At 37.3% G+C, this 72,089-nt stretch overlaps 5 protein-coding genes across 5 annotated transcripts; 2 read left to right on the top strand and 3 right to left on the bottom strand.

Moving 5' to 3' along the window:
* The first annotated feature begins 23,741 nt into the window (after positions 1–23,741).
* LOC141686807 (putative disease resistance RPP13-like protein 3) lies at positions 23,742–26,369 on the top strand. Its single transcript, XM_074491889.1, has one exon. It carries the CDS (start codon positions 23,742–23,744, stop codon positions 26,367–26,369), a length of 2,628 nt encoding a protein of 875 aa, XP_074347990.1.
* A 4,837-nt stretch (positions 26,370–31,206) lies between these two features.
* On the top strand, positions 31,207–32,261 carry LOC141686789 (uncharacterized). Its single transcript, XM_074491871.1, has 3 exons — positions 31,207–31,335; positions 31,410–31,597; positions 31,685–32,261. Exons 1-3 carry the CDS (start codon positions 31,207–31,209, stop codon positions 32,259–32,261), a joined length of 894 nt encoding a protein of 297 aa, XP_074347972.1.
* Positions 32,262–43,587: 11,326 nt separating this feature from the next.
* LOC141686775 (uncharacterized) lies at positions 43,588–47,046 on the bottom strand. The gene is made up of 5 exons (XM_074491837.1): positions 46,848–47,046; positions 45,708–46,730; positions 45,314–45,624; positions 44,590–44,740; positions 43,588–44,204 (listed from the first exon to the last, which is right to left on the bottom strand). Exons 1-5 carry the CDS (start codon positions 47,044–47,046, stop codon positions 43,588–43,590), a joined length of 2,301 nt encoding a protein of 766 aa, XP_074347938.1.
* Positions 47,047–48,548: 1,502 nt separating this feature from the next.
* On the bottom strand, positions 48,549–50,864 carry LOC141686766 (serine/threonine-protein kinase-like protein CCR2). Its single transcript, XM_074491827.1, has one exon. The coding sequence runs from the start codon at positions 50,862–50,864 to the stop codon at positions 48,576–48,578; it is 2,289 nt and encodes a 762-aa protein (XP_074347928.1). The 3' UTR covers positions 48,549–48,575.
* Positions 50,865–54,177: 3,313 nt separating this feature from the next.
* LOC141705867 (single-stranded DNA-binding protein WHY2, mitochondrial-like) lies at positions 54,178–62,440 on the bottom strand. Its single transcript, XM_074508736.1, has 8 exons — positions 62,295–62,440; positions 62,012–62,097; positions 61,821–61,918; positions 60,555–60,647; positions 59,618–59,712; positions 58,245–58,318; positions 56,948–57,036; positions 54,178–54,596 (listed from the first exon to the last, which is right to left on the bottom strand). The coding sequence occupies exons 1-8, from the start codon at positions 62,342–62,344 to the stop codon at positions 54,480–54,482; spliced, it is 702 nt and encodes a 233-aa protein (XP_074364837.1). The 5' UTR covers positions 62,345–62,440; the 3' UTR covers positions 54,178–54,479.
* Between the last annotated feature and the right edge of the window lie 9,649 nt (positions 62,441–72,089).

Raw genomic sequence — 72,089 nt, 5'->3', positions numbered from 1 at the left:
CTAAAGATTGGTGAAAAACGGGATGAAGCTAGGAGAGTACTTGATATGCCTCAGCTGAGCACTAACAATGATAGGCAGTTCCTACATCTTCTTGACAAGCTGGAAATCTCAAATCCTAACAATGACATGTACATGAATGCTATCAAGACTGAAGTCTCAAGGATCACAGCTGCTTTTGACAGATCCCTAAATGAGATGAGCATTTTTGTATATTGTCAGAGTGAAGGATCTTTCAAGGTGTCACTTCATCTGTTTGAGAATCGTTCTTTGTCAGAGACTTGGGTTCTTCTCAACAAAGTAAAAAGAAGCTCAAAATTGAATGAAGTTCTTCGAGAAAGGCTTAAAGAGTTTGCCAGCAGGGCTAGTCCTCAAGTGGTCAACAATCCTCATCAGGTGAGATTCTTTAAGTCTGATTGTCTTCAAATCTGTCAGCTAGATGTACAATCTCTTAAAGACTACTCAGCTAAACATCTGGTCTAGATGGAACATCATTTAAGAACTGCTGGATACTCATCCATGTTGAAGACTCAAGCTGCTGATTTGATTCAAGCTTATTGTGAAAAGAATATTAAAAGGTACAATCAGATCAAGAATAAACTGAAGTCAGTTGGAGTTCAACCAGTCAGACCAGCAAGCTTCACTTCAGAAAAGGATCGTGTCTTTGACAAAGAGTTGCTTCAAGATTTAGAAGAAGGTGAAGTCAGAAGAGAAGACAACTGAAGTCAATTAGCTCAAAACTCAATGTAATATGATTAGAGCTTTATGAATCAAGATAGTCTAATGTAGTTATATGTTCAGGCTAGAGGAACATCTATCTTGTATTCACTTGTAAATTTCTTTTGGAATCTGGAAAATGTTAAATATAATCCAGAACTTTTCTGCTATTTACTTTGCATTACTGTTTATATCTTTTTCTTATTTGTTAGTTGAGTTATCCTCTAGGTATTTGTTGTTATTGTCTAACAAGCAAATAGGGGGAGATTGAAAGGCATATGTCATAGCCTATTTGTTTATTCGAGGATTTAACTCAACTCAAATAAGAATGTAATAAGTAAATAGTGGATCTATCGTCAGAGAGATCTCACAGAGTAACATCTGTCAAAGGGTTAAGAAACATTATTCATCTACAGACTTGAAGACTTAATTCACTGGAAGAAGCTCAAGAAATTGATCAAGCCTCAGTGATATAAATCAAGATTGTGGATTTAATCAAGTGACAGAGATCTCGTCAGGGTATCAATTAATTACAAGGATTTGGTCTGAAGAAAATCAAGAGTATCAAGGTCAAGGCTTGAAGAAACGTCACAGAAGTTAGTCACTCATGAACCAGACAGTACATCGAGTGTCAACATTGAAGTGGTGGAATTGATTCATAATTGACAGTAATTTTCAGAAGATTTTCAGAAGAATGGTTGCTGCTCAAGATTAGTATTAATTATCTATTAATTAATTAAGTCAAATAATTTAATTAAGAAAATAAATTATATCTGCAAAGATTAATTTATTGATTAATTGAATTAATTGATTAATTAATTTAGAATTAATATTAAGGATTTTCAGAATTGTTATTAGATTAAAATCTATTAATAATTCAGTAAGACAATTTGATTTGAACTACTATGACAATCGGTATGACAATTGATAGTCATACCGAAAGTCTTGCTAGTTTATTCTGATTGTCTTGCTAGCTATTGGGATTGTCTTGCTAGTTCAAAAGGATAGTCTCACCGAAAGTCCTACCAGTTCAAATGGATTGTCATACCAGTTCATTTGATTGCCATGCCGAAAGTCTTGCTGATTCAACTGGATTGTTTTGTTTACTTAAACAACAAAAAAGCATGCAATTATTCAACAGAACACACAAGTCAAGAACACAGCAGAAACAAAAGAAAATTATTTCATTTTTCATCTGCTTTATTCAAGATCAAAATTCTAGATTGTAAAGTTAAATCCAAACCACTAGAATTATTTATCTTGTTCTTGTGTAAAAATCTAGCAGATTTAAATCCCTAGAACTTAATCTCAAATCGCATTTAGCATTTGATCTTTTCATTGCAAAAATAGAAAAAGTTCATGTCGAATTTATTCTAGATTTGTAATAATTGATTTGAGATTAATCCCTTGTAACAGATATCGTTGTTGTAACACCTTTCAAGTTTAATAAAAGTTTTATTTAACTTGAATTTTGTTTCAACTTTTTATTCCGCATTTTATTCGATTAAACGGTATTGTTTGCATTCAACCCCCCTTCTACAAACAAATTGGGACCTAACAACTGTTTCTCCCTCAAGATGTTCATAGAAGACCAGATCAAGAAAGGAAACATGAACCAGTACCTTGAAAGGGGGTCAAATGACAAAACCCCGGAAAGAGGCAAAAACGTGGTGAGTGTGGTTTTCGGAGGCACGGCCTCTCCACCCCGGAGCCCGAACCAGGAAAATGACGTATGATGATCCAGAGTCTGGATGACGAGCCAATCTACTTCTCCTATTCTGATTATGAGGGGCTCGATCCGGACCATAACTTGGCATTGGTGGTAACCCTGGATGTCACAAACAACGAGGTAAAAAGAATTTTGGTTGACAATGGTTCCTCTGCTAATATTGTATTCGAGCACACACTTAACAGGATGGAGCTCGGACACCTCCGAATGGACCCCTGTCTTGAAGTTCCTTTGTACGGATTTGGGAACACGATGATTCCAATCCGGGGTATCATTTATCTTCCCATCATCTTTGGAACCGCACCCCGGCAGGTCTCTCATATGATGAAATTCTATGTGATAAGCGCAACCTCTTCATACAACATGATCCTTGGAAGGCCCACTATCACCAAGCTCAGAGCGATCCCCTCAACTATTCACTTGAAACTCAAGTTCCCCACCCCGGGAGGCATTGGAGAACTGAAAGGAGACAGGGGAATGGCAGGTAAATGCTATGGTCAAGCACTTGTTATGGCAGAAACGGAACCAGAAAACCGGAAGAAGATAATGTCCCTACCTAAGGGACAAAGCAGAAAGAAGCATCGAGAGCACCTTAGTAAAAGGGCCAGTTTGGATGTGAATATGATCGAAGACTCCGAATACGGCATAACCAACGCTGATGCTCGGATTCAAAAATTTGTAGAGAGCAAGAAGAAAACAAAGGTAGAACCTGCCCAACAGACAATCGAGGTAGATTTGGAACCCGGGAACCCCACCCGAAAAATCAAAATCGGAAAAGGCCTGGAAACCACATTCTAGAAGGAGCTCATCGATCTACTAAAAGAATACGCTGACGTATTCGCCTGGTCCCCGGGAGACATGCCGGGGATTGATGAATCTGTGGCCATGCACAGTCTGGATGTAGATCCAAAGCAAAAACCAATCAAGCAAAAATGAAGGAACTTTGCCCCGGAGAGACAACAGGCAATCGACCAAGAAGTCGAAAAGTTGTTAAAGGCAGATATAATTTGTGAAATTAAGTATCCGGATTGGCTAGCAAATGTTGTGCTGGTCAAGAAACCCAATGGTAAATGGCGAATGTGCGTGGATTATACAAACCTCAATTCGGCGTGTCCTAAAGATTCTTACCCCCTGCCCAACATTGACCAGCTGATAGACGCGACCTCGGGCCATGTTATGTTAAGTTTCATGGACGCCTTCTCGGGATACAACCAGGCCAAGATGAATCCGGCAGACATCGCGAAGACGACATTCATCACACACCGTGCTGTCTACGCTTTTGTTATGATGCCGTTTGGGTTAATCAATGTCGGGGCAACATACCAAAAAATGATGAATACCATCTTCAAAGATCAGTTGGGTAGGAACATGGAATATTATGTTGATGATATGATCTCTAAGTCGGTCACAATCCCAGAGCACATCCAGGACCTTAGGGAGTGTTTCGACAACTTGAGGAAGTACAACATGAAGCTGAACCCAGAGAAATGCGCGTTCGGGGTCCCTTCCGGGAAGTTTCTGGGTTTTCTGTTCAGTGAAAGAGGAATAGAAGCCAACCCGGAGAAGATCAAAGCTATAATAGAAATGACAGTCCCCCGGACTCAAAAGGACATCCAAAAGCTTGCAGGATGCCTAGCAGCACTTCGGAGATTTATCCCAAAGTTGGCAGAGAAATGCCTGCCCTTCTTCGAGCTGTTAAAAGGAGCCCATAACAAAAAGCTAATCGACTGGACCCCGGACTGCCAAACAACGTTTGAGGAAGTAAAGCGACATCTGATGAACCCGCCTATTTTATCAAAAGCAAAGCCCGGGGAGCCCCTTTATCTCTACATCGCAGCCGGGGAAAGAGCGGTATCTTCCGCACTCATCCGAGAGGAAAACGGGACGCAGGCCCCGGTATACTATGCAAGCCAAGTCCTGAAAGATGCTGAAACCCGGTACCCAAACTTGGAAAAATTCGCACTGGCCCTCGTGCACTCGAGCAAAAAGCTAAGACAATACTTCCAAGGCCGGGAAATCAGGGTAATCACTAATCAACCACTTCGCAAAATCATCCACAAGCCAGACGCCTCCGGGAGGTTAGTCAATTGGGCAATCGAGTTGAGCCAGTTCAATATCAAATTTATCCTGAGGACAACCATAAAAGCCCAGGCGTTGGCCGAATTTGTCATGGAATGCACTTTTCCGGAAACCCCTGAGACGCCTGAAACCAGATCCAAAGGGGAAAAAGAGTCTAACAACCGGGATTCTTGGACATTACATGTTGATGGCTCGGTTACAGCCGAAAGGTCCGGAGCCAGCCTGATCCTCTCCAGCCCGGATGGATTCGCAATCCAGCAGGCCATTACCTTTGCCTTTAAAGCAACAAACAACCAGGCTGAATATGAAGCTCTACTCTCCGGGCTCAGGTTAGCTAAATCCCTTGGAATAAGGAATTTAACAATTTATAGTGATTCTCAGATTATGGTAAGGCAAACTAATGGTGAATATGTCGCAAAAGATCCTAAATTTGCCCGATATCAGGAAATGGTTAGAGCAATCCTGGAAACCATCCCGGACTCAACCATCTTGCAAATAAACAGAGAAGAAAATGCGAAAGCAGACGAGCTGTCCAAGCTCGTCCAGAATACTTCGGATTTAAGCAGCTCGGTTTACTTCGAGGAGCTCGGAGCCCCCAGCACCGATCGACACGAAGTATTATGTGTTAGTAGCCCGGAGAACTGGATGACGCCTTACATAGCCTATCTCAAGGACGATACCCTTCCGGAAGATCAGAACAAAGCCCGGTACCTCAAGTATAAGGCTGCACACTTCTTTTTAGAAGACAATCAGTTATACCGGAGAACTTTCTCTGCACCAACTCTAAAGTGCGTTGATCCGGATGAAGCGGATTAATGTCTCCGGGAGGTTCACGAGGGGATCTGCGGGGATCACCTAGCCGCTAAAGCTCTAGCCTACAAGGTCATCAGACAAGGCTATTATTGGCCAACAATCCACGTTGATTCAGTCACCTATGTCAAGAAATGCAGCAAGTGCCAGAAGTTCAGCAACGTACCAAAACAAGGTTCAAGCCTCCCTGGGTCCGTTCTCTCCCCGATCCCATTTGCTGTCTGGGGAATTGACATCATGGGCCCTTTCCCTCGGGTAAAAGGGGATCTCCATTATGTTCTGGTAGCAATAGATTATATGACTAAGTGGGCGGAGGCCAAGGCTATGAGAACCATTAACCAGCAAGACTGCATCAAGTTTGTGGACATGATTGTAATGAGGTTCGGGATCCCGATGGTTTTAATCTCGGACAATGGTCCACAGTTCGTGGGTTCGGATTTTGAAGCCTATCTCAAAGAGCTCGGGATTAGACATAAAAAAGCATCTGTCGCCCATCCACAAGGGAATGGACAGGTTGAGGTCACAAACAGAACCATACTCCGAGGTCTGGAAAAGAGACTGGAAGATTCTAAAAAGAACTGGCCGGATGAACTCCCGAGGGTTTTATGGTCATACAGAACTACCCCCTGGACAGGAACCGGGGAGACTCCATTCAAGCTTGCCAAGGTACTGAAGCCCGGTTACCGGTAGAAACCGAATCCCCTTCACATAGAGTGACCAACTTTGACGAGGTCTCCAATATAGAAGGCCTCAGAACCAACCTCGAACTCCTTGATGAAGTAAGAGATCGGGCCGTAGGAAAAATGGAAAGCTACAAGGAAAAACAAAGCTTTACTTTGCGAAGAAGACCAGGATAAGGGAATATGTGGCAGAAGATCTAGTGCTCCGGGACACTGAAGCCTCAGACCCAACTAACCAGGGAAAACTGCAGCCGAACTGGGAAGGCCCTTATATAGTCAAAGAAGTGATCCATCCGGGAACTTACAAGCTGAACTACCTCAGCGGAACCGAGGTCCCCAATACCTGGCATGGAACCCGCCTAAGGAAATTCTACCAATAAGGAAAAGGTGCACACTCTGGAAACACCTCTACATTCATACTATGATATTTTGATGTAAGCATTGCCCCCATTCACCCCAGAATGTAATTTTTGCTTTCAATATGAATGAAAAACTCTACTTTAAGTGTTCCATAGCTTGAATCAATTTCATTACGTTGCTCCTTTATTTGCCATCAAATTTAAATAAACACAGCCCATGTGTACTCAAAATGTTTATAAAAAGGGTATAAAATTTTTACCCCATCCCAGGGTAAAATTTCTATCAAATGGAAAATTACCCCTACCCGGGGTCCTATAAAAACTCAGCCTATGAGTATTCATAAAATTTTGGTAAGTTAAAAATTTTACCCCATCCCGGAGTCCGCAAAAACACAGCTCATGTGTACTTTTAAAATTTCTATTAAATGGAAAATTACTCCTACCCGGAGTCCTATAAAAACTCAGCCTATGAGTATTCATAAAATTTAGGTAAGTTAAAAATTTTACCCCATCTCGGGGTCCGCAAAAACACAGCCCATGTGTACTTTGAAAATTTCTGTCAAATGGAAAATTACCCCTACCCGGGGTCCTATAAAAACTCAGCCTATGAGTATTCATAAAATTTTTTGTAAGTTAAAAATTTTACCCCATCCCAGGGTCTGCAAAAACACAGCCCATGTGCCCTTAGGAAAATTCCTAACTATTCCTGAATTCCTACGTCAGAAGTTCTATTATGCAAATCAATATGAAGGAAACGTAGCACAATCACATTAAATAACCCCGGGGAAACACACCCCGGAGGGCAAATCCAAGTCATTTAAATTACAGACAAATTAGCCAACAGGCTGAGTTCAGACGGTAATAAAAACAAAGAAATGAAAGTTACATGCCAAGAAATGGCAAGGTCTTTAAGCTTCTGCTGCAGGCTCTGCGGGAGGAGAGGGGGCTGCTCGGGATCACCTTCTGGAACGGGAGGATGCTGGGCAAGCGGCGATCCGGGAGAGGGAGGGATGTTACTAGACGTTCCGACACTGGACTCCATTGCCCGGATAGTTTCCTTTTCCTGCTCCAACCGGGTCTCCTCTTCAATATACTTCTCCAAGAAGACGTCTATTGTACCATGAGGCTCCTCGCCGAGGTACTTCGAAGCAACATTCCAGCAGATCTGGATCTTCTCCAGCGCTTTGTTATTCAGCTCTTCGAAGTACGCGGGAGTGCCCCGGAACCCTGCCAGAACCTCTTCGGGAGTGGGCCGGGCGGCAAGATCATCCTTCAACTTCTGATTTTCAGCCCTCATCTCCCGGACAGAAGCCTCAGCCCGATCCTGCCTCTCCCGGATCTCGTCCAAAATCTTCTTATGAGCAGCAGCCTCATTTGCACTTGCCTCCTTCAACTCCTGGATCTCCCGGGATAGCCGCTCGGATTCAGTTTTGTAGACCTCGGCAGCATCAGCCTTCGCCTGAAGGCTCCGGGTTATGCAAACCAGTCCAGCAACCCGGGAGTTAGCCTGAAAACGTTATAAATAAGAATTAGGTAACACAAAATACAAGAACACAAGAAGAGGCAAGTAAGAAAAAGGCTTACAGCAGTGATCTCCTCCTGAAGCCCGACCAGGAAGTCGTCGAGAGGCTCCTTCCTGTACTTCTTCCTCTCCACCGTGCTAGCATAGTTCTCAAACAGCTCCCTCCAGCGAGTCTCCGGGGTGAAACTAGCAAGCAGAGCTTTCAAAGTTTCCGGAGTATCCGGGGCCAGGTCAACAGCAGCCTTCTTCGAAACTGGGCCCTCAGACACATCATCACCTTTGTCCCCGGAACCCGCGGGAGCACTCTTCCTCTTTCGAGGTGCCGGAACCCTTATCACATCCCCTTGCTGCACGTCCTCGGCCCGGGGCTCGTTGTTCACGATCGTTGTCCTCCCCGGACGAGACGGAGCCGCCTTCCGGGCCGCATCATCACCCTCACCAACCTTCTTCTTTCCGGCGTCCAAGCTCGTCATTCCCCCAATCCTTCGCAGCTTGGCTGAGAGATCCTTAAGTTGGGCAGACATATTCGGGGGATAAGGAATTAACTTCGGAATACCTGAAAAGGAAATGACAAAATATCGGTCCCGGATATAAATAATCAATAAAGCTAAAGCAACAAAATAACACCAAGGCAAAAGACTTACATCCGGCAGCATGCATATTTTCATTGCTAGTAAAATAATCCCGGGTCTATTGCGTCCCAAGTGCCCCACAGAAGGCATAAACCATCGCGAGAGCTGCTTGCCCGAGCCGCTGGACCGGAAACCTATCTGTTTTAATTTCAAGTTTATGGAGCGGCATGAACTCCAAATCCCCACCCCGGACAAATATGAACTCCCGGTGCCATCCCTTAAGCGACGTCAACATGCTGACCGGGAGAACCATCTTATCAGAAGGATACCCACAGTCCTCAATCCTAAACATGAACTCATAAATCGGGCGGGCAGTGGATCTCTTAATTTTGAAAATATGATGAAAAAGTTTGAAGGTGGGGAGGTAATTTTTGGCATGGCAGTAAGCTAAAAACCAGCTGATCCACTTCACCGAAGCCAGCTGAGTAAAAGGGATACCATAAATATCCCGGCATAGGGATTTGGTGAACTGATGTAATCCGAGGCGCATGCCCCGGAGATGCTCTAATGGAATACCAACCCATCCCCCCTCTGGTCTGTGGTATACCCTTTCATGCTCCTCGGGCCATCTCCACTGGTATGTATCATCAAGGTTAAAGGCGAGTCTAAGGGCGCCATCTACCTCAGCGTCCGTATATTTCTCCCGGACCTCCTTATGAACCGCCCCACACTCATACCTAGTCCCCGGGGCGGTGAAGAACTTCTTATTCATGTCATCCTCATTATAGGGCTCCCTGCCTCCCAAACCATCTGGGCCCCCATATGCCTCGGATAAATCTCTGTAATAAAAGCTCAGGGGCTTAGGGTTCACTCTGCACTGGACAAAGTATTCATCTACATCATCCCATGACCCATCCGGATTCGATAAGGTACCCCCGGGACCTAACACTAGGGTCTGAGCTAAAACTTGTTGAGGCTGGTCAACCCGGGGAGGCATCTCTACTGAACTACTGCTAGAAGAGGAAGAAGGGTAGAAGGAGTTAAGTTCACCTAAACCGACAGGACGCTCGGGATACCGGTTCCTAAGAGTAGCAATACGTTTAAAACGGCTACCTGGCATATACTATGTGTGTCTATATAAACGCACCCCGGAGTCAATGCCAAACCCGAACCCAACAACAACAAAAACAAAACAAAAAATAGAAAAAGGTTTAGAAACAAATCGTGTATGTATCTTACCCCAAAACCAAGATTTACAGCATATACATACACATACAACCAAAAACATATATCAAGAACACACCCCGGGCCCTTCAACTTTTTACACTACTAAAAACCCACTTATTCGCATACAAAACTACCAAAATCCATGTTAAATACACAAATCAAGCACAAAACCATTGCAAAAGCTATACAAAATCTGCAAACTACAGAGATTCAAAGTCGAATAAACAAGACATCCATGAAATTCGAGCAAAGAATACGAAGGAGCGAAGCAAAAGTCGCACAAAATTGTTGCATGCACGACGAGAACAAATGAAAAAGAAATGAAACAAGAAGGCAAAAGAATCGAGACACTTACAAATGGGCAGGAGAAAGAAATGGGGCTTCAACAGCAAATGCTCCAAAGAATCTCTGAAAAATCTCTCTTAGCTCTCTCTGTGGAAATGTTTGCGTAAAACAAAAATGGGAGTGAAAAGACCAGTATTTATAGAAGGAAGAAAGAAGATGTGAGCGGTTTTTGGGTTAAAGGAACCGTCGGGGCCACGTGGCACCCCTTGATTGGCGTCAATTTAATAATTGCAACAGTTATTACCACTACCGCAATCATGTCACGGTGCGTCTTTTTAGGCAAAAAAGGGGGGGAAATTAAAAATTGTACACTCAAAAGATACGCATAAAACGTGTATATCTTTGACCCCGGCTAGAATCCCAACAATCGTCTGACACCCCGGATTTGCAGCGTCAACTTTTCAGAGTCCGGTCAAATCAAATGTCAGGAGTGTACTTGCCGACCAAACCGTGCCCAAAATTCAAATTCAAAATCAAATGACTAGCCAAGTCAACCCCGGAGTCTCATCCCCATTTGACCCCGGGGTTAGGGGGCAACAAATCAAACAACCCCCAAAATTTTCCAAAGTATTTCAAGGAATCCCACCTTGAACTCAAGTCAAATGACTAAACAAGTCAACCCCGGAGTCTCATCCCCATTTGACCCCGGGGTTAGGGGGCAACAAATCAAAAAATCCCAAAATTTCTTCCCACCTTAAAACTTAAGTCAAAGGACTAACCAAGTCAACCCCGGAGCCTCATCCCCATTTGACCCCGGGGTTAGGGGGCAGCAAATCAAACAACCCCCAAAATTTTACAATGGCGTCACGGCACAAAGGCAATTACTCTACTCCCCCATCCGGGTAAACCCGCATAAAGGAGTGGGGGAAAATGATAGCCCATAATAATTCAGGCCCAAGTGAAGAGGCCCAGGGCCCAAATACAAGATCCCAGGACACGTGGCGGCATCACCACCGTCCAGGTTCCCGAGATCCAGAACATTCCTACGGTCCGGATCTGACTGTACTCTGACGCATTCAGCGTTGACCTTGAGGAACCCAGGACACGTGGCAACATCGCCACCGTCCAGGTACCCGGGATCCAAGACGTTCCTACGGCCCGGATCTGATAGTACTCTGACGCATCCCAGGCGTCTAGATGCCCTACAGTCCAAAAGGCCAACCTACGGTCCAGATGAAGAGAGACAAACCCCTAAACCCTAGTAGGAGGCCTATAAAAGGTAGAACAGAAAGAAGGTTACAGGTTACAATCTTACATACTCTCTCTCTCACCTATACTTACATGCACACACGTACTCCCCATAAATTTATTCGCATAATCCCAACTTTACCCTTCTTCTTCTTAAAAACCTTTTCTCATTCTCACGCCGGAGGTGCCGCGGGGACGCCACCCCCCTCCGGTTCTATTTTGTAGGTTCCCACCCTACAGCTGCACCGCACACCGCCGTCGCCGTCCAAAAAGGGTTTGAGTCCGGGTTCGGCAAGGAGAAGGTCCCGGGATGATTTAGGATTATCACCCATAAATACTCAATATCCGTCGAAATCTATATAACATGTGCTTATATATTTCTACATTAAGAATTTAACATTAAAAATAAAGTCATTTCACTGAATGGGGGGACCGGGTAAGTCTACACTAGTAAGTTCTACCACTCTAATCAACTTAGAGCAAGTCTAAGAAATGTCTATATGATGTCCTAAATTGAAATTTAAGACATATGACAAAAAATTTGATCCAACAATATCCTAGTGATGCCTTATATCACTAGGACACCTTATTTTTAACGCACCTCTCTCGTTGCCCTATTTTATATTTTATTATATATTATTGTATACTCTTTCTTGCTCTTGCTACTGTATATTGCACTTTAATGATGAAAGTAAATTTTTAATAATAAAATGTTAAGTGCCCGTTTGGGAAATTTTACAATAAGTAACTTATAACTTAAACTGAATAAGTGACTGATAAGTGATAAGTTGATAAATGTGTATAAGTTATACAAGTGTTTGGATAATTTAACTTATAAGTCAAAATTGTTTTTATTTAAATTAACTAAAATAAATAATTTTTAAATATAATTATCTTAATTCTTATATTTTAAGTTAGATTAACATTTAAAAAATATATTTCAAAACTAAAATTGATAAAAAAAATGAAAAATAAAAAAAAAATCTAAGAAAAAGTACGTCGTTACTAACATTCAACTTATCAGCTTATAAGTAAGCTGTAAATTCAACTTATAAGTTGGGTCGACAAACACTCGTCAATAAGTTATTACGGATTTATAAGTCAATACAGAATTGCCAAACAGACCCTAAATATGTAATGAGAATAAGGCAAATTGTTGGAGTTGAAGTAAAATTATTATATTTAAGATTTTAACCAAGACATTGTAAGATTTCATAAGACAAATTCCTACTTGGGTCTGTGTCTCCTAGGATTATGAACTCGCACATGTTCTAAGGAAGATAATAAACTCTTTAACGGGAGAGGAACTTCATTCATTAAACAAGCCGGAGGAAATCGAGTTGCCAAGGCACCTGCGAAGGAAGCTAGACGTTGATCAGTATTTTGTAGTGATTGATGATATATGGGATGTAGACATTTGGAAAAAGATAAAAAATGCGTTTCCAGACAAAAGGAATGGTAGCAGAGTCATTGTAACCACGAGGAATAAAACCGGGGCTGAGGGTGTAGGTGACGCGTGTATTGTCCATGAACTCTTTCTACTGGAAGCAAATAAAAGAGCTGGCAATTGTTCCGTAAGAGAACAAAACCAACCCCAAACCTGGAGATACTAGGCCAGGAGTTGGTAGGTAAATGTGGAGATTTTCCTAGTATATTAATGTCTAAATTGCAGGTTTCTTGAGGTTTCTTGAAAGTTGTACAACTGACTCGCCACAACTTCATGAAGACGAAGATCAATGACTTCTAAAAATCTTGTATAAATTGTATTTGGATTGTTCAATGACTTGTTTTTTCTTTTAATTTATTTGATTTTACTTTATTTCCCCATATTATGTTGGTGCACGGCTGACATTAGCTGATATTTTTTGTTTGGGTAATGGTGTGTAAATTTGGCCATTTGTGTTATTTCACCTAAAACTTATATTTAATAAAAACTAGTCACATTTTACTTTTTAAATTTGACTCAAATCATATGGTTTTCTAAATTTGACCAGCAAATAAAAAGATCATATTTAAAATTTTGTACACTAATTCAGCCCACTGGATAATTTTTATAAATTTGACCCCCCAAAGTGGTGTCAAATTTATAAATTTGACTAAAAAACAACTAGTCAAAATTATAAAATTGACTGACAGTCACTCGGTCAAATTTGTAATTTTGACCAATGATGATCGTATTTATGTATAAGAGGCGGGAAATTTAAATATTTTAATGTCAATAGTCAAAAAATATAAATGACTATTGTTGGTCAAATTTAAGCGGTCAAATTTGAGCTGTCAAATTTAATAAAATTTGACCGATTTTGCTAAATTAGACCAATCTAAAAAAGACTGATACATTTCGGTTATATTTAACTAAATATGACCGCCGGCAGTCAAATTTGAGTAAATATGACCGGAAAATTTCGTTCATATTTAACCGTTTTTCTTGTAGTGTTTGGTCAGATGTAAAAGACCATCTTTGAAGAAAATTGAAGGACAAGTCTTCAGATTAAAAAACTACTAACTTGAGTTACGATGACATGTCTTTCCAAACAAGACAATGTTTTCTATACCTTGCAAGGTTTCCGGAAGACCATATCATTGATGTTTTTGAGTTAAAGTTGTTATGGATTGCAGAGGAATTCATATCAGAAGCTGATGAAGATGATGGAGTAGACATGGAGGATGTGGCTGAGGATTATGTAAATGAGTTTATTAATCTCAATATGATTGAGATAGAATTACTCTCTCTGAAAGGACAAGTTTTGAGGTTTCGGGTCCATGATCTTGTACGTGATCTTGCCATAGAGAAAGCCATGGAACACAAGATATTGGGAATCTTCGACTCAAGAAAACAACATCAAACTACCATCCGTTTATTGCAAGGACAATCACGACATGTCATTTATAATGGAATCAATGAGTACTTAAAATTACTTGGACCTAATTTCGATGCTTATAAGTTTTTGCGCTAATTAGCAATAACTAATTAAATTATTAGAACTGAAGTAGAATAAGTGAAGATGATGTACACGAGATTTAAATATCTTAAGGTGCTGGACTTGAGCAGTGTTGAAAATTCATATACTATACCTGAAGAAATAGAAGATTTAATTCTCCTAAAGTTTTTAGGCTTAATGGGTGGTATTTACGGAAAAGTTTATATAATTCCTCCGAGTGTAGGCAAACTCAAAAGGTTACAAACTATATCTGGTTCCTTCACATTCAAATTTCCTCAAGAGATATTTGAGTTGAAGGAAATAAGGCATCTAATCTTCTCAGAAATAGAAGGAAAATTGAATATTATTGTAAACTTTACAACAAGATCGAGAATGAGTATTTGCCTGAAGATCGACATCCGATCTGTAAATTTCTTCATTTTGTTCTTTGCTTTTGCAGGTAATTTTTCTGACATTCAAACAGTAGAGTTTTTACTTAGTACACGTTTGGGAAATCTTAAAATAAGTAACTTATGACTTAAAGTGAATAAGTGAGTAATAAGTGATAGGTTAATAAATAGTTATAAGTTATATAAGTGTTTGGATAATTTAACTTATAAGTCAGAATTGTTTTTATTTAAATGAATTAAAATAAATAATTTTTATATATAATTATCTTAATTCTTATATTTTAAGTTATATTAACATTTAAAAAAATATATTCTAAAATTAAAATTGATAAAAAAACGAAAAATCAAAAATAAGTTGTGAAAAAGTACGTCGTTACCAACATTCAACTTATCAGCTTATAAGTTGTAAATTCAGTTAAGAAGGACCAATCAGAACCAAACGAGCTCATAAGCCAATAATTGCCAAACGGACCCTTATTATATGTTGCGGTATTGACCGATTTTATCAACTTATCGAGATTATTGGTTTATCGAGTTTCTACTGCATTGTAAAGTTGAACTTATTTGAACGTATGATTGTATGATTGTCCACGTTTGTGCGTCTATAGTCCAAAATTTGTATGTTCTCAAATAGTGCCAACTGAGTTGTGCTTCGAGTATGTTTATGATTGACAATTATCGATTTCACATTTAATTTTAAGGTTTCAGATTGCTGCAGTTTAGTTTGAGATGTAAGATTCAATATTCAGTGGTTGATGATGAACAGTTTGCAAATATTTTGTGAATCTTTGTGAAAATGATATATGTTGAATGTATGCTCGATTTCATTTACTGTTATGAGCACAGCTGTGTGTCAATTACATTTTTTCCCAAATTTATAACTTACTGTTAGTCTGTTAGTAACATATACTTGTAAGTTTGGAATTTTATAGTTTCCTTTGTTTTTGAGGCTGAAGTTTATTTTGGAAAGGGTCTTGAACAGGATACCTGTCACGAGACTCCCTAAGACATGTTTATATACTTTTTGCCAAAAAACATGTCATTTATCAATTAAATTAATTAAATATAATAAAATTTAATATATAATTATTATATTAATATACAGTGAACTTAATATAAAATTAAAGTTAATTGACACTAACAACCAAATACTATCATAATACTCATTTAAATTAGTAACTTTTTTATATATTAAAATATATATAATTATTTTCAAATTATATTTATTATTTCTGGATATTTCTAATATTAAAATAATTATTAAAAAAATAAAAAAAAATTAGTAAAAAAGGATGCCGAATCATGAAAAGGCATGCCATGCGGCTGTGATAGGAATCTTAAAACCATAAAATATATAAATTGAATTGCTTTTGTCTAGAACAATTGTTTTTGTCAAGGCCGGTAATATCCCGTCTTGAGAACAGCTTGCATTACCATCCGCTAGTTAGTCGCATCTTTTTCCTTCATTCGTTCTCAATCTTGGTCCTTGGGAAAGAACCTCAACTTCTCGACCACCTTCTCACAGAATTGGTAACTACCAGCCGTTGTTCTACCTTACTGTAAAAGATTTGTTGAGCGCCATGAAAAGATTTAAGCTTCTTTGAATCATTCATTATTATGTGGGTTTACAAGGTCAACATGGAAAAACTTAACAACTGCCAGAAAATTTGAAAACTTCTATAACCAAGTCGCAAGTATAGCTAAGCTATGAAAGGTTTGAATCTAGCAAGTACCTTACAGGCTACAACAGACAGCCCTAGTGATGACTGTTGTTTCATAAATCAGCTGTAAAAGATATAAATGAGATTCTTAATGGAGCATACATGGGTGAATTATTGATGTCATACTCATTAGATTAAAAAAGAGCGAGGAAACTAATTCTAACGTAAGGTAATTCAGTTATTGTTCGGAGGTCCTAGTTTTGTTAACCCTTTACAATGTAAAGGGTGACCATCTTGTTGTAAGTAGTAATCGATATGAGAATGATGATGACATAGATGAAAGAAGGTTTATAAATATAGGGAGAAGAAGATGAGGAAGAAAGTGAAAGAAATTGAAGATATGTATAAAGACAAACAGAGCAATATCCAGATCTGGGAAGAAATCAACTACAGATGCCAATGTAAACATTCATTCATAAAACCATATTCAGTACATGCAGCTGATATTTAAGAATGTGCCAAAACGGGAAAATAACAAATTAGGAATTAAAAGACAAGAGTAGCCTTATACTAACAGAGCCATCTAAGCTAGCACAAGGACAGGAGAGACATTAATGCAGGAGAGGTGGTCCTAAGTTTGTTGAGGGAATAAAGTGAGGTGTCATGCAAGGTGGCATGTATTTATTTCACGTGCTTTCTTCAATACTCCCCTTCAAGCTGAGCTGGAGGTGCAGTGGAAGCTCCAAGCTTGTCAAGTAGGTGATAGTGTTGTTGCACAGAGAGAGGTTTGGTTAGAATATCAGCCAGCTGAGATTTGGAGGGAACATGGGACGTTTGAATTTCACCAGCTGTCACTTTGTCACGAATGAAGTGACAGTCAACTTCAATATGTTTTGTCCGAGCATGTAACACAGGGTTTGCTGCGATAGAAAGAGCTGCCATATTATCACAGTGCAGGAGTGCAGGAGGCAGAGAAGTGAAGCCCATATCCTTGAGGAGGGCTGTTAACCAGGTAATTTCACAAGCCGTCACAGCCATGGAGCGATATTCCGCTTCAGCAGTAGAGCGTGCCACGACCTTTTGTTTCTTTGTTTGCCAGCTAACAGGAGATGCACCCAACAGGAGACAAAAACCAGAAGTTGAACGACGGGTCACCGGACAGTTTGCCCAATCACTGTCTGAGTATGCTCGAATGATCAAATTCGAGGAAGAAGCCAGCAAAACACCTTGAGATGGATTGCTCAGTAAGTAACGAAGCAGTTTTTTAGCAGCCAGCATGTGTGCATCAGTTGGGTGGTGCATGAATTGGCTCAAGATATGCACAGCAAAGACAATGTCAGGACGAGTCACTGTCAAGTATATAAGTTTTCCCACCAATCGTTGATACGGGTGAGGGTCTGTGAGAGGCACACCAGATGTTGGTGTTAGTTTCAGATGAGAGTCCATTGGAAGTTTGAGAGGAGTCGAGTTCACCACATCAAATTCTTTCAGTAGATCCAGTGCATACTTCTTTTGCGAGATGAATATGCCAGCTGATGATCGAGTAATCTCCAAACCCAAGAAATAACTAGCTGCACCAAGATCTTTCATGTGAAATTCTTTGGCTAACATGACTTTAATGTACTCGATTTCAGCATCACTATTTCCTGAGATAAGCAAGTCATCGACATAAACCAGAACTAATGTGATATTTGAGCCAGAATACTTTGTAAATAAACTGTAATCAGTTTTTGATTGCTCATAGCCAAGATTGATTAAGGTGGTAGATAGTTTGCTGAACCATTGACGAGGTGCTTGCTTAAGTCCGTACAATGATTTTAAAAGTTGACAGACCCATTCACCAGTAGGCAGGACAGCAGACAAGGTGGACTCAGGAGTGATACGAGAACCCATGCCACTGTATCCTTGAGGAAAGCGCATGTACACAGTTTCATCTAGATCCCCATTCAAAAATGCGTTGGAAACGTCCATTTGAACAGTTTTCCATCCTTGGATTGCAGCTACAGCCAAGAGAGTACGCACAGTTGTTAACTTCGCAACTGGTGCGAAAGTTTCTGCATAATCGATCCCATATACTTGCCTGCAACCCAATACCACAAGCCTTGCTTTGTACCTCTCAATCGAACCATCAGGGTTGTATTTTGTTTTGAATAGCCATTTGCAAGCAATAGCTTTCTTTCCTTTGGGAAGCGGAGTAATTTTCCAGGTGTTATTTTCTTCTAATGCTGTCAATTCACGGTTCATTGCATCTCTCCATTTCTCATGTTGGACAGCATGTTTGAAGCAGGTAGGATCAGGATTGGCTGTCAAGGTGGCAGAGTGACAGTGAAACTGCTCTTCTAGAGGAAGATCAATTACTTGAGCTACATTGGCTGATGAACAAACAGTGTTCACATAATCTCCTAGCCAGGCTGGTTTTTGTGTTGTTCGAGAAGAGCGTCGAATTGTTGGATCTGGTGGTGTAACAACAGTGTTATGTGTGGGATGTGTCTCAGCATCATCGACCAAAATGTCATCATGACAATACACACCAGGCTGAGGCATAGGCACAGGTGTAGGCTGGATATAAGAATCTGAGGTTGCACCATTTAGAGGAAAAATGTTCTCGTGAAAAATCACATCACGTGAAACAAAGGTGTTTTTTGTTGTCAAATCCAACAGAGTATAACCCTTCTTAGAAAACGGGTAGCCAACAAAGACACAGGGCACTCCTTTTGAGCCAAACTTATCAGAAGTCTGAGTTGGGTTAGCAGCAAATGCCAAGCATCCATAAGCCTTGACCCGATCATAATCTGGAAGGTGATTGAAAAGCAACTCATATGGGGTTTTGTTGTCCAAAACAGGTGTTGGAAGACGGTTAATGAGGTAGACAGCTGCAAGTACACATTCACCCCAGTCTATTAGGTCGAGACCTGCTTGAAAACGAAGGCATCGAGCTACTTCAAGAACATATCTGTGTCGCCTCTCCACACGGGCATTCTGTTGTGGACGATGGACACAAGATGTCTGATGTAGTATACCTTTATCAGCATAGAATTGCCTGCAAGGAGCATCACTAAATTCACCAGCATTATCAGACCGGATGGTACATATATTCTTGTCAAAGTGCTCATGAGCATAATTATAGAATGATTTCATGGTCGAAAGGTAATCAGATTTTTGCTGTAAAAGATAAACCCACGTAACTCTGGAAAAATCATCAACTATGGTCAAGAAGTACTTGTATTTACCTCTTGTAGCCACTTTATACGGACCCCAAGTGTCAACATGGATTAATTCAAACTTATCAGAAGCATGTGAGGTGCTCAAGTCAAACGGCAGTTTGGCAAACTTTGACATTGGACAGGTAACACAAACTTTATCAGCAGGCAGAGTGTGATTTTTGAGAAAAGGTATGTACCTCAGTTTAGTAATGGGAGCATGCCCAAGACGTATGTGCCATAGTGCATAGTCTGAACTTGGAGTTTTTGAGGCAGAGTTGCTCATGATTGAAGGGGGTTCATCCTTGAGGTAATACAATCCATTTTGAAGGGAGCCAACAGCACGCTGTTGTTTTGTTTCAGCATCAACAATAACACAGCCGTGAGGATGAAAATGAACCAAACAATTGTTGTCTTGAGACAACCGGTGAATAGATAAGAGGTTGTGTTTGAATTGAGGCACATAAAGGACCTTCTTCAAGACCAGACCACTTTGTAAAACTAAGTGGCCAATGTGAGTTATCATTGTGCTTGCTCCTGTTGGCAATTTGATTATCAAATCAGAGGGGGCTGCTTGTATATTACATAGCTTGTCGAGGCTGAAGGTCATGTGGTCACTCGCACCAGAGTCGACAATCCAGGTCGAGGTGTCAACAGCAGACATATGGCAAGAAACCATACCAGAGAAACAGTTCTCAAGTTCATCATCAGTCAAAGATGGGGCAGTGTTGTTGGAAGAAGCCTGTTGAGGCAACAGCTTCAAGAGTTGTTGCAGCTGGGATGCTAAGTTCACATCTGTAGGGAGAGTGGCATGGACAACATTATTTGCCTGTCTGGGCTGTTTTGTGACAGCAGCCTGAGGTCGTGAAACAGGCTTATACTTACGGTGCCACCGAGGGTAACCAACAACCGTCCAACATCGGTCGCCACTGTGATTTTTCTGACCACAAGCATGACAAGCAGGGCCTTTATACTCAGATTGTGACCTGCTATTCATAGCAGAGACATCAGCAACAGCAATGTTAAACAAATCCTTCTGCGATTCTTCCTGTTGAAGAGTAGAGAAAGCAACCTCCACAGTAGGAAGTGGATTTTGCATCAACAGTTGAGAACGAAGAGCAGCATAAACATCATCAAGGCCATTTAAAAACTGAAACAAACGAGACTCAGCTTTTTGTTTGTTAATAGCAGCAACAAAGGATGTAAAATCAGGGGCAACAGTGGTGACTACTGGTAAGGTGTTCATAGACTCAATCTCCTCCCACAGACTACTTAAGGTAGTAAAGTAATCGTTCAGTTTCATGGTGTTTTGTTTAAGAGCAAACAGATCTCTAGAAAGTTTGTATTTCCTAGAACCATTACTTAACAAGAAACGATTCTCCAGTTGAGACCATACCTCAGATGCAGTGCTGATAAAAAGAATGGATTGTTTGATGCTGTCCGAGACATTAGCGTGCAACCAAGAAATTACAAGGTCATTGCAGGTGTCCCATTGAGTAGCTTGAACATCATCAGTAAGATTTTTGATAACAGAACCAGTTAAGAACCCTAGCTTGCGTTTAGCAGAAAGCTGGATTTCAAAAGTTCGTTTCCAGGATCTGTAGTTTGAAGCTCCTTGAAGCTTGGAAACGCTCACAGACAAAGGGCCATCAGATGGGTGTATAAATAAAGGGTTTTGCATATCAGCAAAAGAGAATCTCCCACCATTCGCCATATCTGGTAAAACACAGTGTATGCTTTCTCAGATCTGAAGAAAAGAAAAACAGATAGAGAAAGGATGAATGAGACAACTGACACTAGATTGATTTTTCAAGAAAACACCAAAAATGTATGTAAAAAGCTCTGATACCATAAAGACAAACAGAGCAATATACAGATCTGGGAAGAAATCAACTACAGATGCCAATGTAAACATTCATTCATAAAACCATATTCAGTACATGCAGCTGATATTTAAGAATGTGCCAAAACGGGAAAATAACAAATTAGGAATTAAAAGACAAGAGTAGCCTTATACTAACAGAGCCATCTAAGCTAGCACAAGGACAGGAGAGACATTAATGCAGGAGAGGTGGTCCTAAGTTTGTTGAGGGAATAAAGTGAGGTGTCATGCAAGGTGGCATGTATTTATTTCACGTGCTTTCTTCAATAATGTAAAGTTGGAGAAAAAAACTCAAAAATAACAGGGTCATATATATTACGGATGAGATGAGGAAGGAAAGAATGAGGGTGAAGAGAAGACAAGAATATGATGAGAATCAGCAAAGAGCTTGATAAGAAAGAACACAAAGTTTGGATGGACTTTATTCGAGCTGCTTTACTTGTATAGAATTCAAGCTAACATTACTTTGATGTATGTTCTCCCAAGTTCATTATCAGTTTGCAACTATTTCCTGCGCAAAGAGAATATAACTTCAACTAATAACTCGTCAAACTTTATCTCCCAGCTCAGTTAAACACCATATGAATAAATGCAAAGGAAAGGGATACAACTTCATTTGTTAGTACAATATTACAAATACAATTAAACACATGCTTTCTGAAAATTGCAATAAGAATATCTCAAGCTTCTTGATAATATAATTGATACTTTTAACCGGAGCAAGAATTGTTTATATAGTTACTACAGGAAAAAAAACAAAGTAAACTATTTGCACTTTGTCGCTAAATCATTGATTTTTAGGTCAGTTCTCTAGATCCTTGATTTTACAAGGGAAGAAAATGAAGTACAAAGGAATTAGGTCTATGTACAGCATGTTACATATGAGAGGGAAGGTATGTATATATAGAGATGACGAAGAAGACCATTATCTATTGGATGTAATTTCAACTTAGATTGTAATGGTCATAATTAATGGAAAGAGTTCATCCGAAACATGTTAAGGGATGAATTGTGCAGTTACCTAAAATTTGAGTAACGAAGTGCACTTCGTGCAAACCAAAGTGATGGGAATTGCAAATTACTCCAATTACAATGATATTTTTCAGGACTACAATTCTACAACCTATTATACAACAATTTGCCAAGAAGATAAGAATTCTTCCATAGGCTCATTTGGAGCATCAGTTTTAAGAGGACTGAAAAGGGTGTACCTTGAAAAAGCCAAATGACGGTATCAGATATAAATTAGTGAATGAAAAACCTCGGACCTAAATCCTAATCTATGTCAGGAAGGGGGTTCTGGTGGGTAGTTAATCAAAGCATGTATTCTTCAGCGTTCAGATCACATACATGTAATAATACATTAGTGATTATTAGACATGCGCCTGGCACTTTACAGGGCACAATATGAGGTATCAAAACAAGGAAGAGTCTAATCTGAAGGATTGTTGCTCAACTTGCTCTGATCAGTGATCATTAAAGACTTGTATCTCTGCACCATGTACTCTGATAATACCACGTAAACCTGGCAATCTGAGCTTCGTCTTTAGATCATTTTCAGTGTAGTTGATCATAAAATCAAATGTATCAAAAACTATGGCAGAGAGAGAGAGAGTATATTTAAAAATTAAAATTTATATATCTTAACTTAAAATCTGAATTTAAATCTTTTGTTTAAAGTATAACTTAAACTAATTTGCTAATTTCCCATGGCACAAAAATTTAAATACACGTAAGAAAAACAACACACTCTAATAATATGGGATCATGGAGAATATCGTATATTCATATGTAACCTTTGGATTGCTTTCACAGGCATTTCAAGTCAACTGCAATTATCTAATCAGCATCCTCATAACTAATCCTCTGGAATATCTGGATTAATGACTCTGTCAAGTCCTTCAAATCCAATAATTGAATACTGTAATAAGTTACAGGTGTTGTAGATGTCACTCCAGTTCATAGTCAATGCTTTTATTGTAATTTTTTCTATAAAAAAAACATAGATGCTCATAACATGTTTGACTTTGTAATTAAAAATTAACGAGCAATTAGCCCTAATTAAGTCGTTAACGTGTGGTAGTTCATGCATGAGTTATTAAACAGTAACTGAGCCTGGTGGTTGTGATAAGTTTTTTTCATCAGAAATAGGGAATTGAAGTCTACAACATTAAGATATGGAAAATACTTGGTGTACAGAATTGTGTACAAAAATTTGTATATGATGACATGAGATGGATTTTAATTGAAATAGTCCTTTATATTTACATCAACGACACCAATTAAAATGTCCCATCGCTTTGATCTTTTGTAATGACTTGCATCTCTGAACCATGTACCATATATATCATACATTAAGCCATAAATCAAACTCACTTCATATCTCCTTTGTTCATATTAAATTGTAAAGCCACGGTTCTCTTTTTTACTTGACCAAGTCAAATGGTTGATGCAGTTGTATCCTTTACTATCGAAAAACTTAGTGAATTTGTTACCAAACAAGTTAACATTAGAATTGGAGTCAAAGATGGTATAGAGTGGCTCAGAGATGAATTGGGCTACCTGCTTACTTCCGTAAGAGCTGCAGAAGCCCACCAGGGATCAGATCATATCCGCCTGTGGACAGACAGCGTCAGAAATGTTGCAAATCAAGCTCTCGTTATCCTGGAGAGGTTTAGTGCCCAGCAACAAGAACATGAACATGAAGCTCATGAACAAGGCGGTGTTCTAGATCGTATGCGAAGCTTTATCTGCATCTGCAAGAAAGAAGCCAATCTTTATGACATCGGTAAGGATATCGACTCACTCAAAGAAAACATAGCCGTAATCAAGAGTAGGAGAGACGAATACCGTATCAACGACATAATCATAAACAATTTCGACATGCAACAGAGAAAGAGAACATTTCTAAGAGCAGCTTCATTTGACCATGAGGATGACGTTATCGGTTTTGAGGATGATGTTCAGACTTTGTTGGCTCAACTTGGTAATGGGGATCCTTTCCTTAGATTGATTTCCATTTATGGAATGGGGGGGTTGGGCAAGTCTACACTTGCTAGTAAGTTGTACCACTCTAGCGAGTTGAGCTATTTCGATAGTCGTGCTTGGGTCTGTGTATCCGAGGAATATGAAATCACAAATGTTCTGAGGATGATAATAAGGTCCTTTACAGGAGGTAAACAAGATTCGTTGAACGAGATGGAAGAGGTTGAGTTGCGGCGGCATCTGCGGAAGATACTCCTAGATGTTGATATTTATCTTCTGGTGATTGATGATATCTGGGATGTAGAGGTTTGGAAAAAGATTAAAAATGTGTTTCCGGACAAGAAGAACGGTAGTAGAGTCATTATTACCACGCGGAACAAAAAAGTGGCTGAGGGTGTAGATGACAAATGTTTTGTCCATGAACTTCGTTTCCTGAGAGCAGATGAGAGCTGGCGATTGTTTTGTAAGAGAACAAAACCAACCCCAAACCTGGAGATACTAGGAAAGGAGATGGTAAGTAAATGTGGAGGTTTACCACTTGCAATCGTAATCCTTGCCGGACTATTATTGCAAAATAAGACGTACACATTTTGGTCAGAAGTAAAACACAATCTTTGGAGGAGGTTGAAGGGCAAGTCTTCAGAGATTAAAGAACTACTAAACTTGAGTTATGATGACTTGTCTTTCCGAACGAGACAATGTTTTCTGTACCTTGCAAGGTTTCCGGAAGACCATAAAATTGATGTTTTCAAGTTAAAGTTGTTATGGATTGCAGAGGAATTCATATCAGAAGCTGACGAAGAAGACGGAGTACACATGGAGGATGTGGCTGAGGATTATGTAAATGAGTTTATTAATCGCAATATGATTCAGATAGAATTACTCTCCCCGGGAGGCCAAGTTTTGATATGCCGGATTCATGATCTTGTACGTGATCTTGCCATAGAGAAGGCCACGGAGCACAAGATATTACGAATTTTCGACTCAAGTAAACAACATCCAAATCCAATCCGTTCATTGCAAGGACAGTCACGGCATGCCATTTACAACGGAATTGATGAGTACTTGAAACTACTCGGGCCTAACCCCGATGCTTTGATGTTGCGCTCATTAGCAAAAACTAAAAAAACTGTTAGAGGGGAAGTAGAAGAAGTGAAGTTGATGTACACAAGATTTAAATATCTTAAGGTGCTGGACTTGACCCTTGTTAGAAGTTCAGAGGGTATACCTGAAGAAATAGGAGATTTAATTCTCCTCAAGTTCTTAGGCTTAATGAGTGGCATTCCAGGACAAGTTTTAGTAATTCCTCCAAGTATAGGCAAACTCAAAAAGTTACAAACTCTTCGTGGCTCTCGCTACTATTACATTCCGTATAAATATCCCAAAGAGATGTGTGAGTTGAAGGAAATAAGGCATCTAATGTTTTACGCAAACGATGGGAAAATGAATATTGGTGGCGACCAAACCAAACTCCGGACTATAAATTGCATATCTTATGCAGAACTGCACCATATTGATACCACCAATTGGACCAATCTGCATACACTTAAAATTACAGGTAGTCGTCGAGGCAAAGAAGGAGAGTGTTACAGTTTGGAGTGTATAGCTAATTTAACAAATCTCCGATCATTATCCGTGTATATGAATCATGATGTTATTTCCACAGTCCAACCACTTGGGTCTTGCAAACATCTCAAGAGAGTTGTGTTGTACGGGCTAATGAAAGATCCAGAGCAATTAAGTTTGCTCCCAGATTCAGTCATTGATTTGGTGCTTGTTTTGACTAATTTCAAAAAAGATCCGTTGCTTATTTTGAAAAGTTTGTCCAATCTCACGGCTCTTCGTTTACAAGATTCTTACTCAGGGAAGAAAATGGTTTGCAGTGCAGATGCGTTTCCATGTCTACAATCTTTATCAATAAATACACTCTGGAACCTGAAAGAATTACAAGTTGATATAGGAGCTTTGCCTTCTTTAAGAGCTTTTGAAACATTTTGTTGTCCAAGTCTTAAGATGTACAAGATTCCACTGCGAATAACGTCTCTTCCTCAAGTACCATATATTCCGGCAAAGTTGTTGTATTAGATTAAGAACCAAATAATTATCACTGAAGTGTTTAGTCATGTCATTTTATGGCTATTTTGACAAATTATATGATGGCTTGGTACATAGTGTAAAAAGTATATTTAGTAGTAGTGGTAGTACAAGTAAGGCTTCTGTTGCGTTTTATCCCCGCTTAGCATCTTAAATTTTAGGGAGGTAAGAATATGATTTGTGTTAGGAATTGTGGAGCGTAGTTCGTGGGAGGGCTAGTTTGGTAGTTAATGAACAGTTGGTTAACTCCATACAATGAATCCAAGTTCAGAAATTCAGCAGATACATTTTCAATGCTAGTCAGCCTGTTTTATGGTATTAAACCCATACATTTCCAGAACCTCAGGGATGAACAAATGTGAAATTCTGATTTGCTATCTTGCTGGCTTGAAACTAAAGTAGCTTAATGAATTTTTATGACATCTTAGAAAGGTTCAGTTGATATATTAAGGCTAACAAGTAGGAATTGCAACAGTTTAATCATGAACCATTTTATCTCTTTTAAGTTGCTTTAAAAATACACAAACTCTACATACAAACTAAAAACACACACTCAGTGTATTTTGTCTCTGCATTTTATTTTCTAAAGTCAGAGGTTATATGTCTTGTTCTTGTGACAAGTGTGTTTTATAATTAGTCATTTATTATCTTTTCTTCCTTTTCTTTCATAAGATATTATGGCGTCGTCACATCAAAATCTGGAAGAGATGTATGCGAGGTTAGCGTTGGAGGAAGAGAATGAAGAGGAAGTCTTGATTGGGGAGAACGAAGTGGTGGCTAATAAGCAAACATTTGTTCTGGTGAGTAGGTTTCTAACAGAAAAAAATATTAATTTTGTAACAATGCAAAGTATGATGTCGTCGCTATGGAGGCCCAGGAAGGAGTTGAGATTCATGATTTGGGGAATCATAGATACTCATTTGTGTTTTTCCATACATTGGATATGCGGAAGTTTGTGGAGGGAGATCCTTGGAGTTTTGAACAGAGTTCGTTAGTGTGTCATCAACTGGGTAGTGCGGAGAATGCTAACTGTTGAATAAAATGGACATATGGTTACAGGTATATGATTTACCTTCTGGAATGTTAACGGAGAAAATCCTAAAATGTATTGGAAATCATGTGGGAAAGTTTATAAAGATGGATCCAGAAAATCTGAACGGTGGTTGGAAGCCATATGTAAGGGTTCGTGTGGGGCTGAATATTGAGAAACCACTTAAACGAAGAATGAAGTTGAAGACAGAAGATGTAAGTGTGAATTTGATAAATTTTAAGTATGAGCGCCTTGGAACATTTTGTTTTGTATGTGGGAAACTTGGACATTCAGATCGTGATTGTGCAGTGGTGTATGCTAATCCAACGAAAGTCATTGAGAGGGCTTATGGAACATGGCTCAGAGCACCAAATAAGAATGCAAGAAACCAATATAGGGAGAATAAATGGCTTCGTAATGGAGGGGTAGTGGGCAGAACAGGTGGTCGGACGAGAATGGAAAAAAGGGAGGCATCCCTCAGGGCAGAGAAACAGTTACAGCGCGGTTCATGGAGACAGATGGAGTGGTAAGCGAGATTGCAGGGGGAAGGCACAATCAGTTTTCATCAGCGTAATATCAGGGATGGTTATGATCAGAATAAATCCCTTACAGCTGTAGGTTCGGGATTGGAAGGTGTAATGGGAGGGAAAAAAGGAGAGGAGTTAATATTGGTAGATTCAAAACAAAAGAGATTTGAATTGGAGGGAAATATGGAGAATAATATGGACAATGATTTGGATGGGGAGAATATTTTAGTTGACGGGTCAAAAAATGGTTTAAAGGTGGGTCCTGTGTATCAGGCCCACCTAGAGCAATGAGTATGTTATCATGGAATTGTCGTGGATTGGGTAGGCCACAGATAATTTGACTTATTAAAGAATTTACCCAACAAAAAAAGCCCAGTATTATCTTTTTTTCAAAAAGCTTAGCTAAAGAAAAAAAAATAAAAAAATTATGTAGAAGTATTAATTTTGCTGAGTACGTTGCAGTGGAGGTGCAAGGTCATAGTTGAGGTCTTTCTTTGCTATGGAAGAATAAAAGTGGGTGTAAAATAGTTAAAGCAGAGAGCAATTTTATTGATTTCGAGGTTGAAAACGAGCAGGTTGGGATGTGGAGATATACCGGGTTCTATGGTTATCCTGAACGAAAAAGGAGACGAGAATCATGGGATATGTTGAAAGTTTTGGCTAGGAACTCAGAGTTACCCTGGTGTGTAATCGGGGACTTTAATGATATGTATGAGGATGATAAATGGGGTGGAAGGAAGCATCCATATAACCTGTTATTAGGGTTTAGGGAAACGATGATGGATTGTGAGTTACAAGACTTGGGTTTTGTAGGGGAGAAGTATACATGGGAGAAATCAAGGGGTCAATCAAACTGGATTCAGGAAAGATTGGATAGGGGATTAGCAAATAAAGCATGATGTGATTTATTTCCGAAGGCAGAGATTCAAGTTCTTGAGGTTGCAATGTCGGATCTTTTGCCATTATTCCTTCAGCTTCGAAAACAAGTATATGTTTCTAAGGAAAGAAGATTTAAATTCGAAAATGTCTGGATCCATGAGCAGGATTGTAGAAACATAGTGAACAATGGTTGGGAATGTTCTGGGGGGAGAGGAATTATTGAAAAAATCAGAGTTTGTGGGGTTCGACTTCAGGAGTGGGGAGGTGGAAACAATATGCGATATAAATTGGAAGTTCAGGAGTGTAGAAGGCGTTTGAAATTATTACGATCAAGAAGAGACATCAATGGGATTGGGCAGTATAATGAAGTAAGAAGTAATTATTTGAAGTTGTTGGAGCGTCAAGAAATCTACTAGAAACAAAGAGCTAAACATCATTGGCTGAGGGAGGGAGATGAAAATACACGGTTCTTTCACCGTTATGGATCAACTAGAAAGCAGAACAATAGGCTTGAACATATTAAAGATGCAGATGGGGTTTGGCAGGAGACACCGGAGGCGGTTCAAAAAGTTATTGGAGATTACTTTGGAAACTTGTTTACGGCTTCAAATGTTGATGGAGGGTTGTCGGAACGTGAGAAAGTTACACAGGTAATAGAAGGACAGAATGATGAGTTGTTGCCAGTGACTAATGTGGAAGTTAAGGACGCTGTATTTTCCATGCATCCTGATAAGGCGTGTGGACCGGATGGTTTAAATCCGACATTCTATCAGGTTTTCTGGGATATAGTGGAGAAGGATGTGGTTAGTTTTTGTCGGAATTTTATGCAGACAGGAGAATTGCCTGAAGAAATAAATGAGGCGGTAGTTTATTTGATTCCAAAAGTTAAGGAGCCTAAAACGATGGGGGATCTTCGACCCATTTCGCTGTATAATGTGCTTGTGAGGATATTATCGAAGGTGATGGCTAATCGGCTGAAAAAATGTCTTGGGTCTATCATATCAGATAGGCAAAGTGCATTTCTTGAGGGTCGGTTGTTGACGGATAACGCATTAATAGCGTTTGAGATTAATCATTTCATGAAGAGGAAAACTCAGGGGATTGAGGGAGTGGTGGGGCTTAAGATCGATATCTCGAAGGCTTATGATAGATTGGAGTGGGCGTTTATCAGAAACATGATGCTCAGATTTGGATTTAGTGAGATATGGATTGAAAGGATAATGAAGTTCACTACATCAGTGTCCTATAGATTCTTGCATAATGGGGAGGAATTTGGTCATGTTGTTCCTCATTGGGGACTGCGTCAAGGTGATCCAATCTCTCCCGATGTATACATTATGTTTGCTGAGGGTTTGAGCTCAATAATTAGACGAAATGAAGAGGTGGAGTTAATTCATGGGTGTCAAATTGCAAGGGGTGCGCCAACTATTTCGCATCTATTGTTCACAGATGATTGTTATATGTTTTTTGAAAGCGAACGAGGGAGAAGCAGGTACAATGAAGAATATATTGCAGAGGTATGCTAGCATTTCTGGATAGTTGGTTGACTTTAATAAATCGGTTGTTACTTTCTCATCTAATACAAAGTTGGAGGATCGAGTAATAGTGTGTGAAAAGCTGGGAATGCAGGAGAGTATAGATCCGGGTATGCCCATGAGAATTGGTAAAAATAAATAATCAATATTTAGCTTCTTGGTTGATCGAGTGGAACAGAGATTGCAAACATGGAGTGTGCAGAGTATTTCTAAAGCGGGGGAAATTACTTTGTTGAAATCAGCAGCTCAGTCCATTCCAAACTTTTGGATAAATTTATTATTGATCCCTGCGGATATTTGTGACAAGATTGAGAAAAGAATGAATACTTATTGGTGGGTTGGAGGGGGAGGAAATCGTGGGATTAGATGGATGTCTTGGGAGAGGTTGTGTGAATTTAAAGAAGCTGGGGTGTCGGGGTTTCGGAAGTTGAGTGAGTTTAATGTTTCTATGTTGGCTAAGCATGCGTGGAGATTGATTAATAATGTTAATCCGTTAGTCACATAGGCTATGAAGGCTAAGTATTATCCTCAGACAGATTTTTTGAATGCAACATTGGGAGAAAATCCCTCTTATATGTGGCGTAGCATTTTAGCTTCTCAAGGGGCAATTTTATAAGGGTGTAGGATAAAAATTGGAAATGGTCAGGATACAAATAAGTGGAGGGCTCCATGGTTGCCTTGTGAGATAAATGAATTCCTAATAAGTCCAATATACAGTGAACTCGAAAATGCCTCAGTAAGTGGATTGATTGCTGAAGATCATCATTCATGGGATATGGATGTTGTGAAGGATATTTGTAACGAGCGAGATAGCGGACTGATTCAACAAATTCCTTTACCTAGGATGCAGAAATAAGATGCTTGGTACTGGTTATGGGATGGTAAAGGGGTGTTTACAGTCAAAAGTTGTTATAGGAGATTACGAGGAGAGATTCGTGGTCAAGAATATGGGTTTTGGAAGAAGTTATGGAAACTGCAGTTGTCGGGTAAGATTGTGAATTTCTTATGTAGGGCTTGTCATAATGTTCTTCCTACAGCTGTGGAATTGTTACGAAAGCAGGTCGATGTGAGTGCATTGTGTACATGGTGCCATAGTCACGTAGAAGAGGCTACTCACACGTTGTTCATATGTAGTTTTGCTCAAGAATTGTGGTCAGAAGTGGGTTTGCAGGAGCTGTCAAATATCGAGGCTGGAATGATGGTCAAGGACATTTTGAAAAGGGAGTTCAATAATAGTACTCGAGAGAGGTGTGTGAAGATTAGTTTGTTTTTCTAGGGGTTGTGGACAAGATGAAATACATGGGTCTGGGACAAGAAGCCTATGTCGGTGTTCAGTGTGAAGTCTAAGACAACGACGGTGTTACAGGAATGGCAGCAGAGTCAGGAGAGAGTTGGGAAAGGAATTGAGGGTGCACAGAAGCTGAACAGGCAGTGGTATAAACCACCTGAGGGATGGATAAAAATAATTTTAGATGCTGCTTGTAGTAGTCAGATGGGGGAGATAGGAGTTGCATGTGTAGTTCGTAATGACCGGGGGGATTTTCTTCAAGCAATGAGTAAAAGATTTAGTGGTAGCACACGGGCAAGGGAGGCGGAAGCTTTGTGTTTGAGGGAAATGTTGGTTTGGATCAAAAGGTGGAGGAATCAGCGATGCATTTTTGAGTTGGATTCTAAACTGGTGGTAGACGTATTTCATGGTGAAATGGGGAATTCTGTATTTCACACCATTATAGATGATTGTGTCAGTTTGTTAAAACACTTTAGTGAAGTGTTAGTAGTTTTTGAGTATCGATCTGCGAATATTGTAGCTCATCTGTTAGCACGAGCTGCATTTTCTATGTCAAGTCTAATGGAGTGGTATCATGCTGCTCCGGAGATTATGCTTTGTAACCTTATTTCTGATGCAAATTAATATAAGCAAGTGCATTTTTTCAAAAAAAAAAGTTTCTTTAAAAGAGATATGTGAGTTGAGGAAGTAGGAATGCATCTAATCTTTTTTTTGTCCAAGTCCCCACAATGTTCAGTTTGGGGAAAAACTGCCGAACTTTTTTGATCTAAATGTTCAGCAATTTTCAATATTTAATTTTTAATATTTAATTTTTAATAATAAATTATTGTTTATTAAATAATGAACCACCAAAGTTACTTTTATATGTGAAAGACATAATCTTTGAAGTGCAAGTCATTAGAAGCAATACCCTGCATAATATTTCGGGCTTCATTATCATTATCATAACTCTGACTTATCTCATGAAGCAATCCTTTTATTTGATGGGATACAATATTCATAAATCCAACAGCTATTTTGGATTCTGGCATTCGAGATAAAGCATCGACAGCTTGGTTTTCTTTTCCCTTCTTATAAACAATTTCGTAATCAAGCCCAATAAGTTTAGCCATCCATCTTTGTTGCAACATTGTAGTAAGTTTTTGCTCGAGCAAGTACTTGAGACTTTGCTGATCCGTTCTAATTATAAAATGGTGTCCCTGTAGGTATGCATTCCACTTCTGCGTTGCAAGTGCAATAGCCAACAGCTCTTTCTCGTATGTAGAGAGTCCTTGATGCTTTCCTGATAATCCCTTATTGATGTAAGATAAAGGCTTTCCATTCTGCATTAATACGAATCCAAGACCTAAACCACTTGCATCAGTTTCCACTATGAAAGGCTGAGTATAATCTGGAATGGTCAAAATAGGAGCGGTAGTCATTGCTAGTTTTAATTGTTTAAAAGCCCCTTCTGCTTCCATGTTCCATTCAAATGCTCCCTTTTTTAACAGCTTGGTAAGTGGCTTGCTTATGCTCCCATAATTTTGTACAAACCTTCCATAGTAACCGATAAATCCCAAAAAACCTCTCAATTGTTTTAGTGTTCGTGGTTGTGTCCATTTCACTACCGCTTTTACCTTTTCAGGATCTGTGGCTACTCATTCCTCTGTGATGATGTGCCCTAGATACTCCACCTATTTTTTACCAAAAAAATATTTACTTTTCTTAGAAAATAATTGACGGTCCTTTAATTTTTCAAGTACCTCCCACAATTGAATTAAATGATCTTTATAGGATTTGCTATACACCAAAATATCATCAAAGAATACTAAAACATTCTTCTGCAACTGATTTGAGAACACTTCATTCATCAAAAACTGAAAGGAAGCGGGAGCATTTGTTAACCCGAAAGGCATGACTTTAAATTCATAAAGTCCTTGATGGGTACGAAAGGCTGTTTTGTGCACATCTTCGGGTGAAACTCTAATCTGATGATAACCCGCTCTTAGATCCAATTTTGTGAACCACTTGGCTCTTTTCAATACGTCCAACAACTCATCGATGAGTGGTATTGGATATTTATTTTTTATAGTTAGCTTATTAAGCCTTTTATAATCAACACAGATTCTCCAAGATCCATCTTTCTTTTTTACTAAAATTATTGGAGAAGCATATGGACTACAACTGGGTTGAATGATACCTGATTCTAACATCTCCCATACTTGTTTCTCAACCTCCACTTTCTGAACATAAGGAATCATGTACGATCTCATATTCACCGGCTGACTTTCTGCAATTAAAGGGATTTTGTGATCCTGATTTCTTACTTGTGGCATTCCTTTTGGCTCTTGAAACACAACCTCATATTCCTGCAAAAGTTTTAGCATCTCTGAATCCACTTCACTGTTCTGATCTCTGTTTTCCATGAAAAATAAGTATCCCATCATTCCTTCATTAGACTTGGACATTAATTTATTCATGGCTTTACCAGTAATCATCTTTATAGCTCATTCTTCAACTTTTCCCTGTAACATTATCCTTTGTCCTTCCTTATTGATAGTTATTTTAAGCTCCCTAAAGTCAAAGGTCACTGGACTGAATTGTCTTAACCAGTCATCCCCTAAAACAATTTCACATCCTCCAAGTGTTAGCACCCTTAGGTCTGTAGTAAACTCTTGCCCTTGAACCTTGTAGCTGAATTTCTTACATACAACATCACAAACTAATTTTTCCCCATTTGTCATCGTGATCATTAATGGATGTACAATCTCAACATTTAGGCCTAGATGATTATAACTCTTGAATCAGTGAAGCTATGTGTGGATCCACTATCGATCAAGATATTCAGCTGAGTTTTCTTGTGTGTGCCCCGCAATTTTATCGTGCTAGTCGCTGAACTTCCAAATAACGCATTTAATGGTATATCTTTGTCATCCTCTCTACTTCCTTATTTTCTGATCCCCTTTCATTAGGCCCAACATTTGTCACATCATTTGAATTTTCATCAGAATAGTCATCTTCACCCATAAGCATGTAGATTTTTTCCCGACATTTATGACCAGGAGAGTAATTTTTATCATAGTTAAAACATAGGCCTTTCATTATTCTATCATTGATCTCTTTACTGGATAAAATGGTTCGGTTCTTTCTCGTTACCATCGATGATTGTGAAACGCCCTTACTAGTATAAAGGTGTTTGTTAACGTCCTTGGATGAATCAGAATTAGACATCCATCCTTTCTGATGAATTGAGACCTTAGTCCCCATTTGTACCATATGTGTTTTAGCCTCCTCTTGTTTCGCTAGAAATATTGCATCTGATAATCTCTGAGGCCTAAACATCCTCACAGCACCCTTGATGTTAGGTTTTAATCCGCTAATAAAGCTGGATATATAGTACTCCTCCCCCTCATCCCATATTTTTACCATGATTTGTGATCTAAGTTCTTCAAAACTATCTTCATATTCGGATACCGTGTGAGTTTGCCTAAGTTTGTGAACATATCCTGGGGATCTTGTTGATCTAGATTTTCAAATTTAATGATTACATCTTGCATAAAAGTCTTCCAGCATATAACTCATCTTCTTGACTGGTAGTATCTGAACCAAATACAAGTTTTTCCCTCAAAGTGCATTCTAGCAAATTTTACCTTTTTTGACTCCTCTATATTCACAAAGTCAGAATATTGGTTGGCTTTTACTCCCCAACTTCGAGGATCGACCTCATTAAATTTTAGAAATTTTAATTTTGGTAAAGGGTTAAAGTTTGTAGAATGACTTAAATTGGTGGCTGGTGAGTATTGTGCTGATACAAGAGATTATGATGGGTGTTTAGTGTCGTCATGGTTAGGTCGTGGAATTGTGATGGAAAAGTGTTTGCGTAGTTGAATGGATATTGAGGCTGGTTAAATGGTGCAGAGAAATTATTTGATGTATCAGTATAAGGAATACTAGTAGTTAGTGATGAGTAGATGGGGTTCACATGTGGTGTCTGGGTGAATGTCAATTCTGGAGGCCTTTGTGAGTGTATTTGGCTACGTCCATGATTAGGCAGTGAAAATCCATTTAAAAATAACGGTGGTGTTGGTGTAGAGTGAATTCGAGAATGAATTTGGGGGGAAATTACCTCTACAGATGTCGTAAACATAGAAGGGCTCCCTGTTGGAACAACATTATGTGGTAATGTAGTTGTGTCCACCACTTTCATCTGTATATTACTCATCAACGCTTTCAGTTCCTCTAAACTCTTGTCAACATTCTCCATTTTCTGGTTCACCTTTCCTAACTCAGTGTTCACTCCTTCTTGATTCTTTTTCATGGATTCACACACTTCTTTTAGCCTAGTTTCATGTGCTCCAACTCTGTCGTCAAGAGCTTTCAACCTTGTTCCTTCTGCCATACCCACGGCTGAGAATTACAGGCTCTGATACCAATTTGTAACCAACTAACAAGTTCTAATAGTTAAAATGAAGACAGAATTCCTAAAATAATATACCAAACTTCCAAGTACAACTGTAATTGAGAAAGAAGGACTGAAATAAGAAAATGATAACATTCCAAAAACACAAATAAAAGAAAATAAAAATATAATTTTCCATAATGCTCCCTAACTCTCTAAACTTCTCCTAATATAATTTCTAACTGCCCGGCCACTACTTTTCTAACTGCTTCACTTCTGTAACTGCACCTTAACACCTTAACTACCCATACTCAGCTAACACACCCAGCTAGACCTTGATTACACAAAATTTTGTTTGTTGCAAATATTTTTTCAAAAAATGAGTGATGCGCCTTTTTATATGCATCGTATTACGTCAAATACGCATGACGAAAATGTGTGTATGTCTTGACGCGGTGTACGAAACGACACAACAAAGGGCAGTCATGTTGACGAAGAAACGAATTAGTTGTTGTGGAGTCCTAAACACCATATTGACGGGGTGTTTAGGGTCAAAAATATGAAATGGGATAGGCAATAATGATGAAAATTGAGAATGAGATATTTTGGGCCATTAGCCTATATATCTTAGCCAGGAATATGCTAGGAATAAGTTGGTGATAATGTATTGTTTTTTTAGTACTATATTTTAATATATTTCCAGTAACGATCATGTTCTTTTATTTCATGTCCTTGCAATTTTTTTCAAATAAAATGTAATATTTTTGAATTTTTAATATTATCGTAATTATAAAAAAAATACATTAACAAAGCAAAAGAATTCTAATATAAACAAAAAAAATAAAATAAAAAATAAATATTATTATTAATGTGAAGTTAATAAATTTATTAAAAAAAGCTCATGAAATGGTACAATAAGTACAATAAGTTATAGTGCGTTGGACTCAAATATTGTAATGAAAAAGAATTATATAAATTTCTATTTACTACATGGTAATTTTGCTAAAAATATTCAGATTTTCAAATCCAATATCAAATATATTTCCAGGATTGGAAGGCCCGCAACGAATATTGCCCAAAAATCAATTTTAAGGTATTACTATTTAAACTGTATAAACTAAAGGCCACTATAAGAAAAACGGGTAAATACGACCAGTTAAAAATCGGCTGTATTTAGTTAAATTCGACCATTTCCGGTCATATTTAACTAAATACGACCAGTTTTTGTACCGGTCGCACTCGCTCGAGTCATATCAGTAAATCGGTCGTATTTAGTATACGAGCGGTTAAATTCGACCGTTTAAATTCGATCGAAAGCGGTCGAATTTGTTTTTCACCAAAAATTTGAAAATCCCGCCTAAAAAATTGATATATTAAAATTTTGAAAAGTCCGCCTAAAGTATAAATTCGATCATATATGGTTAAAAATATTGTTATAAATTCGACAGAATACCGTCAAATTAACGAGCACGGGATTTAAAAAAAAATTGCCGAAAATTATCAAATTCGGGTGAGCTTCAAAAAATGCAAATATGTATAATTCAAACCCCCCCTCCCCTCTTTCATTTCCTTCTGATCTCTCTCTCCCACTCTTCTCCAGACGCTCCCTCTGAAATCCATTCTCTCTTATCCACCTCCGACTCCTCCACAATCCATCTATCCGACTCTCTCTTCCGCCGCATTCTCTCCCACCACCCTCGCTCCTTCTCTCTCCTTGTCTTTTTCGACGCCGCTCAGCTCCACAACAAGCCCGAACTCCGGCTAATCTCTCAAATCTGAATTCAAGCTCTTCTCCAAATCATTTTTCGAGAATAATCTGTGTGGGGAAGATCTTTTAAAGATAAAAGATAAATGAGATGGTAATTTTTTTAGATAGATACAAAATGGCAGTTGATAAGTTTCGAAACGTAACGAATTTATAGAGAGTCGAATCGAAAAATTAAAAAATGAGTTGCGGGAGAGGGGCAGGGGCAGGGGAGTGCAGCGAAGTAAAGCGGTACAGAAAGTTTCCAATGAGAGTTATGTGAAATGTGGGGTTTAGATGGGGTTTAGGCCATTTGAGAGAGAGGGGGAGCAAGCGAGGAGGAGGAAGCGAGGGTTGGGTGGACACTGGACAGGTAACAGGGGTGGGGATGGTAGGGGGTTTAAAATTAAAAAAGAATATTATTTTATAGTTTTTTTATAAAACTACTAGTTTACTGTTAAAATAACAAATCAATTACATTTTTTTCTAAAGTTTTTATCATATCACTAAAATATATAGATATTGACATCTCTAAAGTTGGATCATTCATAAACATTTTAAAAAAAATCGAAACATCGGTATTAGACTAATACTAGTAAGAATTATTGGTCAAACTACTATTTGACTATTAAAGTAGCAAACCAAATATATTTATTTTCTTCTAAGTTTTTTATCATATCACTTAAATATATAGATCTTGACATCTGTAAGGTTGAATCATTCATAACATTTTTCAAAAAATTGAAATATCAATATGAGACTAAACACTAGTTAGAAGTACTGGTCAAATTACAGATTGACTGTTAAGATATCAAACAAAATATATTTATTTTTTTCCAAATTTTTTATCATATCACTAAAATATATAGATTTTTTATATTTGTAAGTTTGGATCACTTATAAATATTTTTTTAAAAATCGAAACATAAGTATGAGACTAAAAACTTGTAAGAAGTACTGATCAAACTACTAATTCACTCTTAAAATAGCAAACCAAATACGTTAATTTTTTTCTAAATTTTTTATTATATCACTAATATAAATAAATTTTAATATATGTTTCTCGAACTGCTAGGTTCACGAACAACTTGGTTCGCAAATAACTCTAGTGAAACCTTTGTTTATTCTTTCTGATCCAACGGTTGTTGTACAAAGTTACCAGGTTACTCAATTAATTTATTTAAAAAAAATAAAATTCTGAAAATAATAAAAATAACCAAATGTAGTCAAAATAGATAAATACAAGTGATTTCTACTGAAATTCCAATTTTCAGAAAAACGGGAAATTTAACCCTACTTTTGCAACCAATTTTTTAAAAGTGCGAAAAATTTCCCGCCATTTCAAAATATCAAATTCGACCCAAATTGGTTGAATTTAGGAGTGTCAAAAAAATTGGTTTGCGGTAAAATTTTCCCCATTTTTTGCTAAGGCTAAATTCGACCGGATGAGGTTGAATTTAGGAGTGCGGCTAAATTCAACCGCTTACGGTCGAATTTGTTGCTAAATTCGACCGCGTAAATACGACCGTATATAAATATGACCGCATGCGGTTGAATTTAGTTGCGCCCTTAAATTCAGCCAAAAGTGGTTGAATTTCACCCCGATTGTATTTATGCAGTTGTATTTAGCCTTATTTTCTTGTAGTGGGCTCTGAAAACACAAGAGCGGCCTTCTTTATTACTTAGTGTTTCTCGATACCATCTTTTCGTGGTTGACCACAATGGTTCGATTCACACCTTCATTAATTTGCTTATTTTATGTTGTATCTCAATTTTTATATATGTGCTTAGGTTAATATATATGTATCTCAGTATTTAAGTATATATATATATATATATGTATACATATATATGCTTAGGTTTGATAGGTATACATTAGGTTTGTTATAAATCTCTATATTCATGTATATGTTTAGGTTTGATAAGTGTACCTACTTAAAGTTTGTTAATGCATAAAATGAGGTAGGGCAGAGAAAAAATCGAAAAAAAATTTGAAATCGAATCGAATCTGGAATAAACCAATAAAATTGAGCTCAAAAAAATCGAGCCGAAACCAAAACTGAGAATTAACAACCAAACCGATTTCATTGATTTGGTTCCGGTTATTGATTAAAACCAAATCGGAAAAAATCAAACCGAGCCGATTATTTAAATAATTGAATAAATAAATAATATTTATTATTTTAGTCAAATGTTGCAAGCTTTTTAACTTGTTTAGACGTCAAATTAATAAGTTCCATAATTCATATACGTTGTATTATAGTTTTATTATTTCTTTGCATATATAAGATGTATTGTGATCTGCATATAAGTGCCACTGCATTTTTAATTTGTCCCTATTTCTGCTAGTATGACAGTAAACTCAACTGACAACTCTGATTTGATTTGCTTTTTTGTGTATTATCTTGATAATCGTCTAAACTAGTACAACAGTAATTAAGTATTTAGATGTGCAGTTTGCATTAGGCAAGATTATAAAAAAAATGGAGTTTAGTATAATTTAACAAGCCATTTTCTGCATTTCAAATTACAGGATAACACAGCTCGTATAATTGTCGGTTTTGTAACCGAAATTGAACCGATTATAACCGAACCAGGGTTTTCGAAATCGAAACTGAGCCAGCGGTTACGGTTGTGGGTGCAGTTTTTTATTTTAGAAACCAGAGATGTATGGTTGTTCCGATTTTATCCAAAAACTGAGCCAAACCGGCTCATTCATTTCCCTAATATTATGCTAGGAAGCACCGACACTCCAAAAAAGATGCCGTATGCGTGTCGGACGCGGCTGACACAGTGACACTGCACCGACACGGCTGATGTCAGACACGTCATGTGGCGTGTCGACAGAAAAAAGGCGATCGACACGCGATCGACACAGATTTGACACGCGACCGACACGGCCCACCGACTCGGCCCATATAAAAAAACTCAAAATCATCTTAAAAAGGGTCAAACCATCTTATATTAACCCAAATATTCGTCTTCTCTCAAGGAAAAGTCATGTATATATGGAAGGAGAAAGCAGGATGAGGGATGTAGGTGGGGATGCTTTCTCACAAGTGGAAGGTGCTGGTGTTTTAGAAATCGCAAATTTGTCCCTTGATGAACCGGAAAATCGAAGTTGTTGTTTTTACACTAGATGATCATTTGAATGAAAATGTAGAATAGATCTTACAGTAGGTTGTCACTTATTATGAAAAAAACTTTATGAATGAAGTTGTTCAATATTTGACATATACAGATCTTATATTTTTTATATTTTTATTACCTTTTTTTCCATTTCCCGTATCCAGGACACTATGATAATTGACGAATCCCCGTTTACCGTTCCCCGTGTCACTGTATCAGTTTCGGTGCTTCCTAGGAGGTATGCATCCATTGTTTAACCTTACTAGTATATAACCTGTGCGATACACAGTCGATTTTATCATTATATATTATAAATTATTATTTTAATAATATATTGCTTGGAAGATTCGATCTTATACCACTTGAATAATTATTTTTAAAACTATATATAACGGTTCTCATCAATTTGATCTGGCGGCTTTAGATTAATTGATCAAGGACCAACAACCAAAATTTTAATATTTCTTTTTTGATATAATAGTATAGACGAACGATCGAAACGGATGGACAAATGGGTCCTTAATCTGGAAATAAATATTTTAGATAATTAATCTCTTGAAACACTAGCAATTATCAAAGTACGTCTGGCTTGTCCGACAAATTTAAACGAATATGAATTTAATCGAATTCATCAGCCCAAACCCAACACATTAATAAATTTTGGCTAAACATGCCAACTTGTCTCTTTTTCTTCTATCTATTTTATATTGTTATAAAGACAACATCATTTATTTGGTTGGTACTGGTCAATAGTTTGATACGATTAAGCAATAATAGATAAAAATCACTAAATGTGAAAGAGAACACCCCTATATTTGGTGGTTTTGGTCGATTTCGATTGTTTGGGACGATATAGTAAATAACAACCATTAGATATATCTTAGTTTAGATTAATAAGAACCATTAGATACAATAATAAAATATTATTTTTATATTAATATCTAAGCTACTTCTATAAATTTAGGTTTTAAATCTCAACACATATTACAGTTGAACATTTATAATTTTTATTTCTAAATTATTTCTAGATAGTCAAGATTTTAGTTCAATTAACAACATATTATATTTAGGATTTATATTATCTATTTTCACGATACAACAACATACAAGTAAAAGGTCATGAATCAAAATTTCATAAAAATGTTTATTATTGTCATAAGTAATTTTTTATAATTTATTTTTCAACTATTGAGAAAATATATATCAAAAGTTATATGTGCATCGTTATAAGTTATTATATATGATACGTAAATATACTAACTGTCATGATAAATATATTGTATTTATTATTATTAATTCATTAAAATTTTAATAATTTGTGTCCCTCAGACTCACATCATCGCATGTCATAGCTTAGTTTATTACCGAGTACAATGAGATTTCTGTACAGAAAGCAATAATAGATTCAGAAGATGGAACAAATGCAATCTGTGTTGAATACGGGTTGTTTACTAATGTGACAGTGGCCAATGTGTAGGTTAAGTTTTTAGGCGACTCTGCTTTCACATGTGTTCATGGTTATGTTGTGGCTTAAAATAGCAGATCAGATATACCCACTCTTGCAACTAGACTCTTGTAATAGATTTAAATAAACAACACAGTATACTTCAATTAAGTACTTCAATTAACTCACGAATTGTCAAGAGTAATAAGTGTTTTACGAATACAGCAATAAGATAAGATAAACAGAGCATTCGAGAGGCTCCTCTCTCCCAGATCTAGAATTACAATTTTCTAATCACTCCCTGCCCTCATTTTCTCTCTCTACCCCCATTTACTTCCTTTCTTCCAATTACCCTTCTGCCCCTATATGATATTGACTCTTTTACCCTTGGGCCAACGCCTTGTATATACTTTTGTTAGTGGGCCTCGGTCTATTAAATTTCCCCCTCATCGAAATTCGCCTTGACCTCAAGGTGGAGATTTGGAAAATGTTGGATAATTAGCAATGTGTCCTCCCAAGTGGCTTCGAAGCTCTACATTCCTTTCCATTTAATGAGCAGCTTTTCCCTTTTGTTGTTGCCTACCTGTACCTCTCGTACTGCCAGTACTTCCTCAGGTTCCACGTCCAACTCCAACTCGGGAGTTAACTGCAATGGAAGAATAGATGATGATGGTGTCGTTTCAATATAATGTTTCAGTTGGGAAACGTGGAACACAGGGTGTATTTGACTAGTTGCAGGAAGCTCCAATTTTTATGCAACTTTGCCTATCAACTGAATAATCTTAAAGGGGCCATAGAAACGAGCAACCAGCTTTTCATATGGGCACCGAGCCAAAGAGGTTTGGCGATAAGGTTGGAGTTTTAAGTACACATGTTCTCCCACCTGAAAACTTTCCTCTCTACGTTTCCCATCAGCAGCGAGCTTCATTTTCTGTTGTGAAGCAATCAAATGAAAGCGAAGGTCGTCCAGAATAGTTTCACGCTCCTATAGCCACTCGTCTAGACTGTGCACTTGGGTCTGGCCACTGCCAACCCTTGCTAAATATGGGGGATCACAACCATATAAGATTTTAAAAAGGATCGCCTTTGTGGAAAGATGTGGTGATGTGTTGTAGGAAAATTCGGCCCAAGGAAGCCATGTTGCCCAGGACTTTGGTTTTCCGCCAATAAAACATTTTAAATATGTCTCCAACCCCTTGTTAACAATTTCAGATTGGTCGTCGGTTTGTGGGTGATAAGTCGTGTTGCGCTTCAATTATGTACCTTGGATACGAAATAACTCCTTCCAAAATGTACTCAAGAAAATTCTGTCTCGGCCGGACACGATGGAAGTGGGAAATCCATGGAGGCGTACTATTTCCTTTAGAAAAACTTCAGCTACGGTCACTGCATAATATAGATGTTTGAGACCCAAAAAATAAGCATATTTCGATAGTCGGTCAACGACTACCAGAACTGAGTTTACTCCTCTTGATGTGGGTAATCCATCAATGAAGTCTAAGGTAATATCCTGCCAAACCCCACTGGGAATCGGAAGTGGTTGCAACAGTCTAGCTGGTGATTTTTGCAAGACTTTGTTTTGTTGACATACTCCATATTGTTGCACATGACGAGTAATATCCTGCCTCATGCCTACCCAAAACCAATCTCCAGTCAAACGGATATAAGTCTTAAATTCACCTGCATGGCCACCCATAGTTGAATCATGGTATTTTCGCAACAAAACAGGCACAAACTTTGAGTTCTTTGGAATGGCCCTCCGCCCTTTGTACATCAAAACATCCTCTATAACATGGAAACCCTTATGCTCTTTTCCCCTGCCTGCAAGTCCTTTTTGATTAGCTGCAGAGTTGTGATGTTCGATCTCTTGCACTAACTCACCCCAGTCCACACCAATAGTTGTTATTTATGCCCCATATATAATTTTGGCCTCTGCCTTTCGGGATAAAGCGTCTGCCACCCGATTTGATGCCCCGGTTTATATTGCACTTCAAAATCGAACCCCATTAATTTTCGGACCCATTTTTGATATTCGTTGTTAATCGCTCGTTATAGCATCAAATGCTTCAAACTTTGTTGATCCGTCTTCACTACAAAATGTATGCCCACTAAGTAATATTTTAACTTGAGTATAGCCAAGAAAATTGCCATAAACTCTTTTTCATAAATTGGCTTTAGCTGTGCTTAAGGTCCCAACAACTTGCTGAAAAATACCACTGATCTCGCATCTTGCATTAGAACAGCGCCAAGTTCATACGCCGAAGCATCTCCTCCACCACAAATTGTTTCTGAAAGTTCGGAATTGCAAACACCGGTGGTGAAATCATGGCGGATTTGAGGATGTCAAATGCCTTCGTGGCTCCTTCATCCCACCTAAAATTGTCCCCTTTCAGTTGATTAGTTAACGGCTGTGCGATTTGAGCATAATTGGCAATAGATTTTCGGTAATACCCGGTTAACCCGAGAAATCCTTGCAACTCTCTCAAGTTTTTTGGCCTTTGTCAGTCCACTATGTCCTCCACTTTATCGGCATCAATAGCTACCCCTTCCTCCGAAATAACATGTTCTAAGTTTGTGTAGGACTAACTGCAGGTGCTGAGAATGTACATTTAGCGACTTACTATACACCAATATATCATCGAAAAATACCAAAACGAACCTCCTTAAGTAAGGCCGAAAAACGTCATTCATTAGTGATTGAAATGTGGCTGGTGCATTCATAAGGCCAAACGGCATTACTACAAACTCGTAGTGTCCATCATGTGTACGAAAAGCCGTTTTGTGCGTATCTTCCGTCCGTACTAGGATTTGATGTTACCCCACCTTCAAATCGAGTTTAGTAAACACTTTAGCCCCATGTAACTCATCAAATAACTCGTCAATGATCGGTATCGGATACTTATCTGCCACGGTGTCCTTATTAAGCGCACGGTAATCCACACAAAACCTCTATGAGCCGTCCTTCTTTTCACTAACAATACCGGGCTCGAAAATGCACTGGAGGATGGTTTAATTAACCCGGCTGCTAGCATAACCTGTATAAGCCTCTCAATTTCATTTTTATGACATTGGGGATATTGATACAGTCTAATACCTACAAGGTTGCTCCCTTGTTTGAGAGTAATGGCATGTTTATGGCCTCTTTTCGGGGGTAAGCCTATTGGGCCTTGGAAAACCGTCTCAAACTGCCTTACTGTAGTTTCCAATTGCCTCGAAATCTTTGATAATTTGTCCTCCCAGGAATCACTATTCAACTTATCAGATTCCAGCATATTACACTCCACCATAAACCCTGGCCATCCTTGTTTAAACTTTTAATCATCGCTTTCAAAAAAATCCGAGAACGAACCAACGAGGGGTCCCCAATAATCTTACCATTTTTTCCCTTTACATCAAAGCACATCTCCTGTGTTTTCCAGTAGGTCACTACCGGTCCCAATGTCTCCAGCCACTTAATTCCCAAAATCACATTGGATTTCCCCAAAGTTAAGGGTAAAAAACCATCTACTACTGCTACCCCGTTATTTAATTTCATTGTAACTGCCTTGCACACACCCTTCCCCCTAATGGCCTCCCCATTACCCAATGACACTGCAAAATTCCCAGAAGCAGACAACGAAATGCTTAACTGTTCCACTACCTTAAGGGATATGAAATTATGGGTAGCCCCTGGGTCTACCCTTACTACCACCCCTGCTTCCCCAATTTTTTCCAAAACTTTCATAGTTTTCGGATTTGACAAACCAATGACGGAGTTTAGGCTTACCTCTGTTGTGAGCTCTTCTAGTAAGGGTAGTGGTAGTTCGGTGCCTAAGCCCCCATCATCGTATTCTTCCTCATCGCCCAGTAGTAACACACTTAACTCTTTCTTACGACAACGGTGGCCTATAGACCACTTATCGTCACACCTAAAACAAAGCCCCTTCGCCTTCTTTTCTTGCAACTCCTTCTCGGTTAGTCGCCTCACCTCCCCCATAGGTTTGTGAGACACTCCCGCATTAACACTTGGCTTTGGGGAATACACTGATGCTTGAGACTCCTCCACGCCGGTACTCCAACTTTTTATCACTGCAGTAGGACTCGCATGTATTTCCATTGCTGAATACGGGCTTGAGTAACTTCCTTTACTGGATATAGTAGACACAATACCCATTTTAGATGATCCCCATTTTTGCTTCTTGGTACTAACCACCTGACACTTCTCTTCCAGCCTAACTGCCACCTCCATAGCATGATCTAGACTAACGAGATTAAGTAATCTCACCTCAGCCTTTATGTCATCCTTTAACCCATTAATAAATTGACCAAGTAAAACCGCTTCTGAAACTCGATCCAGAGGTGCAGCCGTTTCTATAAATCGCTTTCGGTACTCCGATACAATTGTTTCTTGGTTAGTAGCTAACCATTGTTCATATAAAGAACCCCCACCGATGGGGTAAAACTACGTGAGGATGAATTCTTTCAAATCAATCCACATCCATATTGGACGGCGCTTTTGCTCCCACTGATACCAACGTAGTGCGTCTCCTTCGAACGCCACCACCATGACCTCCAACATATCTGCTTCTGTCAATTTATAGAAAGTGAAATACCTCTCCACACGGAGGATCCATCCATCGTGATCAGTTCCATCAAACAAAGGCATGTCTAGCTTAAGAAAATGCCAAGTACCCATTCCTCCCCCATGAAACCCAGGTGGTGCCATACCTCCCATTTATCCTCCATAAACTCCCATTCCCCCATTTTGTCCTGGTAACAAACCCATGCTTTTTGTTTGATCTGACCCCACCTACCACCTACTGGGTGATGATGAACCCACCTGAGTGGCACTCGCATCCACCCTTTCTCCCACCAGAATCCCCGTGGGTTGTAACCCAATTATTGTTGATCTCAGATCTGCCTGAAACTTCAACTGATCATTTCGAATCATGTTAATAATTTATTCCTGATGCTCCCTGGCACGATTCAACCAATTTAACCTGCCCTCTAATCTCATCGCCAACGCATCTAACTCCTCTGCTTGTTTTTTCGCTGTAACTTGTTGCCCCTCTACCAGTAGATCAGTCAATGCTTGCTTCATAGACATCATCTTCGTACCCACCGCATTCGTCATCATCTCCGCCATTGCCTCTTCAATACCCGTCGCCTTTTCTTCAAGCTATTTTATCCGTTGCGCCACCACTTGTAATAGATTTAGATAAACAACACAATATACTTCAATTAAGTACTTCAATTAGCTCACGAATTGTCAAGAGTAATAAGTGTTTTACGATTACAGCAATAAGATAGGATGAACAGAGCATTCGAGAGGCTCCTTTCTCCCGGATCTAAAATTACAATTGTCTAATCACTCCCTGCCCCCTCCTCCCTCTCTACCCCTTCTTACTTCCTTTATTCCGATTACCCTTCTACCCCTGGTGTGATATTGACTCTTTTATCCTTGGGCAAACGCCTTGTATATATTTTTGTTAGTGGGCCTTGGTATATCACAACTCTTTTGAAAGACACCTTATAACAAAATACAGGTGAAAGATGGGGTGATTCCACTATGTAACACCTGTGTAGGTCTGTCGTTGGATTCCAAAGTTTCGTGTGCTCATTATCCTGAATTGTGACGATGTGGATTACACGAACGAACTTATCTTATTCCTCCAGAAGTAGGCATAACTCAAAGAAATACGTGCAATGACAAATTTCAAATAAGAGTTACCTGAGATGTTTAGAAAGACTGATCATGTGATACGTATTTTTTTGATCGATGCCTTTATCGATAATGTTAAAAGTCATATTATAGATATCAAGTTTAATTTTTGAAGTGATATAAAGACATCGATATATGATCAATGTCTAAACAATATTTTAACATGACTTTCTTTCTAAATATCCGTTGTCGGAAAACGTAGATTAGACCTAGATTAGGCATCGGTATGTTCTGAATAATCATTTCTAAATAAACAGTAGACATCAGTTTGTAATGTAATTTTGTAATTGTCATCCAAAGAGATCACATCGGATGGTCTTTGTTATTTTTTTTTGCTTTCGACCTTTCGTTCAAAAAAAACTCTGGTAAATTCACTTGTAAATTACAAGGGAAAAATTGTTGCCCCCAAGAGTCGAGACTTGCGTTTAAGAATGAAAACACAATGTATCACATCCCTGCAACAAATTCATATTGTAGGGAAAAAAGCTACCTGATCCTAAACCAGATAAATGAACTTATGAACTGAAAACAACCAAGAGCAATCACAATGTCAGTCCAATCTTTACAATCTGATCCAACAAGAGAACAATATCAGTTATACCAGCACGTTCGTTCGGATTTTCCTTTAGAGCTAGCTCTGCAACGTCTGCGAGTTTAAGCAATGGTTCCACATTTCTTGGCAATGCTGCATTTCTATCAAAAATGGCAGCTGCTCTGCCGCGCCTAATTAAAGGAAGAGCCCACTCAACAATGTCTGGAGGTGCATATTCACTGTCATAAGCTTTCCTCCCACTCAAAATCTCTAGAAGAACAATTCCGAAGTTATAAACATCAGTTTCCATACTTCCAGCTGAACCCATGTCATTTACACTCAAAAGTCCAAAGTCGGACACTCTTGCATCCCAGTTAGAGTCCAAAAGAATATTTGAGGCCTTCATATCATGATGAACAATAGGAGGACAGGCTACTTTATGAAGGTATTCAAGCCCTTCTGCAGCTTGTAACGATATCTTCAATCGCAGATTCCAATTGAGAGGAGAAAGTTCCCCGTGGAGATGATCATGAAGTGTACCATGTGGCATAAGCTCATAAACCAGTAACCTTTCACCCATTTCTGAACAATAGCCCAGCAAGTTCACGATATGATCATGTCGAATATTGCAAAGAATGTCTAGTTCTGCTTCGAATTCCCTGCCATTAGTGCGAATTATAGTGGCAGCATTAGCCCTTTTAACAGCCACTTGAGTGCCATCAGCAAGTGTGGCTTTGTACACAAATCCATAGCTTCCACGCCCAAGCTCATTAAACTCCTTGAAACCATTTGTAGCATCTTTTAATTCTGAGAGGCGGAACACCTGCGCTGTCCCAATAGTAGCTGTTGCTGAAATAGATATTTCATGGTCAAGGCTAGGTTCTGCCTCCACAGACTGCTTGCGAAAGCAAGAGAGGCACTGTGTTTTATCCCTCTCTTCATTAGAACCTACAAATAATCGAGGAACGACACAGCAACCTGTGAAAACTAAAATTAAAAGTATTGCACAAGATCCAGCAATAATCACCAGCATCTTGAAATTACGTTGCTCTTTAGGTTGGTTCTTGGATGAAGAAGGAATCCCGCAAACATCCCAACAGGACTTGCTCTGGCAGAGAGAACAAGCACTGCATATCCTGTCTACATTTTTACTACATTTGCTAGATGGGAAAAATCCTTTTGAGCAATTTGACCCACAAGGCAAGCAGATTTTCAAGTCTGGTTGAACACATACACTAGCCAATTCAGCTTCATTAAGAATACTTGCATTGAACGAGAACTTACCATCGCCACAAGAAATTGGAGAACAAATTCCTGGACTACATAATTGCAATGGAGGACTGAAATTTGGGGGAGACTGCCCTTGTACATCCCAACAATCAAGAACCAAGTCAGCTTCCCTAACCCCACAACTCGTGAAGTCAGACGAAGCAATGGCAGTAAAACCATAATCTTTTGGGACTTTGGAAGACTTAATGCTCCCCCAACATTCAATCCCATGATCATCCTCTCGAATCCCACAAAAATGATGGGCACCAGCAGATAATGCCACAAAACGAATGCCTACGGGGAATTCACCAAATTCTTTAGAATCTCCCCAGCATACTAATTCCCCAGATTTACTAGAAATCCCACAAACAGAACCCCTCCCAGCTGCTAAATTTTTTACACTCCCCGAAACACCCAACTTACCCGATTTTGGACCCCAGCAAACCACCCCTCCATCTTTAAGCACACCACAACTAAATCCATCCCCAGAAACAATATCTTTGAAAACAGACTCACCCACAGATGGATCAAAAAATGAAGAATTATAAACAAGAACATTATTCGAGAATTCCCAACAATCTACATTTCCATAATCAACATCAGAATAATAAGATCCTCTAATAGCACAAACATGATTCTTTCCAGCAGCTATTTTCATATAAGTACTGAACTTAAAACTAGGCTGAAGAAGAAAAGTACCAGAACTAGACAATGTCCAACAAAAAGGCTCCGAAAGATTCGAAGTAATGCCACAAAGAAACTCCTCACCACCAGAAAGAGCTACCATAGCAGGCAAAGTACTAACATAAGCCAATGAAGAAGATGATGATTTGTTATTATTTTTCTCCCAGCATATAATCTTTTGTTTCCCACCTGCATCAATGGCACAAAAGAAACCATTTTCACCAAATGCAGCTGCAATGGGGCCTAATGAACCATAACCAAATGCAGATATGACCATTGATGATACTAAAATGAGTAGCAACATATGACCAGAACAAGAACAGGGGAGGCTTTTTTGGTTGACCATATGTGATTTTGGTATTGATATGTTATAAAATTATTAGTATCATGGAGTTGTGAGTGAAAATCTGGTTTATGTTCGACAGATACAGGGTATCAGAGATTGTAAGAATTAATATATATAATGGCCAATGCACAGGTTAAAATCACTAAAATATTAGTAATAATAATTTCTGTACTAACCGTAGAATATCATTTGTGGTTCGGAAAAGGTCGTATCAATGTTTTTCCAAGACTAACTGAGATTTTTCGATAAAAAAAAAATTCACTGAATTTTCAAGACAAGCCGACCTTTGATCTTGATTATCTTCTACTTTTTACCACTACGAATCATGCAATGGTGGAACTTTTCAAGATAGCTGAGGGGAAAAAAATATACGTGTAATTTCCGGTTCATCTCTCCTGTACACATGCTTCTGGTAGGTACCTCCCTAAACACATGTAGACATTGAGCATTGCTGGCACACCGGACATGAAACGGAAACAGTTGAAGTAAAAGAAAGGAAAGAATCTGAACAAGTGGAATTGACTTGAAATACAAATACATGCAAAACTATATAAAATATAATCTGAATCTGAAAGCATAAGGAAGTATCGATCTGTCATGCATGTGTAGAGCGGATCGATGTGCATATATTACTTATACATGCAATGTATGTACTTCATGTACGTATTTGACTTGTATTAAAACAGTCAAATTCACTGGCATTCCAGTTTGTTACTCCTGCTTATACCTAGCATCTTTCTCACTCTTGAGTTTAGTTTTTTATGCAGCAAAGCAGGACTTACGAACGAAAAAATGACAAAAATAGTCGATTTTTGAAAAAATTTAACAAAAATAGTCATTGTGAAAAAAGTGGCCAATTTTGCCCGATTGAATACTCCACTGTCAGTTGGGTATCCCAATTTGTATAAGATACTCCACTGGTAGTTGGGTATTTCATATATGGGATACTCCACTGCCAGTTGGGTATCTTGTATAAAGTGTATACTCACTGCCAGTTGGGTATCTTGTATAAAGTGGATACTCCACTGACAGTTGGGTATCCCATCGGTTAAAGTTGGCCAACTTTTCAGAAATTGGTTATTTTTGTCAATTTTATGTAAAAATAGACTAAATTTGTCCTTCACCCGTTATGAACGTGAAGATTTTGCTCATTAAAGGTCAGCGCAGATAAATTTACAACAGTTAATTAAACTGAAAAACAATTTTCGTATCATCCCGTGTTGAAACTGTAATTAAATTGAAATTCGGACGAACCTAGATTGAAACTCTACTCAAAATATGAAATAATGGTCATGTTCAATTACATTGTTTTCGAGAATATCAACCTGGATTATTAGCCATCATCCCAATAAATATTTTCAACAAATTAACAATAATAATATTAATTATTAAAAGCAGATGGGAGGTTTATAAAATTAAAAGGATGGTTGATGATATAATAAATAGATTTGAGTGGATACGAATGTATGAATTGAAGATACAGAGTAATGATAGGGGAAACAGGGTGTAGGGAGAGGGAGATAACATAAGGCTAATGTTTTCTTAATACTGTCTTTTTGTCTCCTAATACACCATTTTGAAGATCATGGAATTAACATCCAATTTTATAATTTCATTTCATTTCATTTACTCCGATGTCTTTTGAAGATTTTCCTCTTTTCTCTTTCCAATCTTTTTTGCTTTATTACGCTGTAAATAATAAGAACATCATAATTTATTTTACCCCGTCCTACCAATATTTTCTGGGAGGAAAGTGAAAAGAAGGGATGTCTAAGACAATAGAATTGAAGAAGAAAAAATAGAAGAAATTGGATCTCCCAAATTAGAATAATGGACAAGAGAGAAAGTAATACAAAAAATTAGTAATTAGTTATTACTTCTATTTTTTTCTATCCGGGAAGAGCAATGCTTGGTATCAAAATGGATTTTAAATTTGTTTCCGAATTACACATATTTTAATTGATGGACCTCATATTAATATATACGGGGTTCAATTAATTTATAAAACAATGATCAATAGCTAGTTGACACATTATCATTTGAAAACCGTTATGGAAAGAGTTTCGGGAGCTCTAATATATCTCAGAGTTTAAATAGTAAAATATTCCAATAGGTGTTTTATTAAATCATCAAATGTTCATTTAATCAGGGGAGTGTTTGGCACAGATTGTATTGCGAACATGTTTTTAAGGTGAACATAGTTGACTACAGAGGTGGTTCCTAACATAAAAATATACAACTTGTACCAGCGAAATTTATTCTAATTCTAAATAATATTACCAGACTTGATTTTTTTTTAATTTTTTTTTTACCTATTTTGTCTATTTAAGATCAACTGAGTTGTTCATCGTCCAGCTTCAATTATGTAAAGTTTCTAGCCTTCTCTATTAGAATGCCCGCCATTTCATGTATGAAAAAAACACCGAGTATCGCATATTTTCTATAAGTTTGAAACCAAAAGAGCAGGGACATGTTGTATAACCAAGAAAAAAAAAACTAGCATCAATAGTTACCAAGTCCTTGTAAATTTAGGTCACAATGATAGGAAAGTAACGGAACTTATTCTGTATACAACTTCAATATGCGAAAAAAGAAAGGAAAGAAAAAGAACTATACAAGGAATTTGGTCATATTAAATAAAAGAGAAAAAATAAAAAATAAATAGCTTGTGTATCTATTGAAGAATCAAATTAATCTTCAACACTCTAGCTAATGTTGGGGGATGTAGTTGCAGATAAAGTGATCGACACAAGATGGACAAAACTGTCAACACTGTAAGAGCTAGTCAGCTCATATTAGAAGTAACTCAAGTCCATTAAATGTGCTAAATCATCTACAGGTACACAAAGTGCATGTTAGGATTAAACATAAACAAGTTGGCAAAAGAATTAAAACACGATTAACATATACTAAGATAGTTGTATATACAGCTGTGAACATACAAGAAATGGTACGGAAATGAGGGAAGGGCAGTACGGTGTTTGACACTACGGCAAAGTTGACGTGCGAATCTACCAGATCAGATCCATTGTACATAATTAAAACATAGCCTTATTTGCAGGAAATTAATATCTGCAAGACAACCAACTCATTTAGGTCAAATGTGTTTATCACTTGGCTCAGACTAAAACTAATTATCATAATTATTCGTATAATATTTTACACATTTATGTGTGCAACTGCCTTCACTGAACCTAGAACCTTTAACATTTACAAAGAAAACAAGTAATCTAATTAAGCTTGTATCATTTTATAAATAATGTTTTATTTAACCATGTCTCCTATGTCAAATAGTAAGTTATATGTTACATAATAGCACAGAAATGATTAAAATTTAAAAACCAGTTTTGAACAAGGTCTATTTTCAAAGATCAGTTACTGCATGCATCAGTATAGCATAACAGACAAACAGCATCTTGAGAGACTAGTAGTAACCAAAATACAAATTTAAACTGGGAAGGCGACATCTTAGAAGTAATTCCGTCAAACAAGTGCAAAATGACCTTTACCGCAGAAAAGGAACTACAAAGCTTCTTCACAGCAAGTGCTATATTGCAATCAAATTATACAAACTTCCAGCACCATATATACTTGATGTTACACGTGAACTGCTACTCATCTATCCCATTCTAAACTCTTAACCTGAGGATCCACCATCCGCGCGCTATTTTCAATGCTTTTAGGAGGCTGGTTGACGTATCGGTCCCAGCCCATAATGTGAGGTAAAGCAAACTGCAATAGTAAATAACTCCTTGATCAGAACACATATAAAGCATAGCATTATAAAAGACACTTGCATGGGGATGCCAGCAGGCAAAAAAGTGAGGACCTGCTTCATATTGAACTCACACTAATAGACATCTGTGCCAAAGTTTTACTCATATTGAGAGAAGATGCAGCCGCAACATTGTTTTCACATATAGTGGTATATTCAGAATAGTTATTAAATATTTGTATAGATTTTTTCGGGGTACCCTGCTAAAAATTACTCCCCTTGTCACAGTTGATATAATATACAAGAGAATCCCTGTGATAGGAACTCACAACTTTGGCCAGAAACAACTAGTTGGATCAACTTTATTTCTTACTAATTGTACTCGAATGGGCAGTTCTTTTCTTTCGAAATCATGTCCTACATCACAATCCCAACAAATATTCTCTCACATTTTGTACTCCAAATTGATGTTTAAAACTAACTTTACAAGTTACAACATAAGAGTATTTATGTTAATTTGCAATATATATTGCTGTCTAGATTCACTTCCACACACACACACACTTATATCCTCGTGTTATGATGATTGAATAATGAATTTGTTACATCCACAAAAATTTTTAGTTTTGTTGATGGATTTTCTCATGTACAACACATCAAACATAGCCGATATGTGCACACCCTTTATTGGCATTAGGACCATACTACCTTCATGCACACATTTAACTCCAAGCTTTTTTAGTGTTCAACAAGGATAATTTAGTCATAATTCTAACAAATGGGTGTGCACGTATAAATGGGGGTGTGCGCATATCAGATCCTATATATGTAGCATTCCCACGCTCGAATCTTGGGACTGACATGTTTGTTGAATCTATAATTACATGAGCACAATTCCCCAATTTTTAAATTCCTTATTCAAGCAACTTCCTCTAAATTAGAGGAATGGCAATGGGTAGGGTTTGGGGTGGGTTTTATAGCATCAGCTATCCGCTCCGCATATAAAGATAATTATCCGATATGCATTCATTACCAATATCCAACCCAGCCTGTTTATATACGGGTAGGGAACAGATATTATCCACTAATAATTATTTATTCTTTTTTATTTAATTATTTATTATTATTTTGTTTCTAATAAAAAAATAGTTAGTATAATAAATACTTGTTTACAATTGTTATTTAAAAATTCCTGATATTTTTGTATATTTAAAACTTATTGTAATAACTTTTTTTTTGCTAAATTTTACTGAAATAACTTTGAATGTGATAGTATAAATTTAAATTTTATACCTAACCAAGTACAAATGTGTGTCACGCGTTGGGTCTTGCTCAACTAAACTACGATTTTAAACTAGAAACTAAGAACATAACTGTAAACTAAGGCCAAGTCCGAAGCAGGGACGCAACGATTATATCCATTATTCCATCCAATATCCGCATTTTTCATTTAGGGTATTATTTGCTCCGCACACCATTATCCACCAAAATCAATTAATTACCCACATTGACTGGTGCATATATTGTCTGGAACCAACGGGGCCGGTGGAGATTTCCATCAGCAAGAAAGCAATGTCAAGTACAAACTTCTAATTATACTTCGAGTGATTATTACTTGCAAAAGCGAATAAACATCGATACACATTTCTAATTAACATTTATACTTTGCTTATTTACTTAAAATAGCAATGTCGAGTACAAATTGTGAAAGGGGAAATTATACTTCATTTATTTTCAGTCAAAATTCCCCATTTTTATCATCCCCTAAGAAAGTATACTAATATAGTTGACCTAATACAGGCCTACAAGATAAACGGGGTAACTTGAAGTCTTTTATGTATCATCAAAAACAGGAGATATTGTAGCACATAGTTAGACTCGTATAATTATACATTAGGCAGACCTATCCCAGCCAAGCTATTCATGTACCTTCACATGTACAGACCTGCAAACTATTCAACCCAAATATGCATCTAGTCTGTTGAATTGAACTTAAAATAATATCCAGGTTTTGAGTTAACCCATATTGCCTTTTCAATTTAATTTTGAATGAACCGTGAAAGATATCCTTAATGGAGAAACATATGAAATTACATCTTATTGAGATTTTAGCAACTAGATATTTCCCCAAAAGATGTTTTTTGTTCTTAATTCGAAGATAAAGGGACCATTCTGGTCCACAGGCTGTACCGTGACAACATAAAACCGTAATTAGCAAATCTCAGCTAAAATAAAGAAAGAAGATGTAGCAAACTATATCCAGTATAAAAGGAAATTAGTGACTGGTATTTTTATATAAAAAAACAACCAGAATTTTATTTATACTTTCAAAATAAATGTACAAAACAAAGGTTGGAAGATATCATACACTGAAAGCAGTACGCATCACTGCAAACTCAGCTTTAGTAACAGGAACTGTTAATCGCTCGCTGATTTTCTGGACATTGTTCACAACACCTGCAAAGAAAATTCCATGGATGGACAATATAATTAGTTGTTACAAACTTACAAAAGCATATAAGCAACAGGTAGCTCAATTTTGCTGTGTGCTTATGATGACATTAAATTCTAGTCCCCAACAGGGCATAGTTTTAATATCCTGATTATACACACGAAGTTTACAAATTTTCATCTAGCTGTGCTCGGTTTATCCAAGTTACGACACAGTCAATGAGCTTGCTCAAGTTAAGGACAGCATATTCAGCAACCACAGCATACAAAATATTGATGGCTATATATAAATAATGGTGCACATAACAAGCATGACAAAAATCATTCCAAAGGTTCATGGTCGTCTCCATTTCAAAAGAAATAGAGAAGGAATCATATTGTAGTGGGAAAACTTCATATACAAACTGGCGACGAAGTTAGCTGGCCACACTATTGCCATGGCTGGTTCTTTAGCAATTGACCATAAGGATTAAGACCAAGGTAAACTAAAAGCCTTATGCATATTGGCTGCCGCACAAACACTACTAATAATTGACAATGTTCGCTGTTTAGTTTTCTCTTCCAGAGAAATAAAGATTCAAATTCATTATGGATTCAGATTCTTAATACTCCCTCTGTTTTTTAATATATGACGTTTGACTTTCTGGCACACATGTTTAAGAGGGTTGACCACATAGTTAGAATCATTATATTTAAAAAATTCTTTTTTTGAAGAAAAATATTAGATCAAAACTTTTATCTACAAAAAGAACTTTTTGAAAAAATAATTTTAACTATGTGGTCAAATCTCCTAAACATGTGTGCCAGAAAGTTAAACGTCATCTATGAAAAAACAAAGGGAGTATATTCAGATAACTTAGAAATTTTAATTATTCACCAATATTTATTCATATAGCTGAAATGACCCCCAAGTATATTGTAATTACACAAAAACAAAAGATCATATTATGAACCATGTACCATCTACTCCGCAAGAACATTATTGCCATTAAAATTAAATCATACTAAGAGTAAAATTACAATTGCATTATATGGGTGGTTTTACAGGAGCATACAATCACGAAAGGTTGGAAAATGTCATATACAGATCATTACTTGAAATACTCATGACAACTTAAAACACGTGTGACACCATAATGTCGGCAATTCAAAATATAAATTTTATTTTCCGATATAAACAAGTATAAATACAGACATTGACTATTGAGACTTACTCAAAGTTATGAAATATCCACTACCATCAGCATGTGGCTTTACTTGTAATGTCTTCCTCACTTGGCCAGCGTTGCTGTAATATTAAGAGTTTTATAAATCCATATCAATGGAAGAAAACTTCAATAAATTGAACATGTTACAAAAAAATGGAAATAGAAGAAGGAAACATGTGACCATGATTAAACCCCAGAGAACTCACTGTTAGAAAAAGGAAAAAATAAAGAACACATAAATAATACAATAAAGTGCACCATATAGGTAGGTTTGCATGACTTTTGAAGAGTAACTTCACTTGAAAAAAGAACATACTACAAATTTAACTTTCTGCAAAATTCCTAAGTCAATAAGAGGTATTCCCAAATCAGTGTTAATTGTTATATTAAGTAGGAAAAAAAGAATTAATTGCACTTTGCAACCCCTACCTTTCATTGAATAACTAAACTATATACTTACTTTCAAAAGTACAGTTTGCAACCCCTAACTTTAGACATCAAATACAATATGAATCCCTTTAACCATTTTGTTAAAAAAATATTTATATTGTGGAGGGTAAAATTGAAATTCAGCAAAATATTTAAATAATAATTTTATTTTTTAAATTAAACTAAAATTTAGAATTTTAAATTATAAAAATAATATTAATGTCAATTATTTTATTACTCAGTATAATTTTTAAAATTTTAAAATTTAGATATATTTAGAAACTTTATGATTATATATATAAACATATATTTTGCTTAATAAATATATTTTAAGTACTTAACATTATGATTAATTTAGAGTATTACTGATAGAAAATAACTATAATATTTTTCATGTAAAAAATGCATTAAAATAAATATTTTAATTAATCTGAAATTTTAGTTATTAATATTAACACCTCAATTTCAATTTTATAACCGCAACGGATGCATGTTGTAGTTGATATTGAAAGTTAAGGGTTGCAAACTGTATTTTGCAAAGTAGATCTACTGTTTTGATTTTAAATGAAAGATGGGGGTTGCAAAGTGCAATTAACTCGGAAAAAAATGTTAAATCTTTTCATATTTAACAAAACCACCATCCTAATAATAAACCTAAAATTCATCCAGACACACTAATTTACACTTGTGTCCAGCAGATCCTATTACTATCTCAATAACAGAATTCCCATTGCAAAATTTTATCTATTATTTGGAAACCTGAAAATTTGATTAACTAAAACAACACATTACAAAGGTATAGACCAATCTGCCAGTAAGGCATGAATAGCACCAGAGGGAAGAATTTCCAGTTTAATTGTAAACATATTAAATAAACAAACAATATTACAAAAATTGAAGAAACATGATTTCGAAAAAATATAAAAATCCAATATATCTTTAGCATGTACCTTGACTTCATCGAAGGATCATGAAAAAATTCACAAGCTTCGTCTGGACCCAAACTTATCAGTGATCCAATCTCCGTGGGCGATAAAGCAAAGAGCTACAAGCCTTATAAACAGTCAGTTGAGTAAATTTAAAAAAGAAAACTACAAGCGTAGAGGAATTAGATAAAGCTAAAGATAACAAACAAAATGACTTGTACAAGGAGCAAAAGATTGTCGAAGAAAAATTAAAAGACTATCGGAAGCAACAGGAACCACTAATTTAAACCTTTTCATAAGAACACAAGATACTAAGTTATATATACACCACGTTTTAACGAGAAATCAAGCTGACTATGATATAAAGCCTAATAGACTGCCTTTGTAAATTGAAGCCCTGTTTTTCTTTGCTTGGTTTGTGCAACCTCAATGTGGTTAGAGGTGATCAATGGAGACTAAACCTTATACAATGCATTTTTGTTTGTCCATTAAACAATCATCTAGGCAAAATCAGATACTAAGAACCTTGTCTAAAGCAAAGTGGGATTTTTCCAAAGAAATTATTAACAAAATTATGGTAGACTTCTTAAAAATGCAAACCCCTGATATTTAAAAACACGCATCTCACCTTAGAAAAATGTTTATATTCCAGTAAAAGGGCATCCATGCAGAAACAATACATGCCACTTTGTTGAACATTAATAACAAACATCCACTAAAGTTTGATCACATGTTTCGAGAACCTATATTGTCAGATCAATTTCATATGACTCAGGATCTCCCTCCCACTTCTTTATACAAAATCACAGACAGGTTTAAAGGCATGGAACTGCAGCCAATTAGCTCAAGATTCAAAGTCCTCTTACTAATTATTCTGATACTCATTGATTTCTCTAGAAACATATTTACAGCACATGATTCGAATCAATAAACTACAAATGAATTCAACAGTCAGACGTACCTGCTTCTTTTCCCAATCGTATTTGCGTTCCCCGATGGCAGGGGTAAATGACAACATGATGGTACCTTGGCGATCAACTTTGAGACTTCCAGACTGTAAGAAAAAAAATTGATCAAGCAAAATCAAAAATTAACTTTGTACTATAAGCGAAATGAAAAAATATAACTCCATTTACTATATACACGAAAATGAGAGTGAATCCAATATGCAAATCTTATAAATGACCCTAAAAACTGAGAATTAGTATTAACTTTACACTGACTATAACAAGAAAGAAAGGAAGAGATTTAGTGTGAGAGAGAGAGAGGCAGAAGTACTAGCATGGGCATAATCTTGATGACCATAAGACCGTCAGATTTATTTGGGGAAGAAAGGAGTATGTTATAAAGACCCCCTTTTAGTCCCCACAATGAAACCAATCTAAATTATACTGGTCAATACTGCAAATAACAAAAATTGGAATGAAACAATTTCATGAAGAGCGACCGCTTAACCATTTAACTACCAACAAAACTGCTTGTTGTTTGAAAGAATTATGAGCCGTAAACTATATAGAATAATAGAATTTTTCACTCATTGTGTCAATACATTATCCTTCACTTAAATCATATGAACTATTTTCTTTCACTTTGTACTTCATTTTTGGCGGAGGATTTAATCCCATACTCTTCTCGGATATCATTTTCCGCAAAAATTGATTAAAATCTGGTCAATAGGATAGCTTAAGGACAAAATATAGCAAAGATCAGAGCAAATACCCAATTTCAGGCATCATTAATCTAAACATACAGAGCCATGAAGTTCTTAATAATCCATTAGCTAATATTGATCTATATACAATTATGAAATTGAAACAAAGAGATCATATTGACCTACATTTTATGATTTCACAAATATTGCCTGTTATATTTAACAGCAAGCTTTTGTATAAGTATAACATGATCATTTCTTTAAATTAGTCAAAGTTTAATGAAATCGCACATTAAAGTGTACAAAACTTCGTACTTCACACTGTAACAACCATGATATTGAGGTCATAGTCATACCCCACAACAACCCTCATATTTTCCTTTTTGTTCTACATCAATTTACAACATTCTAAAATGTGACCCATTGTGAACCTAATGAACTACTAAAGACCGCAATTTTCACTAAAATACACATTAAGGATAAAAACTTGAAAAATTATTTTATCATAACAACTGTCTCATCAATTAAAATTTAATTTTTTAAAGAAGCATTATTCTAAGCAGGGAAAAAACGTACATCTAATTTACTGAACTGTGGGAGCCTAGGAGAAGCAGAGAGTGCAGCTTTCCCCTTGTAAATGTTATAATTTGCAAAAACTCGCTCCGAAGTTCTCCCTAAATACTCCAAAAAACAAGCATTCATTAGTCAGAAACGCAAACCAACCAGACCCTAATATTCAAAAGTTTTCGATAAAATAAAGTCGAAACCATCGGTGGAGAAGCTCTGGGTAGCAGTGGAAATGTAAGCTTTGGACATAAACCATTGTTGTCTAGAAATATTCGCAACATTCTCCCTAAACAAATGAAAAATCCAATTCAAACATGTTTACATATATATATGTCACACCAAAACATACACACGCTAACTCAATTGAAACTCAAGACTTGCTCTGTGTGTGTGTTTTTGAGTGTTAATAAAGATATGAGCAAAGTGATTACAGATACAATTAGACACAATCGTAATATTAATATAGAGAGAGTGTATAATTACCGAGCAATTGGGCGTAAAAATGGTTGGGCACGTCTGAGAAAAGCAGCCATTGTTTTAGGGTTTTACCGTCGGAGAGGTTTTGGGATGCAAATAATTCACCAGCGCGCGTTAGTTACAGGGCTTTTTCATTTCTTATGTTTTTGGAGTTTGACTTTTGGAGTGACTTTTATTTTACAAAAATGTGTAAAATATGGGGTAAAATGACTATTTCATCACTGTAATCACATGTAATTTGCAAGTTGGTTACCAAGTTAAAAAAATTTCAGTCAACTAATGAAGTATTTAAAAAAATTCAAATTGGTCATTATTTTCAGTCCCGTTAAAACTCTAACGGTTTGCTTACATGGCATTGGCTACCTGATAGTACCCACCCAATTGAAACCTAAATTAAAGATTTTATTTATAAACCCGGCCCATAACTTATTCTTCACATTAATTCTATTTATTTCTTCTTTTGTTGTTCTTAAAATATAATGAGGTCCTCAACCTCCGTTAATAGTAGCAGTTGGTGTGAAGATATGAGATCGACAAGTTCGGGTAGAATGGGTATTGTCAATTGCTGGTGTGAAATCGAAGCTGGTGTTTGGTCGGCATGGAAATCTGGAACAAAAATCCGGGTAGGAGATTTTATGGTTGTAGCGGGTTTAAGGAGTCGAGAAGTTGCAATTTTTTCATGTGGATTGATCTGGAGTACACAGATCGAGGTAGAGAAGTAATCAATGGATTATTTTCCGAATTGACGATGTAAAAGGATGAAATTAAGGTACTGAAAAAAAGTTGGAGAAGATGGAAGATATGCAAATCGATGATGTTTGTGTGAGGAAATTGGATGTGATGGAGAAGGAAGTGAAGAAAGCAACAAATGTAATGAAAATAACACTTTGGATGTTTATTTTTTCATTTGTACTTGTTCTAATTACTTGGTTGTTAAAGTGTAATAAAAATTGACTAGTTTATGTTATGCAATTGTAACTGATTATGTATGTATTCTCAATTCTATGAAATTTAACTTCAAAAGAAGAAGTAAACATAAATAAAAACATGAATGAAACGAAAAAAGATTGTGAAATGCATTAGATAGTCAAGATTCCTGCAACATTATGCAGTTACAATAAGCAAAATAGCATCGAAAGTATCATGTCCCCCACATACTAATACAATAGTTCTCGATTGCAAATAACTTAATAATTAAAAAGTTTAAAGTGCTTCAGTCAATGGTTCTTCTGCCTTGGTGCTGTGAATCGCTTTACTGGAAGCTTTGGTCTTCCCCTTTTACTGGTCCCAACCCCATGTGATAGTGGTATTGAGGGAGGTGGAGTCCAAGTGCTCTCATGTGCTGCTCTAATATTTGGTATAGGCATCTGTATTAAAACAGAAAAATAATTAAGGTATTTGTTGATGCTTTGAACAAATTTAACTAAATCTCCAAATTTGACAGTAAACTACTTACAAACATCATTTTTTGACTAGGCATTTGTGTGTTAGGAGACTGACTTTGTTCCTCCAATATTTGGCTTCTTCTGGGAGTATTAGGTGGTGGTGCATTCATTTCAGTTTCAGCCATAAAAACCCCATCCATTAATTATGCCTCACCTGTCTCTCTTTCAATCTGACCTTTATCCATTTCTTCATTTATTTCAGCCTCTTCTGCAGTCATGTTCTTCCTCTTTGGAGCCCTTTTTCGGCACTTTTTTCATGTAACCAGCAGACTTGTTTGGGCATTTCCCCCTCTTATGTCCCCTCTGTCTGCATGTAGTACAGTGCATAACCCTCCCCATCTTAGACAATGAACTTTTTGCTCCCTTCTTCAGCCTTCCTATAGCCCCCTCCCAACCTTCCCTTCTCCTTTGCCGTTTAGGCCTCCCCCTCAACTGCTTCACAAATGATGGTGGGAGAATTATGTCATTTCCATCTCTGCCTATTGCTGATAACAACTGTCCACTACATACAGTTTTTAAAAAACAATCGTCAAGACCTAGTACCGGCCTACATCCATCTTTCCAGCCCTGTTTCAATTGATCATAACAAATATAAAACCTCTGAAAATGTGGAGCATCTGCTTCATTAACCCATGTTTTGGTGATCTTTACTGTGTTTTTTTGTTACTCCCTAAAATCTCACATGCAAACCTTCTCAGCCCTGCAAAGTGTTTGACCATCTCTTCTTGTACTTGGCTCAAGGCCCTCTGTCTCAGTCTACAAGTTGTGGCCTCACTTACTTCTACCTTCAGGTCTTTCTTTATTTCTTCTTGCATTTCTTTGAGCTTCAAACTAGGATTTCTTCTAATCATGTTACCATATACCTCTGCTAAAAACTTAACACTTACAAGTTTGTTTGCATAGTGATATATGCAATTATGTTCATCATTTACTGTCTTCACCTCCCAATACTCTTTCTCCTTTAAATATGATAACCACGTTTTAAAAGGACATCATTTTGCATATATCACTTAAATCCTCTGCTTGTCATCCACATTATATTTTAGTGGTCTCCTAGTCTCAATAGAAAACCTCCTGATTGTTGCATTGACTTGTTGTTTATCCCCAAATATTAGGCCTGGAACCCATTTGATGTTCTTAGCATCTGTTCTCATGTTAAAAACCTCATTTACCCTCACTTTTTTTTTCTTGCTTTTGGTTCAGCATATGCAATGTCTTCATCCGTCTCATCATCACTATTAGAGGACCCATCATAATAATAATCAGATTCTGATTCAGATTCTCGACTCATAAACTTTTTTAAAGATTCTCTTATTTCTTGGTTCATTTCTTTATCTAATGCTTCATGTTCTCTTCTCACTTCTGCCCTAATTCTTCTACAGTCAGATAAATCAGAATCACTACCGTCCCTAATATCACCTTCTTCTTCAACTTCCTCCTCATCAGTCTCACCCTCACCATCATCAGTTTCACCCTCACAATTTTCATTGTATTCCTCCTTATCACCCATATTTTCATTATCTCCTCCCTCTTCAGCATCATTATCCCTCTCAAGATTTATGTGGTGAATGTATAATCTCACCACCCCACCCCCGCTAGTATTCGTTGTTAACTTATACAATTCTGGGACTTGTTCATATTTAATAAGCAGCTTATATCCCTTTTCAGGACTAATACCATTAGATAAATAGTAAAAGCCATCCATATGTCCTACTACATCAGTAAACAAACCTTTAATTTGAGCCACACCCATTTTTTTAACATCAATATGATTTTTGACCTTAACTTTCTTAGCCTGGTATATTTCCATCTTAGTAAGAGGAGATACAATAAACTCACCACCATAATACAACATTATTCTCACAGACCTGTTTCATTCCAATACAAAATGCATACATAATTAACAGCTTAACATAAATTTAGGGTTTTCATATATGCATACAAATACATGAAATATACATACAAATAATCAACCAAATCAAAATCGAATGAGACATGCAAACTCAAATCGAAATTCAAAGAGAATGAAAGGATTTACATGATTGATTGTAGGTGACGATCCGGTCGATAATTCCAGCTGCTTGGTTGCCTCCTCTCTTTTACTCTCGCTTAATCAAAGATAAGTAATTTTAATTGTAATTTTTATATTTTTGTAACTGAGTCGGGTCTTTTCGGGTACCTGACATGGCATATGATGTGGCGTGACATGGCTCCAACATGTCCATTGACCGTCAAGTCTAACGTTCATCCGTTAAAAGTCACAGGGTTTTTTAACGGTCGTGTAAGCTTTTTTAAGTTTAGTGTTACGATAGCAATATATAATGAACTTAGTTATGCAATTGAAAGCTTTTTTAACTTGGTGACCAACTTGCAAGTTACATGTGACTACAGTGATGAAATAGCCATTTTACCCGTAAAATATGAGAGCACATTAATTAATATCTTATGAAAAAAAACAATGTAGTAAATATCAGGATCCAGCGTAGTTGACCAGTGCCAAGCTCGGTTCCAACTCGATTGAAATAGTTCGGATTTGAGTTTGAATTCGAGTTCAATCGAGCCTTTAATTTTAAGTTCGAAATAGGGTTCTCAACGGGGCGGGTTCAAGGCGGGAATAACAATTCCCATACCCGCCCCACATAAAAATAATTGTCACGCACATGCCTCACTTTCCCGTGGGGATTTATAATTGTCAAGAAATCACTCGCTCGCGCACATTTTTGGGACATTAATTTGTCTTTCGTGCCACGGTAAATTGTGAGAGCATTGAGAGTAGCATATAGTATATTTTTTTGACAAATTTGGCCTATACCTTTATAAGTGAGTATATGTTCTATGAAATTCATTATCGGGATAAGTGGGGATCGAATCCAGGACCTGTGATGACAGAGGATAAACTGTAAACACTTGAGTTATCCAATTGTGTTGTTCTAGGACTTATATTAGTATTATAATAATGTATCCCCATCCCTGTCTCACGGGGCAAAACTTAGTCCCTGCCCCGCCCACTTGCCCCCATTTAATAATCAATTTTTAAAAGAAGCTCAAAATTGAATGAAGTTCTTCGAGAAAGGCTTAAAGAGTTTGCCAGCACGGCTAGTCCTCAAGTGGTCAACAATCCTCATCAGGTGAGATTCTTTAAGTCTGATTGTCTTCAAATCTGTCAGCTAGATGTACAATCTCTTAAAGACTACTCAGCTAAGCATCTGATCTGGATGGAACATCATTTAAGAACTGCTGGATACTCATCCATGTTGAAGACTCAAGCTGCTGATTTGATTCAAGCTTATTATGAAAAGAATATTAAAAGGTACAATCAGATCAAGAATAAGCTGAAGTCAGTTGGAGTTCAACCAGTCAGACCAACAAGCTTCACTTCAGAAAAGGATCGTGTCTTTGACAAAGAGTTGCTTCAAGATTTAGAAGAAGGTGAAGTCAGAAGAGAAGACAACTGAAATCAATTAGCTCAAGACTCAATGTAATATGATTAGAGCTTTATGAATCAAGATAGTCTAATGTAGTTATATGTTCAGTCTAGAGGAACATCTATCTTGTATTCACCTGTAAATTTCTTTTGGAATCTGGAAAATGTTAAATATAATCCAGAACTTTTCTGCTATTTACTTTGCATTACTGTTTATATCGTTTTCTTATTTGTTAGTTGAGTTATCCTCTAGGTATTTGTTGTTATTGTCTAACAAGCAAATAGGGGGAGATTGAAAGGCATATGTCATAGCCTATTCGTTTATTCGAGGATTTAACTCAACTCAAATAAGAATGTAATAAGTAAATAGTGGATCTATCGTCAGAGAGATCTCACAAAGTAACATCTGTCAAAGGGTTAAGAAACATTATTCATCTACAGACTTGAAGACTTAATTCACTGGAAGAAGCTCAAGAAATTGATCAAGCCTCAGTGATATAAATCAAGATTGTGGATTTAATCAAGTGACAGAGATCTCGTCAGGGTATCAATTGATTACAAGGATTTAGTCTGAAGAAAATCAAAGTCAAGACGTGAAGAAACATCACGGAAGTTAGTCACTCATGAACCAGACAGTACATCGAGTGTCAACGGTGAAGTGGTGGAATTGATTCATATATTTCAGTGATTTTCAGAAGATATTCAGAAGAATGGATGCTGCTCAAGATTAGTATTAATTCTCTATTAATTAATTAAGTCATATAATTTAATTAAGAGAATAAATTCTATCTGTAAAGATTAATTTATTTTATTAATTGAATTAATTGATTAATTAATTCAAAATTAATATTAAGGTTTTTCAGGTTTTTAATTGATTTAAAATCTGTTATTAATTCATAAAGACAACTGATTGTATTAGTATGACAATCGGTATGACAATCAATAGTCATACCGAAAGTCATGCTAACTCAAAAGGATTGTCTTAACAGATTTTTTATTACATTAAAATCTATTTTTAATTCAGTAAGACAATCTGATTTTGAACTACTATGACAATCGGTATGACAATTGATAGTCATACCGAAAGTCTTGCTAGTTCATTCTGATTGTCTTGCCAGCTCAAAGAGATTGTCATGCCAATACATTCTACTCGACTGTTGGATTAAATAAAAGCAGCAGAAGACATTCAAAAGATATCAACATACATAACACACAAGTCAAGAGTAAAAAGCAGCAGAAAACAAAGTCACAACATTTCATTTTTCATCTGCTTTCTTCAAGATTAAATTTCTAGATTATAAAGTTAAATCCAATCAACTAGAAATCTTTATCTTGTTCTTGTGTATCAATCTAGCGGATTAAAATCCCTAGAACTTAATCTCAAATCACATTTAGCATTTGATCTTTTAATTGCAAAAATAGAAAAAGTTCATGTCGAATTTATTCTAGATTTTTAATAATTGATTTGAGATTAATCCCTTGTAACCGATACCGTAGTTGTAACACCTTTCAAGTTTAATAAAAGTTTTATTTAACTTGAATTTTGTTTCACTTTTTTATTCCGCATTTTATTCGATTAAACGGTATTGTTTGCATTCAACCCCCCCCCCTTCTACAAACAAATTGGGACCTAACAATTGGTATCAGAGCCTTCTGATTAACGTACAAATCTAGATCCTAGACTTTTGTGTTTCTTTCACTTCTTGAATTTTTTATTCACTAAAAAAAATTCATAATGACTACACAAAAAGTTGGAACCGTTAAAATTCCACTTTTCGATAAAGAAAATTATGTTATGTGGAAGAAGAAGATGCTACTGTTTTTACAAGTGGCTAATCCCAAATATTTGTAAGTGTTAAATAAGGGTCCAAAAATTCCTATGGTTATTGAACCGGAGGTAATAGAAAATGATGTGGTGATCACCAAAGCGAGAACTTATGTGAAAGATCCTGAGGATTTCTCTCCTGCTGAAATAGAAGAAGCCTCCCTGGATGCTAGGCTTCAATTAATTTTAGTAGATTACCTTAATCCCTTGATGAATAGACATGTGATGAATTGTAAAGATTCCAAACATATCTGGGAAACTATTGAGATTATTAATGAAGGCACAGAGGAAGTTAGGGAGAACAAGCTAGAAATCCTAACCTCTGAGTATGAATACTTTAAATCCAATCCAGGAGAAGGAATCACTGAAGTATTTGAGAAGTACAATGCATTGATCAACAACCTGAACATTAATGGTAAATACTATTCCATCAGGGAGGTCAACAAAAAGTTCCTTTTAACACTGCCAACTCATCTCGAACATAGAAACACTGCCATAGGAGAAGCAAGAGATCTGAGTGAGATTTCTTTGGAAAGGCTCTATGGTGTGTTAAAGACTTATGAGTTTGAGCAGATTCAGCAGAAGGAAGTTTACGGGAAAGGAAGAGTGGTCAGCACGTCTACTGCTCTAGTAGCTGATGAACAACAACAACAACCACAATATCAACAACAATCTCAACAGTCAGAAAGAATGGTACAGTCTTCCAAGGTTGAAGATAATGTGATAGTAGCAGAATTTGATCCTCCTACTACAAATCAATCAGGAGATGATTATTATTCCTTGGAAGAACTGGAGTAATTGGAGGATGAGTCAATGACCCTGATTGTCAAGAGATTCTCAAATGTCAGATTCAAAAGGAATCCCAAGTTCAAGTACAAGTCCAACTACAACAGATTCCAGAAAGGTGGATCTTCATCCTCTAACACCAGCAGTGGTGGGTATAAAACAAGGATGGTTGATCGAAGCACCATTCGATGCTTCAACTGTAATGAGTTGGGACACTTTACCACAGAATGCAGGAAGCCAAAACAAGCAAGGAAGAACTCTTACGATTCTAATCAAAAGAGTAAATCTGAAAGGGCTTACCTGGCAAAGGGAAGAAGCTGGGATGATACTGACAGTGAAGATGAAGAAGTTGGGAATCTTGCTCTCATGGCTAGTGATGCAAACACCTCATCGTCAAGAAAAGAGGTAAAATTTACTGATGTTGAATTAGTTTATCATCTAGGAGGTTCCTTAGATTGTGCTCGTCGTGATAATGAATTGTTAAATCAACAAATCAAAGACCTTGAGAAAGAGGTCAATGAATTAAGACTTGTGCACATTAATCAAGATAAATTAAAAGAACAAGTATCTTTTCTAGAGAATAGAGTTGACTGTTATAGACAACTTGAAACTATTCTCAAAGACAAGATCACCGGTCTTGAGGCTAAGGTTAAAGCTTACTTTAATTCTTGTTCGAAGTCCAAAGAGTTTTACAATAAGCAAGCTGTTAATCAAACATCTGGTATAGGTTATGATTACAATGTTGCTATTGGAAAATTAGGCATAAACTCCCCTCCTCATGTCTGTGCTAAAGGCAGGGAAGTATCACATGTGCTTAAGGGTGTTGATGAACCCCTCTATAAAGAATCAATTGCTGAACTATTTGATGAGACCTCTTTTATTATTCAAGAAGAAATCCGTGCTGAAGATAATGCTAATGAGAAAGCTGTCTCCAAGTCAAGTGTGTCAAAAGTTCCAGTCACGGTTGTGAAAGCAACTGAGACTAACTCAGACACACATGAGTTGGATAACACTAATGCCATGTCTACCATGCATAAGTTGCCTATTGTTAATCCTTCTCATAAAGCATGTGGTGTTCCTGATTGTATGTCTTGTGCTTTTAATCTGATGTTTGCTTATTTTAATGGTAAGCATGTTTCTAATGATAAGACTACTCCTCGTCAGCATGTGAATAATATAAAGAATGATAGGTCTAAGACTGCTAGTCCTCCTAAAGCTAGAAAGGAGACATTTGTGCCTAAGCCTAAACAGAAATTTGTCAAGGCTGTTCACAAGGTCAAATGTTCAGTCATTGAGAACGTTGAGAATATTAAAATTAAGAATGTTGTTTTGCCTGATAAAGGCCAATTTTACAAGTATGTCGGACACAGCCAAGCTTGGGTTCCGAAGAAGGTTTAATCCATTTGTATTGCAGGGCATTAAACAGGTACAACCGGTAGTGTGGATTATTGACAGCGGATCGTCAAGACATATGACCGGAGATAGAGCCCTGCTATCAAATGTGGTTGAGAAAGCTGGCCCAGTGGTTACCTTTGGAGATAACAGCAAAGGTTTAACGGAGGGATATGGCTGTTTGCTAGCTGGAAATGTTATCATTGAAAATGTGTATGTTGTGCAAGGACTTGAACACAATCTGCTTAGCATTAGTCAGTTCTGTGACAACGGCTACAATGTTTTATTCGATAAGCTGAAGTGTCAGATTCTGCACAAGAAAAGTGAAAAACCCTCCTTAATGGGAATCCGGAAAGGAAATCTGTTCGTAGCTGACATGAACTCTGGAAGCAATCCTGAAGTCAATTGCTTCTATGCAAAGGCATCGTCAGATGAGAGTTGGCTATGGCACAAGAGACTTTCTCATCTCAATTTCAAAACAATGAATTCTCTTGTAAAAAGAGAATTGGTAAGAGGTCTGCCTCAGCTGGAATTCTCTCCAGAAGGACTATGTGAGGCTTGCCAGAAAGGAAAGTCAAAGAAAGCAAGTCACAGAGGCACTGACACATCTTCCATAACTGGTGTTCTGCAATTATTGCACATGGATTTATTCGGACCAGTTAATGTCCTTTCAATGTCAAAGAAGTGTTATTGTCTTGTGATAGTTGATGACTATTCCAAGTATACGTGGGTTTTATTTCTTCACTCTAAGGATGAAACACCACAAGTTGTGATTGATCATATCAAGATGATTGAGTTAGATTCTAACGTCCCTGTTAGAGCAATAAGGTCAGATAATGGAACAGAATTCAAGAATTCACTTCTCAATGGATTCTGTACAGACAAAGGGATTACCAGACAATTCTCAGCTCCTAGAACCCCTCAGCAAA

The sequence above is a fragment of the Apium graveolens genome, chromosome 2 (assembly GCF_009905375.1).
Source record: "Apium graveolens cultivar Ventura chromosome 2, ASM990537v1, whole genome shotgun sequence".
Classification (NCBI taxonomy): domain Eukaryota; kingdom Viridiplantae; phylum Streptophyta; class Magnoliopsida; order Apiales; family Apiaceae; genus Apium; species Apium graveolens.
Note: the sequence above shows the minus strand (reverse complement) of the source record. Positions and strands in the feature narration are given on the sequence as shown.

Bases quoted from the DNA above. Each gene is read 5' to 3' on its own strand.
- LOC141686807 (XM_074491889.1), top strand. From the start codon at position 23,742: ATGGTTGATGCAGTTGTATCCTTTACTATCGAAAAACTTAGTGAATTT.
- LOC141686789 (XM_074491871.1), top strand. From the start codon at position 31,207: ATGCTTGGTACTGGTTATGGGATGGTAAAGGGGTGTTTACAGTCAAAA. The intron at 31,336-31,409 runs GTAAGATTGTGA...TTACGAAAGCAG, and splicing joins ATGGAAACTGCAGTTGTCGG to GTCGATGTGAGTGCATTGTG. The intron at 31,598-31,684 runs GTGTGTGAAGAT...GTCGGTGTTCAG, and splicing joins AATAATAGTACTCGAGAGAG to TGTGAAGTCTAAGACAACGA.
- LOC141686775 (XM_074491837.1), bottom strand. From the start codon at position 47,046: ATGGGAGGTATGGCACCACCTGGGTTTCATGGGGGAGGAATGGGTACT. The intron at 44,741-45,313 runs GTATTGTTAGTG...CAAATCGCACAG, and splicing joins CCAGTGCATTTTCGAGCCCG to CCGTTAACTAATCAACTGAA. The intron at 44,205-44,589 runs GTATGAACTTGG...GGGGTGAGTTAG, and splicing joins GGTGGAGGAGATGCTTCGGC to TGCAAGAGATCGAACATCAC.
- LOC141686766 (XM_074491827.1), bottom strand. From the start codon at position 50,864: ATGGTCAACCAAAAAAGCCTCCCCTGTTCTTGTTCTGGTCATATGTTG.
- LOC141705867 (XM_074508736.1), bottom strand. From the start codon at position 62,344: ATGGCTGCTTTTCTCAGACGTGCCCAACCATTTTTACGCCCAATTGCT. The intron at 62,098-62,294 runs GTAATTATACAC...TCATTTGTTTAG, and splicing joins TTTTTACGCCCAATTGCTCG to GGAGAATGTTGCGAATATTT. The intron at 60,648-61,820 runs GTACGTTTTTTC...TTTTTCTTACAG, and splicing joins CACAGTTCAGTAAATTAGAT to TCTGGAAGTCTCAAAGTTGA.